We start from the raw sequence: 72,089 nt of genomic DNA on the forward strand, positions 1-72,089 counted from the left end.
TATGGCACGGCATCACTCTCCGTGCATTAACACTCACAATATGGCACGGCATCACCCTTCGTGCATTAACACTCTCCCTTACCATAATGCAATGCATAAATAACAACTGGGAGATAGAATAACAAGTACAAACCTTACTTCAACATTTGATTCCATAATATCAATCTCAAATTTGAAATAAAGACTCAATTATCACCAGAAAAATTCATAAATATAGTAAGAACGATAATTTGGACAACACTAGTATAACACGTAGCAATTTGGCATAAGAATGAGACAATATCAGCAAAATAGAGAAACATGGAAAAACAGGTAAATTGGCGGCGCATAGGTACTCGTCACCTCACATATATGTCGCTCACATGAATTTCACTTAGCAAATAATCTAAGGTTCCTAATTCCCTCAAGTCAGGGTTAGACACAACACTTACCTCGCTCCGAAGGCCACTTAATTCTCAATCACATCTTTTCCTTTGGAATTTACCTCCAAACAACTCGTATCTATTCAAAAATGACTCAATAATATCAAATATTGCTAAAGGAATCAATTATATTGCATAAATTAAATTTTTCCAATTTTTCCTTCAAAAAGTCGAAAAATCGACCCCGGGCCCGCTTGGTCAAAACCCGAGATTCGGACTAAAATCTTTTTACCCATTCACCCTCCGAGCCCGAATATGTAATTAGTTTTGGAATCCGATCTCAAATTGAGATATAGATCCCCAAATTTCCAAAATTTCTATTTTCTACCCTAACCCCTAATTCTACCATGAAAACTCTAGATTTTAGGTTGAAAATTCAAGAAATGTAATGGGTAATTGAAAGAAAATAGTTTAGAATCACTTACCAACAATTTGGAGAAGGAATGACTCTTGAAAATCGCCCCTCACCGTTTGGTTTTTGAGAAAAATGAATTTTTTTGCAAAAATCCCGTTTTGGATTCTGTTAAGTGCTGGGCGACAGTGTTCATCGCGTTCGCGAGAGCACTGTCGCGTTCGCGAAGTGTATGGGCTGACAAGCCTTCACGTTCGCGAGGCAGTGCTCGCATTCACGTAGGCTACCATTCCCTAGTCTTCGCGTTCGCGAGACATTGCTCGCGTTCGCGATGAAGAAAAGGCTAACTCCCCCTCCCCAGTGCCTAACGCTACGCGTTCGCGATGAGCATTGTCGCGTTCGCGAAGGGTAACGCCCCCATTGCTTCGCGTTCATGACCAAGCCTTCGCATTCGTGAAGAAGAAATCCTCAGCTGTCCAGTTTACTCTTTGCGTTCGCGAGAGTACCTTCGCGAACGCGAAGAAGGACATGCCAGAACATAGATTCTGCAGAAAAACCAGATTTTCAAAGTCCAAAACATCCTGTGGCCTATCCGAAACTCATCCGAGCCCTCGGGGCTCCAAACCAAACATGCACACAAGTCTAAAAATATCATACGAACTTGCTCGCACGATCAAATCGCCAAAATAAGACCTAGAACTCTAAATTTAGCACCAATTCAAATGAAATTCTCAAGAAACTTTAAAACTTCTAATTTCTCAACTGGACGTCCGAATCACGTCAATCAACTCTATTTCTCACCAAATTTCACAGACATGTCTTAAATATCATAATGAACCTGTACCAGGCTCCGGAACCAAAATATGGACCCGATACTAACAATGCCAAATATCAATTAATTCTTAAAAACAAATAATTTCCAAACTTTTAATTTTTATCAAAAATTCATAACTCAAGCTAGGGACCTCCAAATTCGATTTCGGGCATACGACCAGGTCCCATAATTCGATACGGACCTATCGGGATTGTGAAAGTACGGATCCGGGCCCGTTTACCAAAAATGTTAATCGAAGTCAACTAAAATTAACTTTTAAGGCAAAAATTCTTATTTTCATCAGTTTTCAACATAAAAGCTTTTCGGAAACCTGCCTGGGCTGCGCACGCAAATCGAGAAGGGCAAAAATAAAATATTTAAGGCTTAAGAGCGCAGATTCGAGTTCTAAAATATAAGATGACCTTTTGGGTCATCATAGTACCGATATAGCCTGTTATTCCGGTTCAGCCTGAGGTCATGCCAGGGGCATCAAAAGTAGAACAAAAGAGACTTGAGAGGTTTAAGAAGTATAATCCACCTACTTTCAGTGGCACAGCTTCAGAGGATGCGCAAGGATTTCTAGAAAAGTGTCATCGTATTCTCCGCACCATGGGTATTGTGGAAGTGAGCGGAGTTTCCTTTATTGTACTTTTAATTATTATTCAAATAATATTGAGTATTCGATCCTTGAGATCATTTCATGTATTCAGTTAGAGTTCGTGACTCAGTATTACCAGTCTTGGGTGATTGTTGTATTCATATTTATTTCCGCTGTTAGTTTTGATTACTTAAAAAATGGCTTGAAATGTAATTGAAATCGGCTTACCTAGTCTTAGAGACTAGGTGCCATCACGACGCCTGAGGTGGAATTTTGGGTCGTGACAGTCTCGGAATCGGGTAAAAGTCACAAAATATGAATACCCATTCACTCACGAGTTCACTCGTACCAAAATTATCCAAATTCGATATCCAAATCCGAATCGAAACTCGGAAATTTATTTGAAGAACTTATCCCATTTTTCTCAAATTCCTCAAACCAAATCCAAAATTAAAGGATAAAATTAATGATAGATTAGTGGGATATAACCAAAATAGAGTATAGAATCATTATCCAATCGATGTCTCTGAAAATCTCTCAAAATCTCGCCCAAATATGAGCTCTCAAACTCAAGTTTTAATAAAAATGGCCAAACCCTCGTTTTGAAATGATATAAGTCTACCCAGTGATTCCTTAATTGCGATCGCGGGAATAGCCTCGTGATCGCGAAGAACAACTTCGTTGTCCCAGGACTTAACCCTACACGAACGCATAAAACACCAAGCGAACGCGATGTACTAGCTCTCAGACTTACGCGATCGCCAACGTCCTCACGCGTTCGCGATGGGCAAAGCGCGTGGCACAGCTTTAGCCTCCTTAACTCTACGTGAACGCGACCTTGGCCACGCGTTCACGAAGTACCACTTCACATCACTACGCATTCGCATCCTTCTCCGCGAACGCGAAGAACAAAACTTCCTCTGTCCAGCTAAGCCTACGCGATCGCTACCCCTCTCTCGCGATCGCGTATAAGGAAACCAGATGCACCAGATCACAAAACTTCAGTCGTTTCTCTAAGTCCAAAACGCATCCGATAATGATCCGAAATATACCTGAGGCTCCCGGGACCTCAATCAAAGATACCAACAAATTCTAAAATACCATACGAACTTAGTCAAGCCCTTAAATCATATCAAACAACACTAAAAACACGAATCACCCTCCGATTCAAACTTAATGAACTTGAAACTTTCAATTTCTACAACCGATGCTGAAACCTATCAAACCACGTCTAATTGACCCCAAATTTTGTACACAAGTCAAATTCAACCCTACGGACCTACTCCAACTTTCAGAATCGGAATCTGACACTGATATCAAAAATTTCACTACCGGTCAAAATCTCCAAAAATTCGACTTTCGCCATTTCGAGCCTAAATGAGCTACAGACCTCCAAAACACAATTCGGACACACCCCTAAGTTCAAAATCACCCAACGGAACTAACGAAAATCTATTTCGGAGTCGTCTTCACACAGTTCCGACTACGATCAAAAATTCTAAGACTTAAACTTCTGTTTAGAGACTAAGTGACACAATTCACTCCGAAACCACAACAAAAACCTCCCGGCAAGTTACATAAGCAGAAAAAGATACGAAAAAAGCAGTAAACAGGGGATCGGGGCTATAACTCTCAAAACGACTGGCCGGATCGTTACATCCAAAAACTTGTTTTATTACCTCTTTTGATCGATTTTATTATAGATATTACATGATCTAAAAATTGTGTTACTTATAAAGAATAAATATTAACAAGTGACGTCCCAAAATTTTGACAATTTTATCAGTTCAATTAAACAATTCTCCTTATCTCATAAAATAGTCATTATAGAACACTATGGTACTGTTTTAGATTTTTCATCATAAAAGTTTAAGGAATATTAATTTTAAAGTGTGGTGTACAAATTTATTACTTTTTGAAAGTTATATGTCTTTGTTGAAGTTCAGCTACGAGTTTTTTTTCCAATCTTTGATCTTCAGAGATTGAAATTTTCTGAAATAGCAATTTACTTCAATTTACTTTAGGATAATTTAATTGTTTTACCTTTCTTTAATATTTATACTATTCGTGTATTGTTATTAATTGTTTGAAATTCCCATGATGAAGAGGTCATCAAGAATATAACGCCATAGTCGTCACTTTTGTTGTATAACCTAATAGGCATAAAACTTGTGGTTAATGAAAAAGTTGTCAAAGTTAAATCATTTGATAATAAACCTTTATTTTGTACTAATAAGAAAAGTTGAAAAGAAAATATATGGAGATAATGGACTGACTTGCGGTACGATATGGTGTTGTAACCCATGTAAACTATGTATTATATATTGTGGGTCCAATGCATTACGAGATAAATTTACCTACTCTGTTCAATTTTTATTACGCATCCAAGTATTTTTGTTGAATTTTCTTTTGAATAAAATTTTAAATATTTTGATCGACTTTTACTATCGTACTGCCGTGTTGGTACTAAAATACTTGTGTACAGTTGATTTCAGGTATACTCACAATAACAACTGAAATAGAATTGACAAACAAACGTGTGCCATGTAACGATTTAAGAAAATCTGATTTTCAAATAAGAGCCTTATTTAAAATAGATTAATCAAAGTAGTACATTGATAAATGTTCGAAAATCATGTTGTATCAATGTACTAATCGTATGAAAGCGCAAGATAAAAAAAAATGACACTAATTGTATCCAAGGTTCTTTTCGGATATTCTTTTAAATATTCAATAATTTTAGATTTTATTGCGCTAAAATATAATTAAACTTATTTTCATTTAAATACATATTGCATTTATTTGGACGTTTTTCTATTATACATAGTTTATAATTATTGTGTACAATTCTTTTATTAAAAGGCGCACATATCTTAAAATTAGTTATTATAAAAGCACGAATATTTTATATTAAATATTGAACGACTAAAATATCTCCAAAATATTGACCAACTTTTTTGCTCTTTCAAAGTTAACTAATTCATTCAAACAACTGACTTGATATTGTGTAAATTTGGTAATATTAGGACTTTTGATATCAGCTAAAATTTGATTTCTATGAATATTCTTCCATTTTTATAGGAATCTAAATTTGAAAAGGATCGGATCTTTGCAAAAAGAATTGCAGGTATGAATTTTAGCCAAGCAATGAATATTTAATGCATAAATTCTTCTAAATTTTCTTTTATTTTCCTTTAGAGTAACTTCTATAGAGATTTATTTAATACTTTGGTTGGCCAATTAATTAATTTCATCTGACAAAGTATTATTTGCTAATATATTTTGTATATATGCATATTTGATGCTATGTGTATATGGTGATAAAACTATGTCGTGCATTCCATAAACTTTTTCTTAAGTGCTCCTTCGCTATGTTGCATCCTCTCCAGATGAAACATGGAATCTTAAGATTTATTTTGACTGAGTTAAATTTTAGTGTCTCATAAATGTCATAAGTTTAGATAAGTTCTAAAAATTATGCCAATTATTCGCACTTTATACATTATTTGTCTGAGATAAAATAAATAGTCTTTTTAGGCTAATCATTCAAATATGATATATAATTGATTATTACGGAAGAGAATTGATTAAGGGAGGATGTGGAGAGAAGAATTTAGTGAGATTTTCATGAGGTATGGAATATTTTGATATTTTTTTGCATACGAAATGATAGATCATACTGTCTCGCTTGAGAACTTGACTTACATAATACAATCACCTCCCTTTTTTGTTGGATCTTAGATCTTGGATTGGCTAAAGGTTTGGAGACCGAGACACCACATGTAATCCTTTTCGCTGATTTTTAGTTTAATGACATTTTATGTACTATTTGTTGTCGTTTTTTAATTATCAAATTATTTTTAGGTGTTTTTATCAAACTTTTTTAGAATTTATAAATATTATTTCTGGTAATGTTATGGCTAGGTGATTCATCTAATTGAGAAGTTCATGGTCGAAGCGAGTGATGCGTAGGTTAAACTTGTCACAATTTAAACTATAGAGTATCATAATTGAATTTGATAACAAGCTACAAGGTAATGAGTTTTATTTGGACAAGATGACATGTTTGCATATAACCTTCTTCTACTTCTCTTCCTCCTTCTTACTCAATATTTTTTTGAATTTTGAAAGTCAACTTTTCAGATATAGGTATGTAGCTCCCATGGTGTGAGTTCCATAAAACTAAAACAAAGAATCATTCAAAATATGCCTTAGATATGCGATTATATTTTCCCACTTTTAATATAGGATCTTCCATATGCCTTCTTCTTTATTTTAGGTTGTGGCTATCTGAATTATTAAAAACTTTTGGATCTTTGGAAGCCAGCAATTCAAGACATAATTTTAATAAGTTTTTATTTTATGCTTTTGCAGCTATATACATTTTTTTTTATTTTGCAAAGTGAAGTTTATCTAAATTAGTCTATCTACTTGAAAATTATATAACGGAACGCCTTGTAGTTCATAAGTTATCGATTTTTATTAAATTTTATATTTTCTTTATAGTATCATCCTTCAAGTAGAATCGAGACTAATCTTAATCTCAACATTATTTCTACTTATATTTTTGAAATATTCATAAATTTAATAATGTTAAAATTTCATCTCATTTTGTAGTACTTATATATCCCTAATATAAACAACGTAACATACTTTATAATGTCTGTCTTCCTCAAGATGAAGAAAGTAAAAACTTTTTTAGAAAGGATTGTATAAAAAAAAGCAACAAAAAAAATATTTATTGGAAAACAATTACGTAGGATTTTATTTGCTAGAGGAATTATGTTTGAAAGACAACAAATTTTAATTATTTAGCATAAAAGAACCATAAACGGAAAACGCATTTAATAATATAAATTTTAGTTTGTCTTTTCTTAAATATTTGGAGAACATTTAGTTTCATTAAAAATTAATATATTATTTAAGATCAATCTGCTATGTTGTCGGTGACTAATTAATTAATAATTATATAATTAATATATTAATCAAGATCAATCTGCTATGATTGTCGGTGACTAATTAATTAATTATATGAGAGTCTAAATAGTAGTAAGATGTTTAGATAAATAGCAAGGGTAACATTGTTGACAAATTCAGCGACCAAAAGCTTCTTTTCCTTCATATGACAAAACGACACAACACGAAGCAAGTTTTAGGATATACTATTAGACATAATATTTTGTTTTATTCTTTATGCAATAATTATTTATTTAATTTATTCAATTCAATAAAGTACTATTTTAAATAGATCATTTGTTATATGTGTATCCTTTTAGTTATGTAGTAGACAATTTAGTGTATAGAGTCTTAACTCATGCACAGAAGATTAAATTGTCGGTTCACATAATTAATAAACTATGTTCACAATCAAAGATATTATTGGACAAAATATCTTGATGATTATTGCACAAGATTATGGTATAATTTATCTTGATTATGGGAGTGGTTTTACTCCGACTTCTTGTGCTAGTATACTTAGTGTATATTGAACGAACTAAATAGAGAAAAGATATTTTTGTACTGAATATATATAAAATATTTTCTCTAATTTATTAAATGAGCTTATACTCCTAATCTTGATATAATTATTATAATCAATATAATTTGTTTAGTGTTTTGATTTATCAAAAGGTACGACTCTATTCAGAGTTAGTGTATGCCTGATTGGACAATAACGAATAACATTTGTGACATAATAATTAGTTGATAGAATCCATGACTTGGTTTTGAGTTTGACGATACCCCTTTATGTGAGCTTATAAGTTTTCATGTGAAAGCCCGGCCGGTGGATTTTGTATCCATCACATGAAATGGTTTAAGCGAAATTATAAAGGATTTAATTGGTTGATTAAATTAAATTTTCAGTGATTTAATTTAATTAACTGGTATTTGAGATCTTAACACGGGGAGTTAAAATAAGTGTTACTGAATTTTTAAAATTCATATTGAGAAGTTCAATTACAGTTTTTTAGTAGAATAAATTGTAATTAATTATAGTAAGAATTAATTTATGCTAATTTCGAATTAATGCTATAATTAGTAGCATCTTATTATTTTTGTGGTCCCTGCTATACCTAATAAAAACCTGAATTTAGCTTGGGTAAAAAGTGACTTGGAAGAAAAGTCATCCGGTAGAGTTAGAGTAGGATTCTACTTGTGCAAGTAGAATCCTACACGTTTTTGGAGTAGATTTTCGGCCAAAAACTAGTCTACTTAAGGAAGACTAATTTCACCCAATAACTCACTTTTTAGAGTTGTATTGTTCTTGCTCACTCAAAGAAAAATCGTCCAAAGTTTTACTAGGCATATAGCAGAAGACTGCAGCCCTGGATTCTAGCTGTGTGGAGGATTTTTGCAACGATTTCAAGAGGTTAGTGCTTCTAATCTAGCAATCATAGCATTGTCTAGTTTACATGTATTTGATGCCTGGATTGTATGCTTGCCTCCGATGCGCATGTTCTAGCAACTGGTATCAGACGTCGTCTTACATCTAACTAGATAATATAATACAGTATGAATAGAGTAATATTAAAACGTGTTGTTTAATGATACATGTTTGGTATGATTATTCTATGTCAAAAATGTGATTGTATTTATTAGTATTTTAATTCTGAAATTATGAATTAATATACATATGCATAAACAGTGGTGTTATATTTAATGACAATCTGTTTAAATACGTTTTTTGATGAATAGCAGTGTTGGTTTTAATAAAAACGTGACTGTTTTTCAGAGTACTATTAAATCTGTAATTATGGATTAATACATATATGCATAAACAGTGGATTAATACTATTAATATGTTTTAGTTGTGTTTTTTGTCCATAATCACAGTGATATATTAATAAAAACGTGTCTGTTTTGAATGCTTTTAGTTCTGAAATTATGGATTAATATACGAATTATGAACAGTAGCGTTTGGAACGGTGAAAGGCATTTCATAATTCTGTTTGAACACGTTTTTATTAAATAATAATAAAAATATTATTTTGAGTTCTGAAATCATATTTTAATATACATCAGTATATTATATTATTTGAACCAGTCAAAATAATTAAAACCCTTAAAAACGCCAAAAACAGAATTCTACGAATAGGTCATGAATTTGGAATTCTGAAATTCTGTCGAACTCCGATTGACCTCAAATTTGGTAGGTTCATCGGAAACGGCCCAGTGAGCAATACACATCAGCTTTGCTCATGATGTACGTCGTTTTTTGGGCATTCAGGGTCGTTTAGATGGATTTTTGGCCATTTTTCTATTTTCTGGAAATTATTTTATAAAAGAATTTTTTTATAAAAGAATTTTTTTTAAAAGAAACAATGATGGTAGGGTTCAATTCTCATGGTTTTCAATCATGTTTTACAGTAATATAATGAATTTATATATTGACATAGGTCTTCTTCCACATCGGATAAGTTTATTATAAATGATTACTGTAGTTTTGCCTCTAGTTATTTGATTACTTGTATTAACTCTCCAACTGAGTTACATGTTGATTCAATAAAACTAGAGTTTATAAAAGTGATATTTACCTATCTTAAATTAACAGTTTACTCTCCATCTGAGTTGGTCCTGTTTTAATTTATGGGGTAAATATCTTACATAACTCATATATTTTGCATGAATAGTTAAGTTTCCCTAATGAATCTAACTATTCAATGAGCATGGTTATATGTGTAATGTGATGTTTTTGAATTGAATTATTCTAAATACATAACTAATGACCTATTTAATGTGAATATCTCTTAGATTAACCATGTCTTCATTCAACCCACTTACCTCAATTTTGAACCAAAATAAGTTAGAAGGACCGAATTATGTTGACTGGAAAAGAAACCTTGATATTGTCCTAACTGCTGAAGGTTACAAATTTGTAATCACTGATGAGTACCCAGAAAAACCTGAAAATGCTACTGATGATTAGGTTAAGGCCTATGACAAATGGGTCAAGACTGATGAGATGGCGTGATGTTACATTCTTGCCTCTATGGCGAATATTTTGCAACATCATCATCAGTCTATGAGGTCTACTTACGACATGCTCGAAAGTCTCAAAGAGATGTTCGGTGAGCAAAATCGTACGGCTAAGAAGACTGCCATGAAAGCCCCTTTGAACACCAAGATGGCTGAAGGATCATCGGTCAGGGACCATGTTCTGATGATGATGAGTCTACTGAATGAACTGGAGGTCCTTGGAGCTGTGATTGATAAGGAATCTCAAGTTGAGATGGTCTTACAGACTCTGCCTGACAGTTTTCAATAATTTTGCTTGAACTATAACATGAATAAAATGGATTTGTCACTGCGAAATTATTGAATGAGCTGCAAGCGGCAGAATCTATTATCAAACAGCAAGCTCCAGTTGTGGCACTCAATGTTGAGAAAGCTTCAGTTTCTAAGTCGAAAGGCCATAAGAAAAAAGAAGAAGACTCAAAAGGTCTTGGCACCTGGAGGTGCGTCTGGTGAGAAAAAAACCCAAAGGAAAGTGCTATCATTGCAAGCAACCTGGGCATCACAAAAAGCAATGCCCTGCCTATCTGGCAAAGTTGAATAAGCAAGGTAATTCAAATTTACATGTCTTTGAAACTTGTTTAGCGGCTGTCTCTACCATATTTTGGTGTGTAGATTCAGGAGCCACTAATCATATATGCATTACTTTGCAGGGGCTTCAGGAAACGCGACGGCTAAGTGAGAATGAAATTTGCGTTTTTCAAGCCAATGGCGAGCCAGCACCAGCTTTAGCATTAGGAGATATTAGAGTTTCGTTTAGTAGTGATAGAGTTTTAGTTTTGAAAGATGTTCTCTATGTACCTTCTATTAGAGAGAATTTGATTTCGGTCTCGAAAATAATGGATGTTGGTTATAATATTTATTTTGCTAATAACTCTGTTGTTATTAAGTTTTATAAACGTTTTATCTACACTGCTGCTAGAGTACATGACATTTTCATTCTTGATATATCTCCTCCTCATGTTCTACAACAACCAAAATAATTAAACAACATTAATCTGCCACATAAAAGAAAATGTATTTCTGAATTGAGCCAAACTTATTTATGGCACTTACGTCTAGGTCATATAAATCTAAATAGGATTTCGAGATTGGTCTCTGATGGACCTTTGAGTTCATTGAAAGTGGAGACACTGCCAACATGCGAATCTTGTTTAGAAGGTAAAATGACCAAGAGACATTTTCCCTCAAAAGGAAATAGAGCCAGCAATAAGTTAGAATTAATTCACTCTGATTTGTGTGGCCCTATAAATATACAAGCAAGAGGTGGTTTTGAGTATTTTGTGACTTTCACAGATGATTACTCAAAATATAAATACATTTATCTGTTGCGCTGTAAGTCTGAATGCTTTGAGAAATTCAAGGAATTTAAGACGGAAACGGGGAAACGACATGATAAATATATCAAAACATTGCGATCTGATCGTGGTGGTGAATACCTTTCTGCGGAATTCATTAAATACTTATCAGATTCTGGAATTACATCTCAATTATCTGCTCTAGGAACACCACAATAAAATGGTGTGGTAGAAAGAAGAAATAGGACCCTTATGGAGATGGTTAGATCAATGTTAAGTTATTTTGATTTGCCTTCTTCCTTTTGGGGATATGCTTTAGAAACAACAAATTACATTCTAAATTTGGTTCCTTCAAAGTCAGTACCTTCAACTCCAGTAGAATTGTGGACTGGGCGCAAGCCAAGTTTACGGCACATTTGGGTTTGGGGTTGTCCAGCACATGTGTTGAAAGGGAAAGCGGATAAATTGGAATCGAGGACAGAAGTATGCATTTTTATTGGATATCCAAAAGGAACTAAAGGCAGTTTATTTTATTGTCCCAAAGAAAAGAAAGTAATTGTTACGACAAATGCTAGATTTTTAGAAGAGGACTATTTAATGAACCATATTCCTAGAAGTAAACTAGTTTTACAAGAATTAAGTAATAGAGTAACTAATGACTCATCTATGGAACGTATCCCGGAAGCCAATATTGACATACCACTGCATTATCTGTAACGACCCGGTCAGTCGTTCCGAGAGTTATAGCCCTGTTTCCCCATTTCTGCTTCTTTATGTGTTGTTCAGTTGTGTTGAGTTGCATCGAGTTGGTAGGTTTGGGTCCGGAGTAGTTTTGGAGTGAAATGAGACACTTAGTCCCTTAGTTAGAAAGCTAAGTTAGAAAAGTCAACCGGAAGTTGACTTATGAATAAACGAACTCATTGGATAATTTTAGACTTATGAGTGCATCCGGAATGTGATTTAGTGGTCCGTGGTAGAATTAGGCTTGAATTGGCGAAAGTTGAAAGTTTAGAAGTTCTTAGGCTTGAATCTGAGGTTGATTTGGTGTTTTGGTGTTGTTTTGGGTGTTCCGAAGGTTCGACTAAGTTCGGGTAGTGATATATGACTTGTTGGAATTATTTGTTGAGGTTCCGAGGGACTCGAGTGAGTTTCGGATAAGTTTGGGTTGTATTGCGCTCGTTTTTCTTATGTTTCGACGTCGTTTCTTCCAGCATAAATGGTACCACATTAAGCAAATGAGCTATGATTTCTGTTTTGATAGAAGCATTAGATCCGTATCGTAATTATGGAGCCATAGCAAAAAGAATCGTCGAATTTGGACATCGTATGAGAAATTTATGGTCATTTTACTAAATATTGGGTTGCCAGATTTTTCAGATTAATTACGAAATTGCCACTGAGTTCGTATTTTAAAATCTGCACTATTTGCAAATATTAAAACCTACATATCTTCTTCATTATAAGGGCAAATTGAGTGATTCAAAAGCCTAACTTGACTATAATTTCACAAGGAATCTATTGGAGGCATAAAAATTAAGTTTCGGGATCATTTGCTATGAGAAACGAGGCAGAATAACTGGCAGACAAATATATAAAACGAGAGTTTGTTCATTCGGTCATATTTTGAGTTGGGGAGCTCAGATTTGGGCGATTTTGGGAGCGATTTTCACCATAAGGATTGGGTAAGTGTTCTCTACTCAGTTTTGGTTATATTTCATGAATCCATCTTCGTTTTTGGGATTTGATTGATGATTTCAAAGTGAAATTGAGGGAGTTAGGGTTTGAGTTTTGAAGAGTTTATGTGAGGATTTGAGGAACCAAACGGAGTTCGATTTTAATGAATTTTATATGGTTAGACTCGGGAGAGGACGAGATTTATTATTCTGCCATTTTTTTTTACTGGTTTCGAGATATGGGGCCGGGTTTTGGCCGATTTCGGATTTTTGGCCTATTTATGTAGTTTTTATTGTGGAATTCAATTCTTTAGCCTATGTTGATAGTAGTATTCTAATTTTTGGTTAGATTCGGAGCTTTTGGAGACTTAGTCCAGAGGCGAGGGTATCCCGGAGTAGGATTTTACGCTGTTAAGGTAAGTAACAGTTTTAACTCTCGCTTTGAGGGTATAAACCCGGAGAATTTGATATCGTGTGACTGTTTGGAGGTGATACCCATGCTAGGTGACGGGCGTGCGGGTGTATACCTCGAGGGATTGAGACTTGGTCCGTCCCGTGAGGCCTCATGGCCACCATCTGTGTTTACGTAGTTAGTTGTTATTGAACTTGTCTGCCTTCATGTTAGAGATCATGCTTAGGCTTTATTCATGCTCACATTATTTTTACTCAGTCATAGAAATTATTGTACATACTTACCTCAGTCTCTATTATTTCCTAATATGCTATGATACTTGATGTGGGATGTGTTCTCTTATTTGTTGATGATGGTGAGGCTAGTGAGGTACATGATTGAGTGAGGCCGAGGGCCTAGTTGTGAGGATATTAATACCATAGCGTGTGAGTTGTCCGCGTAGCACGTGATTTGACCGTGCCAGTCCAGGTATTGATACCATAGCGCGTGAGTTGCCCGCGTAGCACGTGAGTTGACCGTGCGGATCCAGGTATTGATATGATGGCACGTGAGTTGTCCGTTCTTAGCGCTTGGGCTTTGGGAGCCCCTCCGGAGTCTGTACACACCCCCAGTGAGCACAGAGTGTTGAGTGTTTTGAGTGTTAAGTACTGAGTGCGAGTGATGAGTGATGGAGTGACACTACTGTGAGGTTGTATTTATTTGTGTTGTTGCTGCATTTATCTGTTAAACTTCTTTGTGGCATTTACTGAGTTATGAAATTTACCTGTTTATTTCTGTTTATTTTTAAATTGTGAAAATAAATAATTGGACTGTTTTACTTAGCTCGTCACTACTGCTCAGTTCCTTAGTTATTTCTGTTACTACTGAGTCGATTGTAGTCATACTACACCCTGCACTTTATGTGCAGATCCAGGTGAGTTAGGGCGTCGATCGTTGAGTTCAGGTCGTCTATCTTTGGAGACTGCAAGGTAGTTGTTAGCGTCCGCAGGACCTTTTTACTCCTCTTGTCATTTCTTCTTTTGGACAGTTAGACAGCTTATATATCTTAGTTTATAGTTTTAGATGCTCATGACTTAGTGACACCCCGATGTTTAGGGCTTATTTTGTATTTTTCTATATTATATTTAGAGTTGATTTAGTTTATGAAAAATTTAAATATTGAAATGTTTTATTAAATTCTTATAATCAGTTTAGTAGTAATATTTTGGGAAGTAGGCTTGTCTTGTAACACGATAGGCGCCCTCACGACCATGGTTAGATTTTTGGTCGTGACATTATCATAGTGAGAGAAATGCCAATAGGCAGCAGAATGCACAAGAGCAATTGCCTGACATCTCACTACCCCAAAGTAGTGGAAGTAATGTTGAGCAACCTCAGATTGTTGAGCAACCTGAAATTGTTCTGCAGCCTGCACTCGAGGAAGAAGTTAATGATATCCCAACACCGCAAGGTATGGAGGATAACATTGACGCTTTAGTTCCGGAAAATGATGTTGTAATTCAACAACAAAATACTGCACCTGTAGTGACTAGTCATAGTGGGAGAATTATAAGAAAACCTCTCCGTTTTGCACTCTTGGGAGAATCTTATGATAGAATCCCTAAAGAGCCCAACACGAAACCTACTAATTACGACGAAGCACTACATGATACAGATGCTGATAAATGGGTTGCTGCTATGAAATCTGAAATGGAGTCCATGTACTCCAATCAAGTCTGGGATCTTGTAGAACCACCTACTGGAGTCAAACCCATTGATTGTAGATAGATCTATAAGAAAAAGAGATGAGTGGATGGAAAAGTGCAAACTTTTAAAGTTAGGCTTGTTGCAAAAGGGTTTATTCAAAAAGAAGGGATCGATTATGAGGAAACCTTTTCGCCAGTAGCCATGCTTAAATCCATTAGGATTCTCTTATCCATTGCTGCTCATTACGATTTTGAGATTTGGCAAATGTATGTCAAAACGGCTTTTCTAAATTGAAATCTTGATGAGTGCATCTATATGGCACAACCAGTTGGTTTCATAAAAAGTGGCAATGAGCACATGTTGTGTAAATTAAAGAAATCTATTTATGGATTGAAACAAGCTTCTAGAGCATGGAACACTTGTTTTGACGCATCGATTAAAACCTTCAGTTTTGATCAATGTGAAAATGAGTCTTGTGTCTATAAGAAGTGTGATGGATATAAAGTTACATTTTTGATTTTGTACGTAGATGATATTTTGCTCATAGGAAATAATGTGAACATGTTGAATTCAGTAAAAGAATGGTTGTCCTCACGTTTCGATATGAAAAACTTGGGGCAGGCGGCACATATACTTGGGATCAAGCTTATGCGAGATTGCAAGGGAAGGATATTAGGCTTATCCCAAACACTTTATATTGATACTATTCTCACCATGTTTAGCATGCAAGATTCCAAAAAAGGCTTTCTCCCTTTTAGACATGGAATCTCTCTGTCAAAAGATCAGTCCCCAAAAACGACTGATGAGATAGAAAATATGAAGGTGATCCATTATGCTTCTGCTGTAGGGAGTCTCATGTATGCTATGCTATGTACCAGACCTGATATCTGCTTTGTTGTTGACATGGTTAGTATATTTCAGTCTAACCGTGGACGAGAACACTAGACTATCGTTAAGCATATAATCAAGTACTTGAAAAGGAATAGGGATTATATGTTGGTGTATCACTCAGGTGATCTTGCACCCATTGACTATACTTATTCAGATTTCCAGTCAGATAAAGATTCTAGAAAATCTACCTCAGGATATATTTTTACCTTAGGAGGTGGAGCCATAAGTTGGAGGAGCATCAAGCAATCATGTGTTGCTGATTCCACCATGGAAGCTGAATATGTGGCTACATCTGAGGCAGCTAAAGAGGTTGTTTGGCTCATGAACTTTCTAAAAGAGCTTAATGTAGTTGCAAACTCGAAGGAACCAAGAAGTCATAAAAGGAGTAAGCATATTGAGCGTAAATATCACTTAATTCGGGACATAACTCAAATAGGTGATGCAAGAGTGTTGAAGATTGCGTCAGAGGATAATTTGGAAGACCCGTTTACAAAGAGCTTGACACAGAAGATTTTTGACAAGCATGTCGAAGGAATGGGTATTAGAGTAGTAGACGCATGGTTATGAGTCTAAATGGGAGATTGTTGGGATATACTATTAATCATGCGGTTTAGACATAGTATTTTGTTTTATTCTTTATGGAACAATTATTTATTTAATTTATTCAATTCAATAAAGTACTATTTTAAATAGATCATTTGTTACATGTGTGTCCTTTTAGTTATGTAGTAGACAATTTAGTGTATGGAGTCTTAACTCATGCACAGAAGATTAAATTGCTGGTTATCATAATTAATAAACTATGTTCACAATCAAAGATATTGTTGGACAAAATATCTTGATGATTGTTGCACAAGATTATGGTATAATTTATCTTGATTATGGGAGTGGTTTTACTCCGACTTCTTGTGCTAGTATACTTGGTGTATATTGAACGAACCAAATAGAGAAAAGATATTTTTGTACTGAATATATATATAAAATATTTTCTCTAATTCATTAAATGAGCTTATACTCCTAATCTTGATATAATTATTATGATCAATGTAATTTGTTTAGTGTTTTGATTTATCAAAAGGTACGACTCTATTCAGAGTTAGTGTATGCCTAATAGATTGGACAATAACGAATAATATTTGTGAAATAATAATTAGTTGATAGAATCCATGACTTGGTTTTGAGTTTGACGATACCCCTTTATGTGAGCTTATAAGTTTTCATGTGAAAGCCCGGCCGGTGGATTTTGTATCCGTCACATGAAATGGTTTAAGCGAAATTATAAAGGATTTAATTAGTTGATTAAATTAAATTTTCAGTGATTTAATTTAATTAACTGGTATTTGAGATCTTAATACGGGAAGTTAAAATAAGTGTTACTGGATTTTTGAAATTCATATTGAGGAGTTCAATTGCAGTTTTTTAGTAGAATAAACTGCAATTAATTATAGTAAGAATTAATTCATGCTAATTTTGAATTAATGCTATAATTAGTAGCCTCTTATTATTTCTGTGGTCCCTGCTATACCTAGTAAAAATCTGGACTTAACTTGAGTAAAAAGTGACTTGGAAGAAAAGTCATCCGGTAGAGTTAGAGTAGGATTCTACTTGTGCAAGTAAAATTCTATACGTTTTTGGAGTAGATTTTCGGCCAAAAACTAGTCTACTTAAGGAAGACTAATTTCACCCAATAACTCACTTTTTAGAGTTGTATTGTTCTTGCCCACTCAAAGCAAAATCGTCCAAGGTTTTACTAGGCATATAGCAGAAGACTGCAACCCTGGATTCTAGCTGTTGGAGGATTTGTGCAACGATTTCAAGAGGTTAGTGCTTCTAATCTAGCAATTATAGTATTGTCTAGTTTACATATATTTGATGCCTGGATTGTATCTTTGCTTTCGCTGTGCGTGTTCTAACACTTACAGCTCAATCTGTCAAGTCTCTTATATACGCACGGAAGTCTTCCTTATCTTTTTGTATAAGCAACTAAAAAAAGTAATTATGATAAAAAATGAATTAACTAACAAAAAATGGTATCTTTAATATCATAAGTTGGATGAAGTCAACGCTTTACTGTAACAAGTATATTCACATATCTCGCGTTGACTATTAGATATGTTATTGTTATACACTTTTTATATTTACTCTCTTGTGTAATTTTTTTGTTTTCATGTTTTTATATTCTTAGTGCTAGAAAATTACGTGCGAGAAGCACGAAGGTCATTAGCGAAATATCGTTCGTCTTTTTTATTCTTTAAAATGAGAGTTCATACTGAACAAAATTGTCATGTAGGTTGTTCCCCTTTGTATTTGGTCTCTCACCACTTCCAACTCATTCTTCAACGCCAAATTCCTCTCGTTGTTGTCCATTCTTGCTCTCTCTCTCTCTCTCTCTCTCTCTCTCTCTCTCTCTCTCTCTCTATATATATATATATATATATATATATATATATATATATATATATATATATATATATATATATACAAAGTTAAATAACATTAATGATAAATCAAACACTAGAAATGGAAAACAAGAGAATTTGTCGCATCTCAAATACGTTAACAATTTCTTTACTTTTCCTTTGTCAAAGCATGTTGATTTTGTGCATGAACTACTATGAAACTCTTTGTATAAACAAAAAATAAAGAACAAACTAGAGCAATACTAAAGTGAAAGGAAATTAACTTACATTATGTGAAAAGAGAGCACTTAATTCCTTGCATGCATATACTCTATTCTATTGTTTATATAGATGCCAGTGCTTCAATTCTTTCCTTCTTTTTTCTTTTCTGTTTTAATCGTACCAATTGAAAATATTACAAAAATTGAAAATTACCATATTTTAGACAAGGAAAATATATACGGATAAAAAAGCAGCAAGCTAGAAAGACACTTGGAAATATAATTTAGGAAAAGTTAAGTGTAAGGAATTAGAGCAAAAAAAAAAAAGGAAAGGTTGTCATGAGATAAGGAAATAATGATATATGATAAGAGAGGGAAATAAATTATCATATGACACTTATTTTTTCGTTTCTAGTAATTTTTTTGTAATGATCCGACAAGTTATTTTACTTTTTAGATCTTCGTTCCCCTATTTAAGAATCCATGTATGTGTTTTTACTATTTTATGACTTGCGGGGATTGTTGATTTGGTTTTGGAAGGGTTCGGGTTAAAACCGGAACACTTAGTTTCATAATAGTGGTCTAAGGTGGCCAAATTTGACTCGAGTCAACATTTTGAGTAAATGACCTCGGAACCGAGATTTGATGATTCCAATAATTTCGTATGATGATTTTAGACTTGGACGTGTATTCGGATCTAGTTTCAGGTGATCCGGAAGCGTTTTGACGCTTAATGTTGAAAGTTGGCGCCTTGAAGGTTTAGAGTTTCTTAGATTTGGGTTGAAATAGACTTTGGTAATATCGATATCCGTTTGAGATTCTGAACCTCGGAATAGATTCGTATGGTGATTTCTGACTACGTAAAATTTGATGTCATTCCGAGTTGTCTAAGTATGATCTGTCGCATTCGTCGCTAGTTAAATAAGTTTAAAGTTCATAAGTTGATTAATTGGGTTTTAGGATGCGATTCTTAGTTTCGATGTTGTTTTATGTGTTTCAAGGTTTTGAGCTGGTCCATATTATATTTATGAACTTATTAGTGCATATGGATGGGGTCCCGGGTGGCTCGGATGCATTTTGGACCACCTAGAGCTAAGTCCAAATTTTGCAGAAATTGTTGTTCTAGTTTCCTTTTTCGCGAACACGTTAGGCCCCCCTGGGCAATATTGCTCTTCGCTTTCGCAATGACCGTTCCGCGTTTGCAAATAAGGGACTGGGTCTGGGATCAGAAGGCCTTTGCCCTTCGTTTTCCTGAAGTGTCGATCGCGTTCCCATAATTATGGCTAGGCTAGCCTTAGCAATCACAAGGCTCTGATCGCGTTCGCAAAGAAGGCCTTTGGGGCGAGGAGCAGTTTTGACTTCGCAGTCGCAAAAAAGGATCCACTAGGCAGAAACTTTTAAAAATCAAGATTTAGCTTATTTCCTTCATTTCTCTCATATTCTTGGTTGATTCTAGAACTCCTTGGAAAGGAATTTTCACCTAGCAATTGAAGATAAGTAATTTCTACAAGAGTAAATTTCCACATAGAAATTGTGAAAATTATGGATTTTTAGTTGAAATACCTCAATTTTGATAAAAATGAGATTAGACCACGAAAATGATTATAGATTTGAGTAGAAATTATATAAGTGTTCGTAAGGTTATGAATAACATTTATCTACAAAAAATTTTGAGATCCGGGTAACTTTTAGGAATTTTCCAAATTTGATTAGATAATTACTCTAATAATTAAATTGTGAACTTTTGAGCGCACATTGATTAGTTCGTTCGACCTTTGACTAGTTTCGGATTGCTCAGCATCAATTTGAGGTTATCAGTGTGAAACGACAATGTCACCAAAGTGATAAGAGTCCGTACGTAGTTAAAAATAATTTTATGTCTGGGTAGACTCAGGAATTTATTATACAATACTTACAGTACTTGAACTCAACTTGTTAGTTTAATTGCTTGTATTAATAAGTAAAACTGGATAGAGATTATATTAGACCGAGCTTCGTTACTTAGAGATTTGGCAGAATGTTTAATTATTGATGGAAAATTTATGTTCCTTTATGGGCTTACCTTGGGGTTGTAAAAATGTATTTTGTAGTTCGAAAAGCTTTCCTATTCATGTGGATCGGACCGAACGCCTCGACAATATTTATATATAATGAGATGCATTCATGGATCGGGTCGTACATCCTCGGTAGTGTATGCACATGATTGTTATGGATTGGGCCGTACGACCTCAGCATAACTCGTGCGTATTGTCGCTAGGTGTTCGATTATACTCTATATACCCTTCATGACTTGAAAAATTATAATTACTTGTTGGTTGAAATTGGCATATAATATTTATGAGTTATAATTTATATTTTGTTAAGGAATAACCTTTTGTTAATGTATTGACGTTATAATTCTTATACATTATTCATTTACCTCTAGCACTATTGCAATTAGCAATATAAAGACTACGAAAATGATTATGGATTTTTATTTTTCAACTTAAATTAATGCTAGTATAATCTTAACACTAGTTTGTTTGATGTGAGTTCTCTCTTAATTTTGTTTCTAACAAAAGAAACTTTATTCTAGAATTTTCAAGATTAAATCATACACAATAATAAATTACCATACTGGACATAGTAATGTACTCTTATTCTAGAAACCCTAAATTCACCTCTTAAAAGGTATATGACAAAACAATTACTTTAGTCTATAAATTCAAAATCCAGATATCACAATGGATGATAACATATGCTACGCTAAGGCAAAAGCTTTCCAAGAAAAAAAAATCTAAAAGTGAAGTAATTGAACCTTCAAAACAGCATCATCAGAACAAAAATCAATTTCACCCACAACCATAATTGGTTGTGTCCAAAGGTGTCCTAAGATTGATCTGTGTCATCATTTGATTTTTGATGACTTTACACAATTTAAATCATCGCAAATATACATCTACTTATAAAACAGTTAAAATATGTGCCACATAAAATAAAAACAGTAAAACTACAATTAGTAAGCAGTATGTGATTCAGTTGCAATATGAGTATCATCACTTGAATAAACATCAGTCCAAGTGTTGGAATAAAAATTATTGCTTCATCACCATCATCAACAACAAAAAATAATTTAATAAAAATGTCCCCAAATTTCAAAAATTCAATTGAAAAATAAATTATTTGTAATAAAAAGGCTTGTCGAAAATAAAAATAAAAATAAAAAGATCACTCAGTTCAGCGGGGTATTCGACACGCAAGCTAACTCCAAAATAGAGAAAACCTGCAATCCGGTCTGTTGAGCTTGAATATTATGGAGTCGTCATCGTGACCTTTCTTTCAAACAAATTAGAGGTAAAAAGAGTAAATTTAGAAAAAACAAGGGTACAAATGGAAAAATAAAGAAATCTGAGGGAGAAATTGCTCAGTGGTGGCTAGTTTTTATTGGTTCGATTCTGCCTGCAATTTTCCTCAACTTTAATCAGAAGAGGGAGCTTGGAATCCTCATAGCAAATCTATCCTCCTCAAAAAAAAATATTTCTTTATAAAAGAAAATCCAATATAGATAATAAAAAAAAAGGATATGAAAATAAAATACTAAAAAATACAAAAGATATAAGAAGAGATCGCTCAGGGAAAAAGGAGATCGACATGCAAAGGCATAAGCCCCTGACAATCCGGTCTGTTGAGCTTGATCTTTTACTGAGTCCTCACTGCGACTATTCCTTCTACATCAAAGGGTAAAAAAACAATTAATGCATGAGAATGATAAACAGAAATTAATGGAAATTGCAGAGTTTTATTTCTGCGAGTATAAAGTGAGAGGAGAGGAGTTTGTTGCTGTGGTGTGGTAGGCGGTGAGTGTTAATTTATAGAGGTTCTGCTAGGGTTTTTTGGTTAAGATAGCTGAATCTCTGCGGCTACCCTGTAATGAAATGACAGATTCATCCCTGGGTAGTATTGAAATATTACGGAAAATTCACTAGAAAATCCTAGTATTATTATTTTTCTCTGGGCTGAACTTGTGAGTCCAATGACCTTTTATGAGCCATGAATTTGAACTCTTTCCTGGTGAGCCCGCGAGTTATGGGCTACAAATTTGAACTCCTTCCTATTCCACTAAAAGTTTTACGGGGCAAGGGCACATATAGCCATTTTCTGGGATGCTATTTAGAAATTAGTCAATATTTATTTTGTGCTGAAATTTTAAAATAAAAATCTTAACTTCAGGACAATTCATGATATTTTTGTCCAGAAATTCAGGACGCACTGACTAATTCCCAAATAGCAACCCTTTAGACTGGCTACATGGTGTCATTTCTACAAGTTTTACGGACCAATCATTTTTAGGGAATCTTACGGGATTGTATCAAAAAAAGTCATTAATTATCAACAACTAGTCATTTTAGTCATACTACCAAAAATAGCCCAAAAATTTACCAATAATATGCTACATTTTAACAAATATAGGCAAAAAAAAAATTCAATAGTATTATTGTGATTCGTTGAAAACACATAGATGAAACAATATGTAAAATTTGACAAAGTTTGAAGGTGCGTTCGGCCTCATCTGTTTGCACTTAATGGAGGTATAAATCTTAATCATTCATATCTCAGATATTAAGTGCGTTTGTTTTTTAAATCTGAATCTTAATTATTCAATTCTTAATCACTACGTGTGTTTGCTTTTTTAATTTTTCAGCCACTTAATGGGTCTGAATAAGTCTTATTGATTAAAATTTATAACAGATATTTAATTTTATTAAGATGTTATTATCCATATTCACTACTAATCGCCGACACCGCCCACCATTACCAACTACCACCATGCACTACACTCAACCATTATCATCAACTACCACCAAACTCAAACACCACCATCGATCACTGCCATAATCAACCATAACTGCCATTGCATTATCGACTACCATCAGCTCCAACCCCACCATTATGGACTACCACCACCCACCATCCTCCATCATTATCAACTAATGACACCACCGCCATACTCAATCACAACCAACCAACCAACCAAACACCTTGACTATCACCATCACCACCCCACCACTATCATCAACCATAATCGTTATTGTCCACCATTATAAATTACCACCACTACTTTCCTCAACCATAGCTACCACTACTAATCACGGCTAGCTACTACCTAGAACTGCCCCCATCAATCAAAACCGCCACCAACCACCACTTAGTCAGTATCCATAAGCGACATTATTAGCCATCACTACCACCAACTACCATAATTATTTATTTTAATATTCATAAAATATTAAATTAATTAGTATTTTATTTAAATTTTCTATTTATTAATTTTTAAATAGAAATAAATTATATACGTTCAGATGTTGAAAAATAAACAATCTTAATCATTTAGTATTTAGATATTAATACACATCTTAATATTTAAGATGTGTATTCAGATTCAGACGTTTTAATCTTAATACTCATCTTAATATCCAGATGTGCATTTAAGATTCAGATATTTTAATCTTTAAAAAACAAATGAGTCGTAGACTAGTTTGGAGTCAAAATTCATTGCCGGTGATAAACAATATTAATAATTATGCAAAAGGAATTTTTTTCAATAAATATTGTTGGAATTCGTTGAAAACTTATATACGAGGCAATATATAAAATTTGAGTAAGATTGGAGGTGATTTTGACTAGTTTGGTATCAAAATTCGTAGTTAAAATCGAGTTTAAAATATTTCCTGCTACACTTGTATCACACACGTATCTCACACATAAGAATACATGGATATATATGCGATACACATTTAATACACATATGATACATATGTGATACACAAATGATACATAGTGTGATACACATATGATCTTCTTGAATTTAGCTAAAATTTCAACTAAAACCACCTAAAATCTCCACCAAATCGTCCCAAAATTGAGATTCACACTCTTTGAGCTATACCTAATCTATTCCAACAACACTCCTCGAAACAAATTCTAATTTTGAAAATCTAAATTTTTGAATTCAAGCTTAAGCAAGCTTCAAAAGGTCGTGGGTTCGACTCCCACTGTGGTCGAATCATTAAGTTTTTCCAAACCATGGTGTGTGATAATGTTGGGTATGTTGTTGCTGTAAGCTTAAGCAAGCTTCAATAGTTGTCCATGGCATGTTCAGTTTAATCATTCGACCCAATCCAATAAATTAATATTTAATAGTAATTTTTAAATCGAGTTAAGATACTCGATTCTCTGAATTTCAACTTAAAGGAATTAGAATATTGCAATATTTACCGAAGTCTCAAAAAGTTTGAAATATCTTTGTGCTTAAGCAAAATAGACGTGTTACAAAATGACATTTGAGCTATTTGCGGTAGATATTTTATTTTGGGCTAGTTTTGGTTGAAATTGTTTATGGATTGACAGTTGGACACTATAATTTGACGAGCACAAAACCAATGTATAAAACTTAGGCTCGCTAGTCAAGAAAAGTATAGTAATTTAAGCGTCTCCACATGGATTGGTTTAAATAATATTCAAATAGATTTTTAGCTTAACACTATTCAGGAAAATAAACCTTTGATTTAGAATTATTAATGAACAAAGAGTAAAACTAAGATTACCAATTACGAATGATAATTGGAAATTAGGTAGCTAGGTAGCAACCATCGAATATCAATGAGAGAAATAAGGGCTCTGACAAGATATGTGCTAAACTATTATCCGGGGTATAACTCTGTTCTAAGTTCACTCTTAAGTTATTGATTCTTTAGATTTCAATAGATGATTAGATTATCTTTAGGATTCAGATTCTTCTTTCGAATGAATGAGAGTTCTGTTGAACAACCTAATGACAAGTGCTATGAACATATGCAAAAACACGTTGAATGATTGGTCTTATGAAGAACGTCTCTCGACTATTCCTCGATATTGGCTTAATTAATAACTCTATAAGCTCTTTCGATTACCTATGAGAGTCGTGAAATTTCTCCATACAAGATAACACAGTAAAATCACAACGCACTTCTCTTTCGATTAAAGTGAAATCACAAATAACTTTGTAATTCAATTCAAACTCTTTCAATGAATTCAAGCAACTAACAAAAATCAAACCCTCAAATAATAGTCAAGTCACAACATCCGTCAATAACCCTAAGAATGACTATTTCATAGTGGAAAAATTGTTCATCACAAGAGTATTAAGAGGACAAGAAAATATTACAACCCATAAATTCAAATAAACTTTTGTATTGAATGATTCAGATGAAGTATTCAAATTTTTTATTGTTTCCATGCCTTCTTCTCACTTTATATAGGTCAAGGGGAATGCCTAAAAATTATAAAAATAAGCCTAACTTGAGTTCTTTTGCAAACGGACGTGCGCTGCCACGCACCTGGAAACTCGGGGGTGCACCCGGACACGCATCTTTGGTATTGTCCAGTAAAAAGACCATAATTTTGCGTAGGAAAGTTGGAACGATGAGCCGTTTGAACTGCTGGAAATTAGACTTAATGCTCTATATTTCCCACACGAATAATGATAAAACTACTTATTGAGTGAGAGATATCATCTACTAAAATTGGACCCAATCTCTAAACACACTATTTGCTGTTTTAATATTCATTCCTTGTCACCATTTGACTTCTAAAACATCCTATTCAATCATAAAAAATGCTTCTTTGCTATCTTTTGTATATTTTTGGACCTTTTTATCTTTTTCTTCTAACATATATATATAGAAGTAGCATGCACATTAACAAAATACAAATATGTTTTCTAATAAAATTATCACCAAAATTACTCACTAAAAATCCAATAATCACCCGAAATATAACCAAATAAAACCCTTTATATGCACTCATCAGTAATTTTCCATAATTTCTACTCCTTCTGATGCCAATTTCAAAGTAATGGCTTGTTTGGCCAAGCTTTTTCAAAGCCAAGCATTCTTTTTTCAAAATTGAAGTGTTTGGCCAAACTTTTAAAAGAAAAAAATAGGTTTGAGTAGAAGCAAAAATATTTTTGGAGAAGTAGAAAAAAGTAGTTTCTCCTGAAAAATATTTTTTTGAAAAGCACTTTTGAGAAAAATACACTTAGAAATATTTTTTAAAAGCTTGACCAAACATTAATTGTTGGTTAGAAGTATTTTTCAAATTAATTAGTCAAGCACAATCGCTTCTCACCAAAAGCACTTTTGAGAAAAAAATACTTCTCAAAATAAACTGACTTTTGAAGCTTGGCCAAACAGGCTTTAAGTCTTGAGAAAGAGTAATGATGATGAGAGAGTAAAATCGCTTCTAAGAATAAAATAAATTGAAGTTGGTACGTGGGAAGGTAAAACTTGAATCATTTGACCAGATATATCCAATAGACGACATCTTAGAATAAGAAAGAAGGAAATGATTTAACATAACTCTTTACAATTTGAATAAAAAATAAACCTATAAAGAAGAAAAAAATTAAAACTACAAGGGTCAAGAAAGACAAACCAAATTTCTCTTTTATTTTAAAAAGGTGAATTGAAGGACAAAAGTAAAAAATAACAAACTATAATTGAATAAATGTATATAAAAGAAAATATAATATGCGGTATGAATGAAAATTGTTGGGTATGCGAACAAAGTCCTACATTGGTAGCTGAAAAGATTGGGAATTTACATATAAGGTGTAGGAATCTCTTAATGGTGTGGGGCCTTTTGGGAAAAACCGTGTGGGCTTGGCCCAAAACGGACAATATCACACTAAGTGTATCTTTGGGCCGTTTTAGCCCAATAATTGGTATCAAAACCAATGGTTTGGCGGGATTATGGAGATGTCGGAGTGTGGTGTGTGGCCCCGGCTTATTGCCTTTGCCTGTCTACGGGGTTTACAACATTTACTTTGAAGACGCATACACAGCTTTTGGGCTTCAGTGACCATAAATACTCAGATTATGTGAGTTGCACACAATTAATCTCCAAATTAGCCAATAAATGGCGATGAGTCATGTGAGACTTAGTTCAAGGGGATATTGTTGAGTGTGTGTGAACAAAGTCCACATGAAAAATAGAAAGAAAAAAGATTCTACTTATAAGGAGTTAGATACTCTTAATGGTGTGAGACTATTTGAAAAAAAAACCGTACGGGCTTGGCCCAAAGCGGACAATATCACACCATATTAAAAGTATATTTGGATCATTTTAGCCCAACAACTGGTATCAGAGCCCAGGTTCGGCGAGACGAGTGTGGAATGGCAAAGTGATGGTGCGGGGCGGTGCGCACACAAGAAGAAGTTAGTTGTGGGCTTCGGTTGCTATAATACTTAAATAATGTGGGTGACACACAATGGATCTCGAAAATTGACACGTGGATCGTGACAATAGGTCGCATGAAACTTAGTTCGAGGGGAAGACCCGTGAATCGTGGTAGTGAGCCACGTGGGACTTAGTTCGGGGAAGAGATTGTTGGGTGTACGAATAAAGCCCCACATGATAGCTGAAAAGATTGGGAGTCTACATATAAGGTGTAAGGATCTCTTAATGGTGTGAAACATTTTGGAAAAAAATTATATAGGTTTGACCCAAAACGAATAATATAACACCATGTTAAGAGTTCTTTTGAGCCGTTTTAGCCCAACAACAAATGGAACTAAAGAATATTTCTATATCAAATCACTTAAACTCTATCAAGGAGGGAACAAACGACAAAACAAAAAAACTACAAAAGTTATCCATTTACATGAAGCTACTAAAGAAACCGACACTCTCCCAAATGTTCCCACCATTGACATTTTTATTTTTGATTCTAAAACTCGCACCTCCACTCATATATCTCGTTTTCTATTTTTCGTTCTTCCTTTTTCCAACCAACTCTGACTTTAACGAAAACAAAATATTGCTAGCAATTTCTTACAAATTAATTAAGAGTAAAATATTCTAATTAATTGAGCAATAAAATTCATGAGATTATTGAATTAACATGTTTGTTCAAGTTTTATTTTTACAAAAAAGCTTTTGAAATTCTTTTTCAGAAAGCTTTATTTTCTGGAAATGGGATGATGAAATGTTTCTATTAAGAAAAGAAAAGTCCTTTTGCCGAGCATCTTATTAAGGAAAAAATTGTACTTCCTTCACTAACAAAACAGTCACAAAATTAAAAGAAAAAAGAATTACAACTAGCTATTTTTCGCCATAAATTATCCAAACAATAGAAATTTCCAGAAAAGAACAAAAACAAAAATTATCTAATCCATCCCATTAATAACGTGGGTCCAACATAACAAAAACAATAATGACCCAGTGACACGTATAAACCACCCAAATTTGTGTTATATAATTTCTTTTCCTTGTTTTTGCAATTTGGCACCAGATTTTTGGGTATAACGGAAAAAAAACACCTACCACTGGCCACCAGAACAGAGCATATACTCTCTTTTGTTTTCTTCAGCTTCTTCCTATGAGCTAGCCGGCCATTAGCTCCCTCTTCGCTAATCACAAAGAATTCATGATTTGATTTTTCTGAAGTCTCAAAAATGGTGTGTTCAGGTAGAATACTGTGTTTATCTTGCTCAACGACGCCGTTTTGTTCTTCTACTTCCAGATATCTCCATAGAAGGAACCTTAGAAATAATACTAATAATATTAAATGGCGATCTATGGCCTCCGATGCTGATGCCTCTGCATTTACTACTTCTTTTGATTCTGAATCCTCCGATAAAACTGCCCCCGGGTAATTCATCTTCTAATTTCAGGAATCAATTTATTGTTTGAATATTTTGATGTTTTGAAGGGACTTATGAGTAAGAGTAACTATTAGAAAGTTATAAAGGAAGACAATTGATCGTTTTGGAGGTTTTGGGATTTATTTTCACAGGTTTTGTATAATAGAAGGGCCAGAGACAGTAGAGGACTTTGCCAAAATGGAGTTGCAAGAAATTCGAGATAATATTAGAAGTCGGAGAAACAAGATATTTTTGCATATGGAGGAGGCCTGTTTTTCTCCCTATGTTATTTATTTATTCAATTTAATGTTTCAAATTATAGTTCTATATTAGAAACTATAGTCTATAGAACATAGCAAACATTTTCTGTGATAATTATTCTCTTTGGATGACGGTGGTGTTCAAAGTCAGCTTGCGCGCACCTTTTGTATCATAATTATTGATCGGACGTAATTCATATTATTGACTGGAGAAATATAAGGTCAATCATAATGTTTATAATTGACATAAAGGGCAGCCCAGAGCACTAAGCTCCCGCTATGAGCGGGGTCCGGAGAATGGTCCGACCACAAGAGTCTGTTGTAGCCTTACCATGTATTTCTGTATCTCTATTATAATTGACATAATAGAAAGAAAAAAAAAAAAACTTATAGACATCCGGTGTTTGCATTACCAGTATTTTTCTAATAAGAAATATGATGATGTGGGAGACATGTCAGTGCATGACAGTTATGACCTTGGGAAATTGACATGTATAGCAGATAGGCTGCTTTGTTGATTAACTCTCATTTTCACTTTTGCCTAAAATATTGGAGTATCTTCTTATTAACTTTTGCTGATATGAAACATAATATGCCTTTGAATGCCATCCTTATTATTTCTTGTTATAGTTGAGATACATTGGGGTTTGATTGCAATAGTTGCATAATTAGATGCTCATATTCTTCCAGTGTCAAAATTGTTATTCCTCGTATCTTCAAACTTGAGCAGGTACGGCGGCTAAGAATACAACAAAGGCTAAAAAGTGCTGAGCTTGGGATACTAACGGATGAGCAAGAAAATGAGCTTCCTAATTTCCCATCATTTATTCCCTTTTTGCCTCCACTTGTAAGTAGTCTTGGCTGTTGCGGAATGTTTATGTAGTGATTAGACTCTTATAATAACCTAAAGTTCCAGTTCTCATAAAGTAAGAGATCCTTTCTTTTTCTTTTGCATTGAAGGCTATGCAGTATTTTGAATGACATTTTTATGATTTTTTTTTGCAGACATCAGCAAATCTTAAGCAATATTATGCTACCTGTTTCTCACTCATTGCCGGAATTATGCTTTTTGGTGGACTTCTAGCGCCTACTGTAAGTTTTTCTTTTAATGTTGTTATTTTTCTTATTATTGTTATCATTTGGCCAATTGACTTTATGTAAAACTGTGATTAATCCTGAGAATTCCTCAGATGCTAACAATCAGTTCAAACTCCTATATATATGCCTTGTGAGGCCTACTATTCTTAACATCCAAAGCCTGCTCATTTATTGCTATAGTTGGAGCTGAAATTGGGATTAGGAGGCACATCATATGCCGATTTCATCCAAAGCATGCATCTACCAATGCAACTGAGGTACGTTCATGATATAGTAAATTTTTATTCTATAAGGTAAAGTACTTTATTGATGATTAGTACCAAGAAGGCACTTCAAAAGTACAAAGATAGCAACGAGTTCATTGCTATAGTTGCAGCATTTTAGACTCCAAAAACTCCAAGAGAAGAGTTCGATTTTCCAGTAGACTACACCTACATCATAAATATAGCATCTGTGAACTTCTATATTTTACAAAAGATAAATCTAATTTCTTTCCTTCAAAGAGTCTATTATTTCTATCCAACCATAGTGTCCAGATGATGCATATTGGGGCAGTCTTCCAAGTCCTTCTTCCTCTTTTCAATCCTGTCCATTTCAGTAAGATAATAGGCTTCATGTCCTGGGGCATCACCCAACTGACTCCAAAAATGCTAATCATACATGACTATATCGGCCAGGAGAATTTACAGTGAAGTAGAAGATGATTGTTTGTCTCCAATGAGGCTTCACATAAAAGCTTCTACTGCAGAGAAATAGGCCTTTTTTTTAAGAGCAGCTTGAGTTAGACAAGCCTCTTTTGCAGCTAATCCATCCAAAACAGGCTGCTTTAGGGGGTGCACTTGTTCTTCAAAGCGTTTTCCAAAGCCATTGAATTCCCAGTCCTCGCCTTGCTGCTGTAGAAGGGTGTAGTAGCTCTTTGTTACCATTCTCAGAAAAAAGGGGTGTAGTAACTCTTCCCTGCGAAGTATTCGTTCTTGTTAGCTAGCCAAACTTGTGAGTCCTTTCTGTTAACATCAAGGGAAATAGGTTGCAGAAAAAAAAAAGAGTAATTTCACCTAGCTCCCGGTCATTAGAAGAGAATATCTTCTGAATTGTATCAGCCATCATGTGTCTGTAAAGTAATCAGTCACCATGACTTCTTTGTTCAAGCACATATTCAATAAGGTGGGAAAGATATTCATCAGTCTTCCATTGTCATGCCATTTATCTGTCCAAAATGTAATGCTACTCCCATTTCCTAGCTTAAGTGTGGCATTCTTTTGAAAGTCCAACCATAGAGTCCACATGATGCATACTGAGGCAGTATTCCAAGTCTTCTTCTTCCTCTTTTCAATTCCCCGTCCTTTCCAGCAAGATCTCAAAAAGAAGTCAGAAGTTCTCTATGAACTCTTCTTCCATATAAGTCGCCTATGCAAAGAAACAAAAAAATTAAACAAAAAAAACATGAGTTGCATCCTTCAAAAATCATTCTCCAATACAGGAGACAAATAGGAAATGGATCAAGTAATTATGCAATATCTGCAGCTTCTTCTTCCTTCAATTTTGCTTCTACTGTTTGTTGAGGGAGGACATATGTAAGATATTAAGATCAGCAGTTCTGGGAGCAAAGCAAATGCTGGACTAAACTTCAGTGATCCATTATTAGTCATTGTTAGAGAAGAGTACTACTAAGAGAAACTACAATGAGAAACCTTGTACGAGTCATTGCTCACTAGCTTTTTAATTTATGTTGGATAGATGTGGAACGTGATGACACTTGCTAATCATTTTGAAACAGAAAGTGATATTAGTCAATGAACTCATCATTTTTGAGTACTACTATCAAAATTTCAGTTTATTGGGTTATATATCATATACTTGAAAGATCTAATTCTTTGATAGGGTAATGCTATGTGGGTCTATCTGTTTGCAACATCTTCATAGTTACTTTAATGTACTTTGCAGTCAGGTTGATCCAATTGTGGCATCATTCTCTGGGGGTGCGGTTGGGGTGATCTCTGCATTGATGGTTGTTGAAATCAATAATGTGAAACAGCAGGAGCATAAGAGATGCAAGTACTGTCTCGGAACTGGTATGTAATCGGTTAATTATTCGAAACTTAAAAGTTTATTTACTTTGGAAATTGGTTCAACCTATTAGAAGTAGTTCTACAACTTTTTGAGGAGATCACGATGTTGTCATACTCAAGTCCTATGCTCCTGGTGACTTATTTTTTTTCTTTTTAAATACTTCTTTTTCAAGTTATTTGTAATTGAATTCTTCAAACAGTTCAGCCATCACAGAAAGTGCTGCGACTTTCTTGCTACCATTAATCGCCACTAATTGGGAAAATGCAAAGTTAGGGTTTCTGGAAGTAACTTTGTTTTAACTCTTTGGATTCTGGAAGGAATTTCTTTTTTGCTTTTTGAAGGGAATAACACTAAATAGAAGTATAGTGCATTCAACTGGCAAGCAATTAGAATGCACAGGTGATTCTTATGATTATTGCTTCTACTGGAAAATGTATGTGCAGGATACCTTGCTTGCGCTCGATGTTCTAGCACTGGAGCTCTTGTTCTTATCGAGCCTGTTTCGACATTTAATGGAGCGGACAAACCTCTGTCACCACCTAATACAGAAAGGTGTCCCAACTGTTCAGGCGCAGGAAAGGTAAGTGTAACACAACATTTCGAATTTATTGGCTCCAAATTGTCCACTCTCTGCAGTAACAAAATCAATTAGACTGGGTAAACTGCACTTCTCTACTTTCCTGCCCAATTCTCAAGTGACTTGGTCCTCCAATTCAATATGATATGGATATCTTTGCAGAATGTCATAAAATTTTAAATATTGTGATCCAGGAGGGGAAGGGATAGGGGACAGTTCTAAACAATTGACATCACTGTCAGGTTAGATTATAAATTGACCTTGGTTAAGGTTTGGCTTCTTTTCCTCTTTCATCAGCGCTCAAGTTTTTATGCCTTGAAAATGGAAAGAAAACATCTACATTTGCCACTTAATACCAGAGCCACACTTGATTGGCCCTTCATGGACAATGGAAACATCACTTTTCGACTAACTAGCCAATGTTATCATGTAGATCTCCTATCAATATTTGCAACAGTTAGCAATTTCTTTTGTTTTGCTGGATGTATCATTCTTTAGATTTTCAGCTCTAGTTTATGAGTTACATGAAATTAAGATGAGCTTCTATTTTTGGCAGGTCATGTGCCCAACGTGTCTTTGTACTGGGATGGCTATGGCAAGTGAACATGATCCACGTATTGATCCCTTCGATTAAATAGCAGATAGATTTCCTTCCTGAGACTTTTAGCATTGAAGATGTAAAGTTCAGATGAAGCATCAACACCTATTTAAAAAGAGTGAGTTTAGAAAAAATCCTGGTTGATTTGCTGAAGCTCTAAATACATGATTTGCTCTAAATACACGAATAATGCTGAAGCTCTAAATACATGATTTGCTCTAAATTTATGTATACAAGTATCTTCCAGATCTTAAAAAGCAACCTGGAATAAATAGACTTCAAGATCACAGCACTATAATAATCCGTAGGCATGGAACCTCGATTCCCTAATAACCTGCTGATGAGACTGCTAACTGAGGATGCTGACACTGGCGTAGTCTCTTCTACAGCGATTTATATTCCTCAATCAGTCGGGACGCATGGAGACGGGATGTAGGAACCATAGTGCATCCTAGACTCTGAAGATATGCGATCTGCCACAAGGGAACAAAACAACTGAATGAGCTTACCCCGAGCTCCAAGAATAAGTCCTTAGTTACAGGCAGTATTACTGTGTACTCTCTATAGTTACAACTCGTGGCCGTTATAAAATCTGAAGCAGCACATTATTGCGTGATTATGATGTTTTACCAAGTATTTAAACCATAAGATCAAACTGAAACAAGTGAAATCCAGCCCTCAAGTCCAAAGGGATGGTTCGTATGACTTAAGATATAAGATGGTTATATAGAACTAGCAATAATATGTGGCGAATAAGTACTTTCAACAGTACGTAGCAAAGATACTTAAACTGTATCACATTATTTGATACACACTTACGGCTGTCCTGCAAAGTCCACATTCGCCCACTAGGTGTGAAGAGAACATACAGCACTGCTTACAGATCTTCAGATTAAGTTCATCTATTTATCTCTTTGAGAATGTGGTTAAAGTTTGTTAAACTTGCAACTCCTTTATTTTTCCAGTAAATGCAAAGAGTAGAACACAGAACAAGAAGGGAACAACAAATTATGCGTACCTGTTTGGGAGTTGGTTCTGATGAACCCATTGCACTTTCAATCCGTAGTTTCTGAAAGTACTCCTACAACAGAAAAGGTCCAATTAACAAGTAAAGAAGAATAATAATCTTCGGGAAACAGGACGAATTCCATGCTAAACTTTCTTCTTTTTTCACTGCTGAGCTTTCTTAAATGCTATCTCAGTCTCCTACAAATAACTTCATATGTGAAAGTGTACAAAGAATAGGGAAAGGCTCATAAACAGGAAAAAAAGGAAAGGGATGAATTGTCGATTGCGACATCCATCCGCATTGTGCTTATGAAATCAGAACAACTCTCGAACTTAACTACTATTTCATATGCCTGAAGCACTATAATAGCAGAATGACCATAATCTAAGAGGTAATGTGCAAATATGTCCGCCACAAATTTCCAGCTCCCCAGCATGGCCTTTCACTTGTTCATGTATTTGATACTTGTATGAGAACTAAAAGGATATTGGGTTTAGGATGATACCTGCTTCTCTCTCATCAAGTAAGCACGCTTCTCAGCAGGAATTTTCTCCCAGTTCAACACCTAACCGAACAAGAAATATTTGATCATTATGACTAGAATGAATAGTAATTGTTGTGGTTCTTTAGAATAAATTTATGGTTGAAGTACTTAAAAACTACAGATAGAGATGCTAACTTACAGATTCAGCATAATGTAGAGCTTCCTCACAAGTTAATGAGGACTTTAAGGCACGTAAAACATCCTGGAAAATCCTCAAAAGACATGTCAGGACATTCAACACGTTGAAATAAATTTCAAAATATTAGAGGTATGACTTAATTATAAATATTTTTTAACTAGTAATGGCCTACTTCACTTCCTGAAGTTCTATCCTTACTAAACCATGCCTAGCCTAACTAACAAGTCAGTTTTAACTTCTTCCTTTTCTGCACCAATAGTACTTGATCGAAGAACAAGCATGTATGAGTAATGGGGCTAGTGCAGCTGTGCTTTCGTCTAGGATGGTCGTTTTAGGCGTGGAATGTGATGATAGAACCCTTAAGGTGGCAGATACTTAAGTTTCACTGACGAAGCTGTTTTGTTTTAAGGTGGCAGATACTTAAGTTTCACTGACGAAGCTGTTTTGTTTTAAGGTGGCAGATATTCTTTTTCATAAGTTTATTGATTTTTCTGAAGATAGAGATTCGATAAGAGGAGAAATGGAGAGTTTGGTACCAAAAGAAACAGAAAGCATCATGCTTCTAGGGACTGGAGGTACCAGTTTTTCTTCATCCTTCCAATAGCCCACCCCCAGCCCCAGCGACAAGAGACTAGTAGATGGCAAAGGATGGAGGAAGGAAGGAGGCACAAGGTGGCTACTGATGTCGAAGACGGGAAGAATTTGGTGGACAAGAGGTGCAACTGGTGGTGGGATTCCTAAAACGAGAAATAGACCATGGCTTTGGTTAGCTAGTTTTATTTTGGCATTTAGGTCACTTTGGTGTTGGCACCAAATATAAACTTTGGGCAAGGGCATGTGCTGCCCAAAAACAAAAATAAAAAAATATTAGGGAATGAATTACCATAATGTTTAGAGTCATGTAATTAATTTATCAGAACTAATGCATTCAAATTGAGATGAAGAAATGGGAGAAAACCAGGGCCAAGACCTTGTGAGTGCTCTTCTCGACTCTAAGGCGCTCATCAATGACAAAACCTACCTGAAGATACCAAAAAACAGCTACGTTAAGATCCAACCTTTTGTTACAGAACAAACTGTTTTTAAAACTTCAATCTGGCATGATTCTCGCCAATTGCCAATATCCAGAAGCAGGTTTTTGCCTGTTTTGACTAAAGGATACATTGGATACATGAAGTTAAACGTTAATTGCTTCGCTTTACTAAGAAATATAACCCAATCGTAAAGAAAATGAAACAGATGAACAAACTTTTACCTTCTTAAGCAACCTCTGTGGTTCCTGAAATGCAGGCTTTTTGGCCCATTGATGGAACAAATGAGATACAACTGCTCGGTCTTCCGCATTAAATCTGGGTAGATCAGTTCAGAAAGTTAATCAAAGTTACGCTCGAAGGATGGAACAGGAGTATCTTATATCTCTTTGTCCAATCATAAGTGTCCTAATTTACCCGGTATTAAGACAAAATAATTCCATGTTATATTTCTCTTTTTTGATGACGATCCGGGCCAGCTTGTGCCCAGCTCGATATTCCATCGAGTACCTGCTACCTCCCATCAACACATGTAGAGTGTACCAAGTACGAGTAGCTTTGTCCACCAAGGTTTAGGTAGATGGGAAGAAATTACCTAGTATTTTTTGCTTCTACCGAGATTTGTAATTCCATGTTATCAAACAAACTCATGTCACCTTTTACATAATAAGCTATTGAAAATATTGCAGGCTCTATTTGTTATAAATAAAACATATTGTAGGCTCTATTTTACTAACCAAGAAGTACGACCAAAGTTATAATGAGCTGATATGTAACCTCGAACACTCGTTTATTTAAATAAAAAACAGAGATTGAGCCCACTGTCAAACTGATTTATTACATGAGTCAAGCTTGTGAAAGATTGACTTCACTTGTTAACTGTTCACAAAAGCTCAGGTAACTGGGATTTTTTATATATTTTTTTTTATAAGAAATTCCCATTTGCCATGTATTTAGCATGTAATGCTAGTCTTGCTTCCATTCAAAATTTTCCTTATTGGCTCATTAACTTAGAGAATAAGAAAACTCTACATCAACCAACTACACAAACGGGCCTGAGTTCGAGCTAGTAGAAACTTGCCTGAGCGAAGTCGCCTCGTTAAAGCTCAGTCCAATTCAGCTCGTTTACAGCTCTAAGTATGATAATCAATTCGGGAAATGGGAACTAAACTAATATTTATTCTACCCAGCAAAGTAATTAAATGACGAAAACCTTTTCAGGAAGCTTTTGGAATTGTACAGCTCCATAGTGTCAATTGACTCTTTGGACATTCCGTCAACCGGATCAATGAGAGGATCATCTAGCGTTATTTTATGATCAATGAATTCCACCTTTTCAGCTGAACCACTCTGAGGAGTTTCCTCCTGGAGCTTTAGGTGATTGTTCAGCTCTTCCTATTAGAAAAGACTGTTAGCAAGAAGGTATTTGTTTGACCAGAAAAAAACATGAAATGCTATACAATGACAGGTGACCTACTATACTCATAAGAAAATTGGCAAAAGTAAGGTAGTGATTGAAAAAACATTCCCTCCAGATGTCTTTATTTACTGTGTTTAGATACCAAATAGTAAACAAATGAAACAAACAATATCATCTCTAAATAGGTGACAGAAATGGTAAGTTGCAATCTCTGCAGAAAGTCAAGGGTCATCTTGCCCACCAAAATAATATAGCGGATTGGATAAGTCACCATAGACTAGGTGGCGTTTGTTTTGAAGTTTCAAAAAATGAGTCTCCAAACTCATTTTTTAGTTTTTGGAGAAAATGTTTGTTGAGTTGTGTTTGCCAAAAAAAGTTCCGACATTTTTTGAAGATCTCCAAACTCAGCTTTTCAACGCTTGTAAGAACTCAAAAGTTCTAAAAACTAGTTTTTGAGGTTTAAAGATTTTAAAAAACTGAGTTTGACAATCTTCAAAAATACTTTAATTATTTCAGAAAAACAACTCCAACAACCAATTTTTGGAAAAACTCAAGCAAACTCAGATTTTGAAAACCTCAAACAAACGCCCGCATAAAAGGTTTCATGAGCATTGAGGCAATTTATTTTAGTCAATAATAATCTTATGTGGATGCTTATTTATCAATAAAGAACTTAATCAGACTACAAAATGTTGTCGAAAAGAACAATTTAAGAAGTGTTTTACTTCAATCTTTTGGGATAACAGCCAAAAAATGAGTCTATTAACTTGCAACTTAGAAGCTTATGCGGATTAATTAAGAGTTGATTCATTAATCTCACTTCCTCGGATGCTTCATAGGCACATAGAAAATAATTGAGCTGGAGTGTGAAAAAATAGTATTTGAAGTTGAAGTTGAATTTGAAAAAGAGTTTGTGGTTTCATTTGTGTTTAGACATGAACTTCACTTGGAAAATTGAAGAGTGAAAACCAGTATTTCACTTTAAATACACCTTGAAAGTTGAAACTAGTTTCAGTATCAAAAACTGAAGTTCAGTATTTTCAAATACTCAGGGCCAAACTGATATGCAAATATTAAAGCAAGCCCCCTAACCATTCTGCTATTCCTGCCTTAAAGCAAGGGAATCTGCTCTGACCCACCACCCTGGTAGGAATTGCCAGATTTGGAGTTACTGAATCCTTGTAATACAAGTTCTTCCCTCGAATGTTGGCTACGAAATACGCGAACTGAACTGTCAAGGCTTTCAAACCAACACTGAGAAAGCTCAATCAATAAAGAGCGGTATTTCAAAATACTGAAATAGTATTTATGCCCAAACAGGCGTTTTTCAAAAATCTACTTCAAAATTCTTTCATGATCCACAACTTGCAATGCTATCGATGTATTTTGCTACCAAGTTATGTCTCATATTTACAGAGAGTAACAGTAAGATGACGTGCAATCGTGCTCTATAACAAAACTCTCATATTTTCTGTGTAAAATCATTGGCTAAAAAAATTCATTGAATGAGTTAGAACTAGTGTTTTAAAAGGCACGGGCGCGAGGCGTTTTACCTGCCTAGCCCCGAGGCGCCGGGCGTAAGCCCCCTGGATCTTTAATTTTTAATATTTTATAAAATAAGATAATAAACTAAATATTAAAAGAAGGTAAAATTACATAATTTCAAGAAAATATAAAGTAAGTGGAAATGTATATAGAACTGCTTCATCTTAAAATGCTAATCAGAAGCTGCAGCTGACTAAAAATCTAATAAGAATTGCTTCATCTAAAAAACTAATCATACTTTGAAAAAATTGAGTAGAAATTTATAAACTAACTTGAAAGAGCAAAAGAACTTGAAAAGAAAGAAAAGCGAAGAAGGAAACTACAATCAAAATTGTCAAACAAGAGGAAGTGATGAAGGATGATGTTTTTTTGCTTTGTAGTTTGCAAATTGATAATTTTTTCCCTTATCCATAATAACATATAGGGCTAAGAATAAAAAATCTTTTGATTTTTAAATCTTTTAATTTTTTAGAATTTAATAACAAGCTGACTTTTGTGTTTTCCGCTCTGATGCGTTTAAACTACGCCCCGCCTCGGGCCACACTCCAGAAACGCCTTTTAAAACACTTGTTAGACCAATATAGGATGGAGACCTTCAAATCATTTCCTAGATTTGGAGGAATTACATTTTGAAGAGTCATGTAAACTGTAGAAATATGCTCCTGAAGGTAGAGACTCACAGGTCATAAGAAACGGTTAGTGGAGGAAATTTGTCTGACCTATTCAACTAACTAATTTACCAAAAAGCTTGTTTCTTCAACCTTCAGTTATCCTTTTCGTTCACAGATACCAAGAATTCTTAAGGCTTGTAGGCAGTGAAATAGCAGGGCAAGAATTGAATACATCTGCTTGTTTTGACTGTTTCAGTACAAAGAAATCTCATCCTCAACCTAACAATATTAGGCAACTTAACCAAACAGCTTTACATAACGATTCCTCACCCTGGGTACCATGGCTATTTTCTCATTAACAAAAGATACAGGTCATAAGAAACGGTTAGTGGAGGAAATTTGTCTGACCTATTCAACTAACTAATTTACCAAAAAGCTTGTTTCTTCAACCTTCAGTTATCCTTTTCGTTCACAGATACCAAGAATTCTTAAGGCTTGTAGGCAGTGAAATAGCAGGGCAAGAATTGAATACATCTGCTTGTTTTGACTGTTTCAGTACAAAGAAATCTCATCCTCAACCTAACAATATTAGGCAACTTAACCAAACAGCTTTACATAACGATTCCTCACCCTGGGTACCATGGCTATTTTCTCATTAACAAAATCTTTACTAACTTACAAGAAATGGAACAAACAACTAGCATTAGAGCACCAAGCAAGTCAGAGAGCCCGATGGATTGAGAAAAGTTGCAGAGTGTTCGGCCACAAACAACATTTATAACAGAGATATTTTAACTGAGACACATCTTACCTGTATCTCTTGAAGATCACGAGGAATTTCTCTCAGAAAACGTGAAGGTTGAAGAACCTGAAAGCAAGTGTGTCTAGACTTGAGAAAGAAACAATAAAGACATGTATCAACCAGAGCAAGCTGTTCATCACACCTGCCAATTTGAATCCATAATTACATACAAAATGAAAAGCTTTTTCCGTGCACGAGTCATTGCCACATATAGTAAGCGTCTCTCCTCCTAAAGTTGCAGAGCAAAAAAAATTCTATTAGAAGTGGATAAAAAGATATCTTTATTATAGAAGGGGCAAATTAATCTAATGGTTCAAATTTCAAAAACATAAATACCTCAATTGAGTTACTTCTTTCATTTGTGATGCCATTAAATTCGTGTAACAAGGGAATCTCTGATTCATTTGCCTGACCAATCAATGCAACCATTAGCTCCAGATTATACCGTTCCAGATAATAATGGTGTTATAGAGAATAAAAGATCTCCTATGAATAAAAGGATGGGAAGGGGGGAGGGGGGGTCCACTATCCCTCTCCTTGCTCGTCCAATTAATGCAATGTAACATTTGATATATGTGGAATATTAAAAAAAAACTGAAAGCATGGTTCTCATATCATACCTTCACTATGAAAACTGTATCCCACTCTAAGCCTTTTGACTACAAAATCAAACGGAAGAAATGAAAAAGGAAATCAAATTAATTCAAAATATGGAAATTGTAAAGAAGTACCAGGAAGCAAAGTGAAAGAACACATTGCTAGAGGATTCGGAAACCTGATGAATTGTCGTGAGTGTAACAGAGTCTTTGTTATCATGTCTCCTTGTACGAAAATTTTCATTCTCCCGTTCAGATATATGATCGATAAAAGCTTTTAGTATGTTGGCGCAACCTTGTCCTTCTGTTTTGCACCCACTTTCTCCTTTTATGGGGTTGTTATGAGTTTTTAGAAAATCAGACACATCATCCAATAGATATTGAAGAACCTGCAGCATTAAACAAACAGCTTCAAATGTATATGCTTATTTCACTTGCTGCAACATTTTTTATACAGAGGGGAAAATTAATGAAAAAGAATCAAACAGAAAAGAAGAGAAGAATCTGTTCATCCAGTATAAGTCATGCATTAGCAATGAAGGGACTAAAAAGAACAAGACCACAAAGGAACATATTACACTTACAGATCTAACATCGTGATCTTCATTAAGCAACTTCCCTCCATCATTATCATGAACTGCCCGTTGTTCAAGAAGGTACTTCTACAGAATAGAAGTCACATGTGAAGAGATTAAGGTGCTTATAGTATAAAAGCTGTAATCTGAAAAGAAACTTTCATTAGCTTGAAAGAAATAAAATGGACAAAAGCTGCAGGTACCGGTATGATGTGAGATTCTCATAGAGCTTTTAAACTCCTAATCATATACACCGTCCTTTTCTATTTATGTGGCATAGTTTGAGTGGACACGGAGTTTAAGAAAGAAAGGAAGACTTTTGAGACTTGTGGTCTTAAACATGCCATAACATTTGTGTGGTTATAAAAGCTTGTCATTAAGAGTAAAATGAGAAGTTTAAGATAAATTATTTGCAAATTTAGAAAGTTGTATTCTTTTTGGAACGGACTAAAAAGGAAATGTTGCCACATAAAAGGAACGGAGGGAGTATATCTTTCTTTTTCTCCATACAAATATAACAGTTTAGAGTTTGTGCTTTTATAATACAAGGACCAACCTGGGGTATCATGTTAGCCACTGAAGTAATGACAGCTGAAATTGACTCTTCCTGCAAGTATAACAAGTAATATTACCCAAAAATTAGGTCTGGCCAAACCGCATATGACCATTAAAGTATGAGATATTTCGCTACACGCACAGATAAATTATCATTTACATCCAATACTTTGTCCAAGAAAGTTTATCTCTAGTAATGAGCAAAAGCTGAGCACCAAATTGCACAAATGAAACCCTATATCATGTAAACTCACATCAGCTCCATCATTAAATAATAAATCAATGTCCTTGAAAATGCCTTTTCAGTTGTCCAGACGGATAATCAATTTTGGCAATCCAGCACACATGATAATTCAGACAGAATTACGTAAAGCTTCACATGATTTACGCCTACATAGAACAGAATTATCCATAAGATGCAAAGATTTACCCTGATGACGAGTTTTGAGATCATGTCTATCATGAGCAACACCTTCCGTCCTTGGGTGAGTTGACTCCTGCAAATCAATAGACACAAATTAAGAATCTCATTTGAGACTAAATACAGTCAGAGACAAACTCACAGTGTAAAGATATGGCACTTGGGCCTAACTCAACCCCAAAAGCTAGCTCATGAGGAGAGGATTGCCCAAGTTTATATAAGGAGAGCACCAGTCCATTCCCCAACCAATGTGGGACTCTAACCCACTCTAACACCTCCTCGTACACCCAGACTACCAACTGGAGTATGGACAATATATCATAGGGGCCCAAAAGGGAATGGACCTGGCTCTGATACCATGTAAAGCTATGGCACTTGGGCCTAACTCAACCCCAAAAGCTAGCTCATGAGGGGAGGATTGCCCAAGTCCATATAAGGAGAGCACCAGTCCATTCCTCAACCAATGTGGGACTCTAACCCACTCTAACACATAGTAAATACAAATGAAATGAGCAACTAGGTATTTCAGGGCTAGTTGCTTGTGCTGAATTCAATATCAGGGCATATCAGAGGACCCAAAGCTTTTTCTTTGTTTCCAGAAGACAAAAAAAAAGAAACAGAATAAGTGTAGGGATGTGAAGCAGAATACGAAAGTTCAGATAGGATTTGAAACCACATAGATAGATACATAATATTGTCCGATGAAGTAGACGAAAAAATGTACTGCCTAGGTCATAACTATTACAGCTAATAAGATCATAAATTTATCATCGCCGCTTTACAGTTTACAGCAAGGAGTTTAGAACAAACCTCTTGAATGTCCCAGATACTTTAGCACTAAATATGTCTCGTGCTGCTGAAATGAAACTACTTTTCCTTACGGTAGAAACTTTATCAATGTGTTCAATTACCTAGGAGAGAAAATGTCAAAAGAAGCTTTAATAAATAGACATTGAACAGCCATAGTGCCCTACAAGTGAAGCAAAATAGATAGGATGGACAACCTTCTTTTTTTCCTCTTTTTCTGAAGGCAGTAGGGCCTTGAATACTCTTCGAAATGAACCATCATCAGAACCAGGCAAAGTTGTTCTAAGCATAGAAATGATGGCCCTGACCACCTATGCATGAAAATACGGGGTGAATGACTATTTAAAATTAAAAGCATATGCATCTATCCAGCAGTGATGGGAGGTGAGAGATACCTTTTTCCTATAGAAGGCCACACCATGAACATTGAATTGGATTTTTCTATTACGAAATGCCGCCTGAAAGATTTTTCCTGACACCTGTTGTACAACTTGAAGCCACAGAGGCAGAAATTATTCAGCCAAAAACCCGCAAAAAACTTTTAAACAAGTTTTACTTTAACGAAAGGCCAAGCTTGACCTGCCTCCGGAATAGAACTGCTATGTCGCCGAAAGAGGACTTGTCAGTTGTGCTATTAGAAGTAATTTCTAATATTTTATCAACAATAAACGAACATTGTGCATCCTCATTGCAGCATTCTTTGATAGTTATCTGCGACGTATCATGTAAAAAAGATACTCCAATAGAAGATGTTTTATCTTTTTAAACATGCTAAAATGATTTACCTTAGACCCAACAGGATTATCGGTAAGAACACGCTTTGATTGGCACCTTTTCGAATTATTTTGTATGAGACATGATGCAGCTTCAACAATGCAACGTGTGGACCGGTAATTTTTACTTAGTCTGACCTGAATAGAGATTGATATACATAACAAGGAGACTATCAGAACCGTGTTTGAAGTTTTATATAGACAAAAGGCCTAAAAAGACAAACTGTAAAGAGTTTGCCAAACCTCTTTGTGCAAAGGAAAATCTTTCCGAAATGAATCAAATCCAGAGGCATCAGCACCACTAAAACCAAAAATGGACTGCAAAATGATACTGAAAACTCTGAGCAGCGAGGTACTTGAAAGGGAAAAGAAGTGAAGAACTTGTCACAGCAAGCTGATAAGAAAGTGCTTAACTGGGTAAAGTAAGAAAAGACTAGCTTCACCTGATCTTCGTCACCGACAATAGTTATGCGTTTATGCGATGCAAGGGTACGCAAAAGTCCATATTGCATGGCGCTTGTGTCTTGAAACTCATCAATCACTATTGCTTTCCATAATTCCTGGCACTCTTCAAAAACTTCATTTGAACAAAACCAAAATCAAACAGATTCAGACAACTGGGATATCACAATGCACTAGGTTTCAGTCTATTATGAAACGCTTATGTCAACCTTCTGGAAAATCAGTCAAGAGCTTGACAGAACAACTGATCAAGTCATGGTAATCCAAAGCATTGCATGATTTTAATATATCGTTGTAGTTTTGAAGAACTGCAGCCTGATTAATATTCCAAGATCAGAATAAGGAAACATGAATGATAAAATACCAAAAAGCCCTGATTATCGGCTTACTCCAGTTTCACTGCCAATTTTGTAGTAGTCTTCAGTCGTCCGTCCTGCAGCCTTAGCCTGTATTTCAGTGAAAGTGATGTAAGTGCAAGTATAATAACCATTAAGTATGCGACAACACTGTCCTAATTGAATATGAACGGAAAAGCAATATAGAGGAGAGAGTTTCAGTTTTGACACATAACAGTTATTTATTAATATGCCAAGACGAAGAAGATAAAATATATGGTGTTAATATGGTTTACACATATTCAGATAGTCCACTTATATGTTATAGACAGAAACTTGATCTTTTCCAATTTAGCATATCCAAATGTTGTCACTCTTACACAGAAGAGCCAGCAGACACTGCATTCTCTAATGGAAAGAATGGCTACTCTTCACGTACTCGGCATAAGTGTGAAACATTAAAGGATTGTTCAATTGACACTTCAGATAAAACTAGTCAAAGTTGTGTTATATGAAGTTGACTAATGTAAACTTTAAAAAAGCAAGATTTGATGCTCAAACATAATTGGAACACTATCTTTAATCCAGAAACTACTTACTTGAGTTACAAATTTTAACCATTTCTTTGATTTCTCCTTAAAATGCTGAGGAGAATTCATGTCATTAAGCTGGTGAAGCTCGTCACGAGGTTCCTTTTTCTTATCATCCAGTAAGCGAACTGCTTCAATGACAGCTCTTCTCTGCTGCCCATGTCCATATATGAGAAACTCAGGTGTTCGGCCTAACCTATTAATAAATTAACGTGTCTATTTAGACAATTTATCACCGTAAGAAACTGATACATTCCAATGAACTACCTTCTACGTTACAGATACAGTTAGGTATGAAGGTGAAGGAGAAGTTGGATAAAGTGTATGAGTTGTGGAGGGGGAGGGAGAGAGAGAGAGAGAGAGAGAGCTTCCAACCAATACTTTAAAAGGCTAAGATGAAGGCCCTCGTATGCCTTGAGCAAAAAGTTTAAGCTTTTTGAACTTTCATCTTTTTAACTTCTAAATAATACATTATTATACCTATTAAGAGAGAGAGAGAGAGAGCTTCCAACCAATACTTTAAAAGGCTAAGATGAAGGCCCTCGTATGCCTTGAGCAAAAAGTTTAAGCTTTTTGAACTTTCATCTTTTTAACTTCTAAATAATACATTATTATACCTATTAAGGGGGAGAGAAAGAGAGAGAGCTAACATTGAGGTGATATTGAAATTAATTGAGACTTAAAAAGTTCATGTTGTTGATAATTAATTTAAATCCTAATCTTCCAATCCAATTAGCAGGAACACAGTCTGATTTAAGTATATAGCGCTATTTGGCCATTTAAATCAGTGAGCCTATTAACATCTGAAACAATACAAGAAATCCTGAACCTAAGATCTTTTCACATGCTCTCCCTTTCTCTCTAGTCTCCCCTTTCAACCACCATATGGGGCTTCTGTTCGTTATTGCTATTGCTACTAATCTTTCCAACCATTGTTTTTCCATCACAAGGAAGAGGGATAACACTAGACATCAATGTTTTTGTCATGAAATATTAAAAACAAGTAAAAATTTAACTCAAATTCTTCTCCTTCTCTCCTAAGAGAAACCTCAAGGAAAGCAGACTTCCAATAAAGCACACGCCTTAGACACAAAATGAGATGAACGCGTGCCACAAACCTAAGGTGGACCCCTCATCCACAAAGGCACACACATTTTTGACTAAAGCCTTTCCCTGGACGCATCAGGGAAATTTCTCTTTGCCTTGCTCGCGCACCTTGAAACACCTTTAAGAACATTCTTTTAACAGCAAAGACAAATGCTAATTTCATGAAAAAACTGCACAAAGTGGCCATCAATCCCAACATAAACCTTTCTACCATAATAGCATTGCACTGTTAGCAGTAATTAGCAACATAAGCATGATATTAGGCAAACCAACATTTTGCTTCAGCAAATATCATGATTAGGATCGTGTGAAAATTGTGGGTAATACACATAACTATGGAAAACTAGATTCTTACGCCAACTGGAACAACTTGAAAATCTAATCAATTGTTCAAAATGAAGCAGGGCTAAAATGATTTGACCCACTGATATTAACATACTAGTCCGTTGAGTGGCAACTATAGTATACCAGCTAAAAATTGCTATTACTAAATAACAAGGCACAGCTTACAGCAGGATAACCACTCCCGAACCATGCAAAAGAAAAAAGCCATAGATCATTCTGCACTAGTATATAATATCAATAAAGAAACATGGATTATGGAATTCGCTAGCAATAACTTGATTTTAGCATATGATAAACTAACTCGACAATGGTCATAGCCCACATTACCCTGTACTTTCCTGTTTATTAGGATATTACTCAATCAATTAACCATAAAAAGTCTAAAACAGTGGCAGTAATTGTGTTTCAGAAATTTCAAGTATGGAACTCTCCAGTTAGATTTTCTATTCTGCCATATTTTCAAAAATGTTAAGCAAGAGATTACTTCTTTCATTGTTCAACTGCTTAAATATTTAGGAACCAAATCAAGATATCCATACTTCTCAGCATGTGTGCGGCAGAGCTGCAAAGAAAACGAGTGAAACGTGCTGATTGTGAGCTCTTTTGCTGCTGTCTTCCCTGCAACTCTTCCAATTCTCTCCCTCATTTCAGAAGCTGCCGCTGTTGTAAAAGTCATAGCAAGAATGTTTGACGGACCAATACCCTATAACAAAAAGCAAAGGAAAGGGAGGAAGAAAAGTCAGTCAGTAAATACTTGACCAGATCCCTCACTTGCCAGACATGGAATTGACAAAAGTATGACAATATAATATCACTTATAGTCATCGCTCTACCTTGTGCAGTAGCATCAGGACTCGCCCAACCATCGTAGATGTCTGACATCCAAATAGAAGAGATCAAATAACTATTGACGAAGACATACAAATTTCATTTTTAAACAGTGAGGAAGTACAGACCTTGCCACTTCCTGGTCCAGCGACAATGATTAGAGGAATTGAAATGTCGCTACAAGCTGCTTCCTGCTGTCTGTCATTTAGGGACTCTACATACTTTATATAATCCTCAGGCATGTTCCTGATATCTGTTGCCTCTAGCTTGCTCTCAGTATCTGCAGCCTTGGAACTTTTTGGCTCCTCTATTTCACATTCTTGATTACCAGTTGAATTCAGAGCGCACTCAAGTTTAAGTATTTCATCTGCGCTGACGAGATTTAAATTATCAGGTTCGCTGCTCTTTGGTATCTCTGCTTCACATTCTGGATGGCATTCATGACCTGAACTGTCACTAGAAACATTGAAGTTATCCTCCTCATCCAAGTTGTTTATGTGTTGGTTTTCAATTGGCTCATTGTTAAACCTCTTCATTTCAGGCTTTCCTTTTGACTTTTGCTCACATAAAGCATCTATTTCGTCCAAAATGTGTTCATCAAAATCATCATCTAGAACGGTAGATGACAAAGATGATTCACTCAACCCACAATATCCAGGTTGCCTCACTGGAGTTTTATACATATCTAACCCAACCATGGTCTCCACTTGAACACTATCTACATTTTCACTTAGTCTAGCTTTGACTGATCCACTTCTGTCACTAGAAAACGTGAAAGTTTCAATTGACTGAAATGGTGTCCCACCCTTGGTTCTTCCATTGACGTTTTTATCAAGTTCACTGACTAGTGAGCCCTTTACACTGGTACAACCACTAAGCTTTTTGTTAGAATCCATCTCGGGGATGGGTGATGGAGTGGTCATCCGAATCTCAGTAAGAGGAAACCTTTCATCACCATCAATCCGATGCAAGGATTCAGTTCTCTGAGACTTCCCAACTCTAGGACAACAATAAACACCATGATTATCAGATACATCAAAACACTAAAATAAATAAGAAAGATTATGAAAAACATCGTAAGTGCTCTTGAAGCCTGTAATGAATAATAAATAAACATACAAGAAAAAGAACACAATTTCCTTGTTGGTACCTTTATTTTCCAAGGATAAATGATTTACCACAAATTTCAAAATTAGAAGAAATCAATGCATGGGAATTGAGTGAGTAATCAAGGAGCTATTAAACAATATCATAACTAAGGAGAAGTATTTGTAACATGGCCAAATTTTCATGATATTTGCCATGACATAATATCAATTATAACAAATTTGTGGTTCATGACATTTGCCATGACATAATATCCATTATAACAAATTTGTGGATCATGACATTTGCCATGATATAATATCCATTATTAGGCTAAGGATTTCTTGCTATAAATAGAGGAGTTTCTCCTCATTTGTAAACACACAAATTCAAAAGTTTTTCACTCTTGTCTTTCTTTCTCATCCTTTATTTCATTATAGAGTATTTTGTAAGAGAGTAAGTGTTGGGAAACACTTGTGTGAACCCTTTCTTTGGAGTGATCTTGTGAGGTTATTCTCTTGGGGTATTTGGGATTAATTAGAGTATTTACTCTAATTTTGTACTCTCTTTTGTACTCTTGTTGGTATAGTGAAATTGCTCCTCTCCGCTTGTGGACGTATGTCACCTTGACCGAACCACGTTAAATTTGTGTCTTTTTTATATTCTTTAATTGCCGTTATTATCAACTTCCATTGTCTTTGTTATTGTCATTATACCGTTGTTTGGCTAAATTCCGCACTACCTGAGTTTCCGATCCTAACAAATTGGTATCAGAGCCAGATCTAACCGGGTTAGTTTAAATAGCCAAAATGACTCTAACAAAGTCTTATGTTGAGAAATTTGACCGAAGTGCAAACTTCGGAATGTGGCAATTAAAGATGGAAGCTATCCTAATTCAGGATGGCTTAGATTTGGCACTGCAAGGAAAGGAGAAGATGCCGAATAAAATGACGGACGAGGAGTTTGTCGTCATATATAGACAAAAGGCAAAAGCAGGTATTATTTTAAATCTTTCAAATGAGGTTTTGCGTGAAGTTGCAGCAGAAAGCTCAGCCAAAGGCATATGGGAAAAGCTTAAAGCCCTATATATGAAAAGAACAGTAGAAAACAGACTTTACCTAAAACAAAAACTCTACACTTTTCGTATGGCTGAAGGTACCTCTATACTTACTCATCTTGATACTTTTGATTCTCTTCTTATGGATTTAAGTAACATAGATGCTGAAATCAAAGATGAGGATCAAGCTGTGTTATTGCTTGTTTCCTTACCCCAGTCATTTAAACATATAAGAGATACTATGCTTTATGGAAAGGATAATATCTCTTATAAAGATATCAAATCTATTTTGAAATCAAAAGAACAAATAGATAGAGATATTACTGGGGAAACTAGTGGGAACCAAGGGGAAGGCTTATTCATAAGAGGTAGATCCAATAAGAAAGATTCAAGTAGTGAGAAACCTAAATCAAGGTCAAAATCCAGATACAGAAATGTCATGTGCAAATATTGTCATAAGAAAGGTCACATTATTTCTGAATGCTTTAAATTGAAAAACAAAGAAAAGCATAAAGAAAGAAAAAATGAGCACAAAAATACTGACACCGCCGAAGCTAGAGTAGCAACGGATGAGATTGAGGGAACTATATTTTTAGCAACTGAAACTAGTTTCAGATTAGACAATGAGTGGATTTTAGATTCCGGTTGTTCATATCATATGTGTCCTAGCAGGGACTTGTTTTCTACATATGATTCAGTTGCAGGTGGAGTTGTCCAACTAGGTAACAATGTTACTTGTAACGTTATAGGCAAAGGTACAATTCGGGTCAAAATGCACGATGATGTGGTGAGAACTCTCACCGATGTTAGATATGTTCCTGAGTTGAAGAAAAATCTCATATCTTTGGGCACTTTAGAATCCCTTGGGTGCAAATTCACTAGAGAAGGTGGAGTTTTAAAAAAATTTCAAGATGCTCTTATGATCATGAAAGCACACAAATCTGGTTCGTTGTATACTTTATTGGGCTCCACTGTTATAGGCCCTACTACAGCTTCGGTATCAGACAACTTGTCTGATTTTGATGGCATTAAATTTTGACATATGCCCATTGGGGCTTTTGCGGAGAAGGTGGAGCAAATTTACTATATCAGCCAAAATTAGGCTAAGGTGGAGATTTGTAATATGGCCAAATTTTCATGACATTTGCCATGACATAATATCAATTATAACAAATTTGTGGTTCATGACATTTGCCATGACATAATATCCATTATAACAAATTTGTGGATCATGACATTTGCCATGACATAATATTCATTATTAGGCTAAGGATTTCTTGCTATAAATAGAGGAGTTTCTCCTCATTTGTAAACACACCAATTCAAAAGCTTTTCACTCTTGTCTTTCTTTCTCCTCCTTTATTTCATTATAGAGTATTTTGTAAGAGAGTGAGTGTTGGGAAACACTTGTGTGAACCCTTTCTTTGGAGTGATCTTGTGAGGTTATTCTCTTGGGGTATTTGGGATTAATTAGAGTATTTACTCTAATTTTGTACTCTTGTTGGTATAGTGAAATTGCTCCTCTCCGCTTGTGGACGTAGGTCACCTTGACCGAACCACGTTAAATTTGTGTCTTCTTTATATTCTTTAATTGTCGTTATTATCAACTTCCATTGTCTTTGTTATTGTCATTATACCGTTGTTTGGCTAAATTCCGCACTACCCGGGTTCCCGATCCTAACAAGATGAATAGGACTCTTTATCAATATCATAACACCTCGATTGGAAATGGAACTTAGATCACAACCTGAACATACTTATGAGGTGGAATTTTGTCGGTTAGCAAAATACTAGGGGGAAACTAACTTTTTTTCCAATTGAGATGTTGTGGATTCCAATGCACACTAAATTGTGATCCTAGCTTAAAAAGAAGAGCTACATTGATAGAACATAGAATTGGATATAGGTAATAATGTGCTCCGAAGTTTTCAACCCCAACTATCAATATGCAAAAAGCTAACTACGGGCTTTAGCTTACGAGAAGATAACCTACACAAAAGAGAAAAACTTGCCTTTTTTCTTGGTTCCCCTTTCTGATTGGAACCCTAACAAGATAGCTAATGTGTCTATTTATACAGGTGGAGAAATTATCAAGAATAACCAAAACACAATCAGTTTGAAATTAAAGAGAGAAAAGCGTACTTATTGAGGGGTTGAAGGGAAGTGGTGGAGGAATCATTTAGTGGCCTTTTGCGAGCAAGAAGTGCCTTAGCAGCTCTGAACTTTGAAGAAATTCGAGCTTTCTGTTCAGCCGTTAATTCGCCTCCACTAGTCACCACGTTCTCCTTGTTGTTTACTTCTTCCCTCATTTTTCTACCTCTGGGTGTGTTTGTCTCTCTCGCATGGAAGGAGCAAGAGGAATTTTGAACGTTTTTCTTGACTGTTGCGCTGTTATTTTCCCTCCGATAATCAGAATGGATGATTTTTCAAATTATGGGCTGATGGCCGAGCCTTTAGTGCCCGATTCTTTTGCATATCAGTGGGTTTTCGTTTGGGCCTCTCATTCTTTGGGTTGTAATTGAGGGAGAAGTGCACAGTTAGTCACTAATGTTTTTACTTGTTAGTCACTATTTAAAATATATTTATTCTTTAGCTAGTATTTAATAAATTTTTACCTGTCCGGACGAAAATACTCATGTGCTAGACATGGGTGTTGTGTAAATATTAAGGACACGGTGTTCTTAACTTCATAAATGTTGTGTAAATATTAAGGACACAGTGTCATGTATTTGCACCTTCCGTTGTTAAAGTTTAGTACATCATGTCCTTAACTTCATATGTGCAGTGTAAATGTTAAGGACATGGCGTCCTTAACTTCATGTGTGCAGTGTAAATATTAAGGACATAATGCCCTTAACTTGTATTTGCACCTTCTGTTGTTAAACTTTAGGACATCATGTCCTTAACTTCATATGTGCAGTGTAATGTTAAGGACATGGTGTCCTTAACTTCATGTGTGCAGTGTAAATGTTAAGGACATAGTGTCCTTAAATTTATGAGTGTTGTGTAAATATTAAGGACATGATGTCCTTAACTTCATGAATGTTGTGTAAATATTAAGGACAAAGTGTCATGTATTTGCACCTTCCCCTGTTAAACTTTAGGACATGATGTCCTTAACTTCATATGTGCAGTGTAAATGTTAAGGATATGGCGTCCTTAACTTCATGTGTGCAATGTAAATGTTAAGGACACCGTGTTCTTAATATTTACACAGCACTCATGAAGAAAGGGTAAAAATATCTTTTCATATTAATTTTAATAGAGTAGTGGCTATTTTTGCGCAGCATTAAAATTATTGGATAAAAACTAAATACCATGTTAAAAAGTGGCTATCCCACGCTATTTTTACTATTTGGGTGGGGGGGGAAGGAGGGGGGAGTGTAGACGTACCCTATATTTGTGCCACCTTTTAACTTGTACCCTATTTTTAAAAATTATTGATTTGGTAGCCAACTGACAAAAAATCTGTAATAATATGACAATTATACTCGTGACAAAATATATAAAACCTGCATCACGCATTAATTGCGTGATCTGCAACCTCATTCGTGAAAAATTTCAAATTGAAGCTAAAACTTCATGCTAATGCATGTTAAAGTTATTTATCCTGCAGTCTACATGTTTGTCATGAGTTTTATCCAAAACTTCAAATAAGCTGGAGTTTTTTTAGTTTATTTGCTAAAACTTCAGACTAAACATGGTTAACTTTTTGTCTTGCAATATGTAATTTTCTAATGAGTTTTTGCTAATGCATGCTGAAGTTATTTAGTTCATTTGCTAAAATTTCATATCAAAACATGGTGAAATATTGTCCTGCAGTCTACAGTTTTGTCATGAGTTTTATCCGAAACTTCAATCTAAACAAGCTGAAGTTATTTAGTTCATTTGCTAAAATTTCACACTAAACATGCTTAAGTTTTTATCTTGCAGTATGTAATTTTTTAATGAGTTTTTGCTAATGCATGCTGAAATTATTTAGTTCATTTGCTAAAACTCCATACCAAAACATACTAAAATTTTGTCCTGCAGTATACAGTTTTGTCATGAGTTTTATCCGAAATTTCAATCTAAACAAGCTGAAGTTTTTTAGTTCATTTGCTAAAACTTCAGACTAAGCATGCTTAAGTTTTTGTCTTGCAATATGTAATTTTCTAATGAGTTTTTGCTAATGCATGCTGAAGTTATTTAGTTCATTTACTAAAATTTCATACCAAAACATGTTGAAGTTTTGTTCTGTAGTCTACAGTTTTGTCAATAATATTTTATTAAAGAATGGCAAAATTATCTTTTTAAAATGCTTTTAACAAAAAAATGTGTAATGACCCAATCAGTTGTTTTGACTGTTACAACCTCGTTCCCCTAAATAAGACTTCTCGTATGTGCTTTTACTAATTTATGACTTGCGGGGATGGTTGGTTCGGGATTTGAAAGTGTTCGGATTAAAATCGGAGCACTTGGTTCCTTAGTTGGCTTTCAAAAGGGTGAGTTTGACTTTGTTCAACATTTTTAAAAAACGACCCCAGAATCGAGATTTGATGGTTTCAATAGGTTCATATGATGATTTTGGACTTGGGCGTAGGTTCGGATCGGTTTTTGGATGACCCGGGAACGTTTCAGTGCCTATTGTAGAAGTTGGCATTTTCATATTTTCACGGCACTTCGTGCCTATAATTAAATCATCATATTTCCCTAGCACCTCGTGCCCTTATTTCATATCAAAAATGCACGGACAATTCACGTGCCAAATATCATTATCAATGCATATAAGATCCACACGATCAATTTATTTTCGATAAAGTAAGTTTAAAATTTTTAAATCAAGTAAGAAAATTAACAAAGAAATGAATTTATTTTAGAAATCATTTGGGTGAAGAAAATAACATTTCAATTAAAATGAAGCACCTGATGGTTGCTGATTTGGATGTAAAACTTATAAGAACTAAAGCACACATCAATTTCTTTTATTCAGAACAACTTAACCTTGAAAACTAATAAAGACTAAAACCACAAATCCTCAGAGTTTCGTACAAGAGCCAAATCCAATACATTACAACAAGGGATACAAATACATAATAGAATCAAATATTACATCACAGAAGAACACAATAATTTACCTATCACGGAAATACAAAAATAACTGAAGACAGGTGCAACCACAGAGAATGTCAACAAAGGCACTCCCGAGATACCGTCTCGTAGTCCCAAAAGTAAATATGCAACAACAACAATACCCTCAGGCCATCACAAGTCATCATAATTCAATCCCCGACATAGCCCACCTTGTCTCGCCACATGTGCAATAGTAAAGTGAATGCCCCGCCTTGTCTCGCCACACACACACAATAATGTTCACACCTTGTCTCGCCACATGTGTAAACCCACATATAAATATATAGCCTGCCTTGTCACGCCGCATGTGCATAAATCAATAATAATAATAGCACGCCAGAAACCTCGTGCAAACGCCCGAACATAACTCCCACAATATAACGTGCCAAAATCACATATTGCACATCAAGTGCTCAAATATTACAACTTTCACAAATTGCACATCAAGTGTTCAAATATCACAACTTGCCACAAAAATCAACAATACCTTATTTTTCACAATAAGGAGCACATGGCTCGACCATAATGTGCACAAAATTTTAACAAAATATTCGGAAGTGAACAACTCAATAAAATAATATTTCACATAAAAATCAAGGTAGCAATCACACCAAATCATCATGTAAAAATAATTTCAACAAATAAGGATCTAGGCATGACAAATAGAGGATTTAATAAGTGTCAATAATTTTTAATTTAATACATAAGGGCGTCTACGAATTTTTAATCAATGAAATTTGCACATATAAACTAAGTACGTACTCGTCACCTCGCGTACATGGTTTTCAATTACACAACTTGCACATAAGACTCAATGCCTAAGGAAAAATTCCCCCACTCAAGGTTAAGCAAGACACTTACCTTTTTGAAGTTATGTCGATATTCCAAAATCACCTTTTTGCTTGAATTGACCTCCGGATAGCTCAAATCTATCCAAATTAATTGCATAACTTCATTAAAATTCATCGAAAATAATTCCGGATAATAATACGTCGACTTAAAATTTTATTTCAAAAAATCAATAAAAGTCAACGCGGGGCCCGCCCTCGGAACCTGACATAACTTTCATGAAATCCAAACACCCATTCCGATACGAGTTCAATCATACCAATTTTATCGAATTCCAATAACAACTAGACCTCTAAATCTTAAATTTTCATTTTTGGAAGATTTTACAAAAATCTTTATTTCTTCCATTTAAATCCGAATTAAATGATGAATATAATCATGGATTCATGAAATATAAACACTTTAGGATATAGAACACTTACACCAACCAAGCTTGTAAAAAATCCCTCCAGAATCGCCCAAATCCGAGCTCTAAAAATTCAAAACGAAAATGGCAAAATGACTAATTTTTGGTCCTTAACATTCTGCCCAAATTCTCACCTGCTGCGGGTACTGTTCACGCACCTGCAGGTACTATTCACGCACATGCGAAAAAAATAGCAAGTTGCCTAGAAATTCCAATAGTTTTTCTTCAAGTCCGAATTGACTTGTTAACCTTCCGAAATTCACCCGAGGCCCTCGGAACCTCAACCAAATATACCAACACGTCCCAAAATACAATACGAACTTAGTCGAGGCTTTAAACCATGTCAAACAATGCCGAAATTACGAATCGCGCATCGAATCGAATTATAAGTTTTTCAAATCTTTCAACTTCTATATTTTGTGCCGAAACGTATCAAATCAATCCGGAATGACTTCAAATTTTTCACACAAGTCATAATTTACCTAATCCACCTATTCCCATTTACGGAATCGAAATCGACATCGTTATCAAAAATTCATCCTTCGGTAGGATTTTCCAAAATCTTCTATTTTTTCAACTTTCGCCAAAATGCGTCAAATTGTCCTATGGACTTCCAAATCCGAATTCGGACATACGTGAAAGTCCCAAATTACCATACGAAGCTTTGACATCATCAAAATTTTATTCTGAGGTCGTTTGCTCAAAAGTCAACTCTCCGGTCAACTCTTTCCATTTTAAGCTTCTAAATAAGAATTGTTCTTTTAATTAAATTCTGAATCTTCCGAAAATCAAACTCGACCATACCCGCGAGTCATAATACATATTGCGAAGCTGCTCGAGACCTTAAGTCACTGATCGGACGTAAATTCTTAAAACGATAAGTCGGGTCGTTACATTCTCCACCTCTTAAACAAACGTCCGTCCTCGAACATGCTAAGAATTGTTCTGATGTTACCAAATTGATGATTTTATTTTGCTACATATACTCACGGTTGATCCCACGTTACTGCATTTGAGATAATCCTGACAACACCATCTCATTTGAGATTATTTCTTTTATCCATATTTGTAAACTTTAAGACCAATTTCTTACACTCCAAATATTTTCAAAAGGCCTGATTCTCACAACAACGCACGGTCTTAGTCTCAACTGGCTATAGCAACTCGTGCCTACGCACACATCAACTTTCTAGATAGTGTTGAAGTACTTTAAAATTTTTTTAGGATGTTACATTCTTCCCCACTTAGGATCATTCGCCTTCAAACACATAACATAATTTATCTCTTCTTTTGCACGTCTCAATCCCCCAAATTTTTACTAACTCCCAAATTTTTCAGAATTTTCGGCAGAGTCTCCCCTGTAATTGAGTCTATCCACATGCTAGAGTAACACCAAAATAACTCCTAACAACACATCTACAAACCAACAAAATACCACAAGGTATATATCAATAATACCAATCTCAACATTACAAGCACTACATTATCATAATGATATCATGACATGAAGCACATCATATGTATGCTCATCAACACATCTCTGGTCTTAAAAGTGTTTATAATTAATTCCAGCATCATCAATTAATCTCATATTAACTACCACCTTATTTCGAATTTTCACAACATTGACAACAGAATGTGAGGCATAAATACCTCATAATTATTTACTCGTATTAACGAGTCACATTTAACGCCACCTAGGCACTCACCTCGTAGGCTAAAGCTCAATAATTACAGCACAATTATGGCACAAAAACATATAAAAGAATTATCACATAAGCCTATCAGGCATGACTCCTTATTAATATTATTGTACAAATTAAATTTCAAAAATGGAGAATTTTAAACTCATAAATATTTCACCACAAGGACCTCGTCCTTATATAACTTTCACCGCAGCTTGTAGCCCGGTTTAAATATTTTATATCATATATAAAATGCGAGGATCTCCTACTCAACTCTGAATCACAAGTATTTTGCACATTGTGCCAACTGAAATTTCAATTTCCTTTCTCTTTTTTTTTTCCAATAAATTTCGTAAACATTTTTCATAACACTTAATTAACCCTCATACCGGTAGGGCAGATAATTCATATAATTGGAATCAATTATTTCGAAATACATCAAACCCACTGTAATGAATAATAAAAGTTACTTTTGGACTTATAGTCCTCAATGGTTCCTAAAAATAAAAATGATAGACGCATGCTCACATCTTCAAATCTCCCAATATGGATAAACATATTATCTCCAAAGGCAAGAAACGATCCCACTGACCTCCAAAGTCAATCACACATGCCCTGAGCATATCCTCCAAAATCTGAATTATCCGCTCTGACTGCCCGTCGATCTGGAGATGAAAGGATGTGCTAAGCTCTACCCGGGTCCCCAATTCACTCTGTACTGCTCTCCAGAAATGTGAAGTAAACTGAGGGCCTCTATCTGATATGATAGAAATTGGCACACCGTGCAACCGAACTATCTCGTGAATATATATCTGGGCCAACCTCTCTGAAGTATACGTAGTCACAACAGGAATAAAGTGTGCCGACTTGGTCAACCTGTCGACAATGACCCAAACTGTATCAAACTTCTGCAAGGTCCGCAGCAACCCAACTACAAAGTCCATAGTGATGCGTTCCCATTTTCACTATGGTATAGTGATCTGCTGAAGTAGGCCACCTAGCCTTTAGTGTTCGTATTTAACTTGCTGGCAATTCAGACACCTAGCTACATACTCAACTATGTTCTTTTTCATTCGTCGCCACCAATAATGCTGCCTCAGGTCACGATACATCTTCGTAGCACCTGGATGAATAGAATACCGAGAATTGTGTGCTTCCTCTAGTATCTTTTTCCTTAGTCCATCCATATTAGGAACACATAGACGATCCTGGAGTCGCAGAATACCATCCGCTCCAATAGTAACTTCCTTGGCACCACCCCATAGTACCGTTTCTCGAAGAATCATTAAGTGTGGATCATCATACTGGCAAGCCTTGATATGCTCAAATAGTGAAAAATGAGCTACAACACATGCAAGAACTCGGTTGGGCTCTGAAATATGCAGCCGCACAAGTCTGTTGGCCAAGGACTAAATATCTAAAGCTAATGGCCTCTCCTCTTCTGAAATGAAAGCCAAACTACCCATACTCTCTGCCTTTCTACTCAAGGCGTCTGCAACCACATTTGCTTTGCCCGAATGATACAGGATAGTAATATCATAATCTTTTAGTAACTCAAGCTATCTGCGTTGTCTCAGATTTAGGTCCATCTGCTTGAACAATTGCTGCAAACTGCGATGATCAGTGTAAACTTCACAAGACACCCCATAATGATAATGCCTCCAAATCTTTAGAGCGTGAACAATCGCAGCTAACTCCAAATCATGTACCGGAAAATTCTTCTCGTGGGGCTTCAGCTAGCGTAAAGCATATGCAATAACTCACCCTTCCTACATCAGTACACAACCTAAGCCAACGCGTGAAGCATCACAATACACTGTATATATCCCCGAACCGGAAGGCAACACTAACACTGGTGCTGTAGTCAATGCTATCTTGAGCTTCTGAAAGCTCACCTCACAATCATCGGACCATCGGAACGGAGCACCCTTCTGGGTTAATTTGGTCAAAGGTGCTGCAATAGACGAAAAACCTTCCACGAATCGATGATAATAACCTGCTAAACCCAGAAAACTCATGATCTCAGTCGCCGAAGTGGGACGATGCCAATTCTGAACTGCCTTAATCTTTTTGGGATCAACCTTAATATCTTCGCCCGATACAATATGCCCCTAAAATGCTACAGACTCTAGCCAGAACTCATATTTGGAGAACTTAGCATATAGCTTTTGTTCCCGCAACGTCTAGAATACTACTCTCATATGTTGCTCGTGTTCCTCCTTACTGCGCGAGTAGATTAAGATGTCATCAATGAAGACAATGACAAACAAATCAATATATGGCCTGAATACCCTGTTCATCAAATCCATAAACGCTGTAGGGGCGTTAGTTAAACCGAAGGACATCACCAGAAACTCATAATGACCATATCTAGTCCGAAAAGCAGTCTTCGGAACATACGAATCCCGAATCTTCAACTGATGATACCCCGACCTCAATTCGATCTTAGAAAACACCCTAGCACCCTGTAACTGGTCAAATAGATCATCAATACGCAAAGGGTACTTGTTCTTAATAGTGACTTTGTTCAGTTGACGATAATCAATACACATCCGCATTGTTCCATCCTTCTTCTTCACAAATAATACCGGTACACCCCAAGGCGATACACTCGGTCTGACGAACCCTTTGGCTAGTAACTCCTTAAGCTGTTCTTTCAATTCTTTCAATTCTTTTGGAGCCATGCGATACGGTAGGATAGATATAGGCTGGGTATCTGGAGCCAAGTCAATACAGAAATCAATATCACGATCAGGTGGCATACCTGGAAGATCTGAAGGAAATACATCGGAGAACTCCCGAACTACAGGCACTGAATCAATAGCCGGAGTCTCTGCAGTAGTATCCCGAACATAGGCTAGATAAGCCAAACAACCTTTCTCAACCATGTGTTGAGCCTTTATAAAAGAAATAACTCGATTAAATGAACTAACAGACGAGCCCTTCCACTCCAGCTTAGGCAATGCTGGAATAGCCAAGGTAACAGTCTTGGCATGACAATCTAGAATAGCATGATATGGAGATAACCGGTCCATGCCCAGAATAATTTCAAAATCGGTCATCTCAAGCAATATGAGACCTGCTATAGTTTCATAACCACAGAATGTAATAATACAGGACCGATAGATATGGTTCATAATAATAGAATCGCCCACAGGAGTGGACACATAAACATGAGTACTCAAGGACTCACGAGAAATACCCAGGAATGGAGCAAATAGAGATGATACATATGAATACGTAGATCCTGGATCAAATAATACTGAGACATCTTTGCCGCAAACAGAAATAATACCTGTAATGGCATCTGAGGCCTCTGCATCTGGTCTGGCCGGAAAAGCATAAAATCGAGTTGGAGCGCCAACTGGCTGGCCTCCGCCTGGCTGACCTCCACCTCTAGGACGGCCCCTACCCACATATCCTCCACGTCTTGGTGGTCGGACTAGTGGTGGAGCAACTGGTGCGGTAATCATAGCCTGCTGACCCTGCTGCACTAGTCTACCCCACAGTCTGGGGCAGAATCTCCGTATGTGACTGGGATCCCTGCACTCGTTATAACCTTTTGGTGCGATAAGCTGCTGACTAGAAGTCTGGCCTTGGTGACCTGAATACCAACTAGAAGAATCCTGAATAACTGGTGGGCGATAAGAACTCTCTGGTATAGCACTGAGATATGGTCGCACTGGAGCACCTCGAGGAGGCGGTGGTGCTGGATATGGGGGCCTGCTGGACTGCCCTCTCACGAACTGACCTCTGCCCCCAGACGGAGCACCTCTGAACTCTCCATAATACCTAAATTGCTTATCTCTAGTAACATGTTCTCGGCTACGCTGACATACACCCTCAATCCTCTGGGCTATCTCCACGACTAGCTCATAAGAAGTACCCATCTCAACCTCTCGAGCCATAGTGGCCTAAATGCCAGTATGTAAACTAGCTACAAACCTCCGTACTCTCTCTGCCTCAGTAGGGAGTATCATAAGTGCATGGCGAGATAACTCAGAGAACATCGCCTCATAATCGGTCACTGACATCTGACCCTGCTGGAGCTGCTCAAATTGAAACTGCAACTATTCCCTCTAAGAGGTGGAATATACATGTCCAAGAAGATACTGGTGAACCAGTCCCAAGTCATGGGAGGAGAATCTGCTGGTCTGCCAAGAACATAAGACTGCCACCATCTACGGGCTCTTCTCTCTAGCTGGATATGGGGGCCTGTTGGACTACCCTCTCACGAACTGACCTCTGCCCCCAGACGGAGCACCTCTGAACTCTCCAGAATACCTAAATTGCTTAGTTAGGTAACATGCTCTCGGCTACACTGACATACACCCTCAATCCTCTGGGCTATCTCCATGACTAGCTCATAAGAAGTACCCATCTCAACCTCTCGAGCCATAGTGGCCTAAATGCCAGTATGTAAACTAGCTACAAACCTCCGTACTCTCTCCGCCTCGGTAGGGAGTATCATAAGTGCATGGCGAGATAACTCAGAGAACCTCGCCTCATAATCGGTCACTGACATCTGACCCTGCTGGAGCTGCTCAAACTGAAACCGCAACTCTTTTCTCTGAGAGGGTGGAATATACATATCTAGGAAGATACTGGTGAACCAGTCCCAAGTCATGGGAGGAGAATCTGCTGGGCTACCAAGAACATAAGACTGCCACCATCTACGGGCTCTTCTCTGTAGCTGAAAAGTAGCAAAGTCTACCCCATGAGACTCCAATATCATCATGTTGTACAGTGTCGCGTCCAAACACACTCACGCAAGTATACGTGGTCGTCAAGTAATAAAGTAGTGAATAAAGTATCGTTCCCACGAAGACTTATGATTAACTTTTGACTAATTCAAACTCGAATAGCTTATTGATTCAAGATGTTTCTAACAAAATATATAATTTTCTAAATTACTACCTAAAGACTATCAAATAATGAATTGCTAAGAATTAAACACAACACTTAAATAGTTTTGAATAACAATCAATAGGATATAATATTCCAGGGTCATGGGTCATCTAACATTCATGTTGCATTCTTAGTTTAAAATAACTAAATGATTTATCTGAATTGTTGATTCACAGGGTTAATTTCACTCGTAAGAATCTGTCGAGTCCTTACTCGCCTATTCAATTTAACTTAATACCTATATATCTATGGAATTAAGTTTAACAAGAACGCATTTACAATTCCTGTATTGCAACCGAGTAAGGCAATTAGGTATATGTCTATCCTAATTGCGAATCCGTTCCCCGATGCCCGGGTTTGAGAACTTACTCTATTTACTTCTATATGCAATCTAGGGTTCTCACTTTCGAGTTCAACTCTAGATTCGTAGATAGTATTTCACTGTTAGCTACTCAGCAAAATAATTAAAAACAGAATTAAATAAACAACCCAATATGATAAACTCAACGTCGTCAAATTAAACTTCAAACATCAACATTCATGTATACCCATGACCCTAGAACAATAGGGTTCTTAGCCACTCATATTCAGGCAATCATCCAAAATTTCAAAAGAGTGCATAAGAATCAAAAACTTAAGAGAGAATAAGAACTCAAGACGAATTCCGTGGTTTTAGAACTTGGTTGTAGCTTCCTTTCCTTCTCCAATATCTCCCTAACTAAAAAAAGCGTTTTTAAGCTTATATATTGCGTCCAAAATTCGTGGGCTAGAGTTCTCCTAACCCTAGTCCAAATCGGCTTCAGGGGTTGATGCTAAGGTGGATGCGACGCATCCACCTCGTCCTCCATTTCTTAACTTTGCATGTGAGGGTGGACGCGACACATCCACCCTTCTCTTCTACTTCCCAGTTTCGGATGCTATGACGGACGCTATGGGCCGACTTCACTGCTAAGGGTGCACAAAAGATGATATTTTTTTCTAGGTTGGATGCGACACATCCAACCCTTCTTCCTCTGGCTAGACCACCTTTTCTTCATATTTTGCACTCCAAACACCTTAAATCGTCACACATAACTTAATTAGTCATAAAACCAATAATTAAACCATGTTGGGCATTTTAAAGATCAAATAACATCAAGAAGTGGTTAAAACATGGGTAAAGTAACATCAACACATATCGAAATATGCCAAACATCATACAGTCTATCCTTGCACCGATCAATGAAATCCTGGGGATCCTCGTGTCGCTCACCCCCAAAGACAGGAGGATGTAGTCTAGTCCATCTATCCAGTAGTTTCTGCGGATCAGCGGCTGCAGCTGGCCTGGGCTCAGGTGTAGCTGTTGCCACTGGCTGGGCTCTACCCACGGGTAGTGCACCCTGGGTCTGATATACAACAACTACCTGTCCCTGAGCCTGCGCGGTAGGGGTATGTGCTCCCCCGCCCGCCTGGGATGTGGCTGGGTCTGCCAGAAATAAACCGGCATGAGTCATATTGTCCATGAACCGCAGCATACGACCCATGACATCTTGAAATCCCGGTGCAGATGTGAAATCCACCGGAGCTGGCTCTGCCACAGGCACCTCACCCTGCTCCTTAATAATGGGATTCTTTGCTGGACCCATTGGCGGCATAACTGGAACAGTTCTGGGATGTCCTCGCCCTCTACCATGGGCTGGAGCCCTCCCTCGGCCTCTAGCGCCTGGGAGAGTAGCTCTTCCCTGGTCTAGAACCTCATTAGAGCGTGTTCTTACCATCTGAGAGAGAATAAGAGAAGGATATTTAGAATTACATCAATTGCACTATGGAATATGAAGAAAGATAATTTCCTAACACCCTATAGCCTCTCGAAGATAAGTACAGACGTCTCTGTACCGATCCACAAGATTCTATTAGGTTTGCTCATAACTTGTGAGACCTACGTGAACCTAGTGCTCTGATACCATGTTGTAACGACCCAATTTCACCTATAGGTCGTGATGGCGCCTAACACTACAACTAGGCAAGCCAACTAATAAATTAAACATATATCGATAAAATTTAAATCTAAGAAAAATAATAAGACACCAAATTCTACCAATGTGTGTGCCAAGACCTGGTGTCACAAGTGTATGAGCATCTAGTAGATTATACAAAACTCCAAATACTGTCTGAAATGAAAATAGACAGAATTAAAAATAATAGAAGAGGCACTGGTAGCTGCAGGACGGCTCAAAAAGGCAACTCACCACTACGCCCCTGGATAACGAGGACGTGCGATGATAGGTCCTCCACTAGTATCTCTCTCAAATCCTGCACAAAAAGTGCAGCAAGTGTAGCATGAGTACGTAAACAACGTGTACCCAGTAAATATCAAGCCTAATCTCGAAGTGGTAGAGATGAGATGGCCGACTTTGACACTCACTATGAGTCAATAATAATAATTGAAATAAAACTAGAATATCTAAATCAGCATGATTCACAGAATATAACAATAATTTATTTAACCAGCAGAAATAATTAAATTTTCTTCAAATGCAACAATTCTCAATATATTAATTAAATTCCTTTAATTTCAATAAATTTCCAAATTTATCAATTAGTCTCATTTACAGGAATAACAATAATTCCTTAACAAGTAGGAATAATAATTTTTTAAATTCCAAAGATTTTCAATTTATCAATTAGCTTCACAAGCTACAATAAACTATCAAAGTATCGTGTAATTATTATTATTAAGCACGATTTCTGCTGAGGTCGTACGGCCCGATCCATAGTGTCGTGTACACTGCCGAGGAACGTGCGACACGATCCATAGATGCATCTATCCTGCCGAGGCGTTCGGCCCGCTCCACAAGAAAAGAGGACATTTTCTTATGTATCCCCGGAAAGAGAGTATATTAATTATAATATAAATTCGGGAGGATGAACAAATTCTTTTTTAATAATTAATTAATTTACACAGAAAATTAAGCATATGAGATTTCCATCCTTTAATATTTTTATCTAACAATATATATATATATATATATATATATATATATATATATATATATATATATATATATATATATATATATATATATATATATATATATATATATAATATTAATTAAACAAAGAATACAATTTACACAAGTAATTCATGCTTTGAGTCCTAAACTACCCAGACTTTAGCATTTATAGTAGCTACGTACGGACTCTCGTCACATCGTGCGTACGTAACCCCCACAATTAGCAATAATTATTGCTTTAATTACCTATGGGGTAATTTCTCCCTCACAAGATTAGACAAGAGACTTACCTCGTCTTGCTCTAATTTAATCCACTAGTAGGCCTTTTCCTCGATTATCCAACTTCGATTGGCTCGAATCTAACCAAAAATAATTCGATACAATTACTAAAAATTATAGGAATCAATTCTATAAGAAAATACTACATTTTCAATAAAATCCCGAAATTAATTAAATATTTGTCCGTGGGGCTCACGTCTCGAAATCCGGTGAAAGTTACGAAATCCGATAAATCATTCAATTACGATTCCAACCATACCAGTTTCACTCAAATCCGACTCCGAATCGATACCGAAATCTCAAAAATTCGTTTCTATACGATTTCTAAAAAAATTTCAAATTTAAATCTCAAAACACTAATTAAATTGTGAAAACAATGATATATTCGTATATATTGACCAAATCCGAGTTAGAATCACTTACCCCAATGTCTTTTCCTTAAAAATCTATCAAAAATCGCCTCTGCTCAAGCTCCAATTTGTTAAAAATAGCGAATGAGATGAATGCCCTCTTTTATAATTCTGCCCAGGCAGCCCTCGATCATGACCTCGATCTCGGCCTCGATCGTGGTTTGATCATGGCCTCGATCCTCGGCCTCGATCGTGGTTCGATCATGAACTCAATCATGGCCTCGATCCTCGGCCTCGATCATGGCCTCGATCTTGGGCCTCGATCTTGGGCCACAATATCCAGTAGAAAGGAAAAATTACAGCAGCTATTTTAAGTCCAACTTTTGATCCGTTAACCATCCGAAACTCACCCGAGGCCCTCGGGACCTCAATCAAATATACCAACAAGTCATAAAACATCATACGAACTTATTTGAAACCTCAAATCACATAAAACGACGCTAAAATCTCGAATTATGCTCCAATTCAAGCTTAATGAAACTTAAAATTTTCAACTTCCACTTTCGATGTCGAAACATATCAAATCAAGTCTGATTGACCTCAAATTTTGCACACAATTCTTATTTTAGCCATTTCAAGCCTAATTTAACTACATACTTTCAAATAAAATTCCGAACACGCTCCTAAGTCCAAAATCACCATACAGAGCTGTTGGAATCGTCAAAATTCTATTCCGGGGTCGTTTTCTCAAAATGTTGACTGAAGTCAAACTTGGCATTTTAAAGCCAACTTAAAGAACCAAGTGTTCCGATTTCAACCCAAACACTTCCAAATCCCAAACCAACTATCCCCGCAAATCATAAATCATTAAAAGCACATGCAGGAAGTTTTATTTTAGGGAACAGAGTTCTAAAGGTCAAAATGACTGGTTGGGTCATTACACGAGGTTAAGCAAGACACTTACCTTTTTGAAGTTATGACGATATTCCAAAATCACTTTTTTGCTTGAATTGACCTCCGGATAGCTCAAATCTATCCAAATTAATTGCATAACTTCATTAAAATTCATCAAAAATAATTCCGGATAATAATACGTCGACTTAAAATTTTATTCCAAAAAGTCAACAAAAGTCAACGCGCGGCCCTCCCATCGGAACCCGACATAATTTTCATGAAATCTGAACATCCATTTCGATATGAGTTCAACCATACCAATTTTATCGAATTCCAATAACAACTCGACCTCCAAATCTTAAATTTTTATTTTTGGAAGATTTTACAAAAATCTTAATTTCTTCCATTTAAATCAGAATTAAATGATGAATATAATCATGGATTCATGAAATATAAACACTTTAGGATATATAACACTTACCCCAACCAAGCTTGTGAAAATTCCCTTCAGAATCGCCCAAATCCGAGCTCCAAAAATCCAAAACGAAAATGACAAAATGACCAATTTTTGGTCCTTAACATTCTGCCTAGATTCGCACATGCGGGTACTGTTCATGCACCTGCGGGTACTGTTCACGCACATGCGGGTACTGTTCACGCACCTGCGGGTACTGTTCACGCACATGCGGGTACTGTTCACGCACCTGGAAAAAAACAGCAAGCTGCCTAGAAATTCCAGCAGTTTTTCTTCAAGTCCGAATTGATCCGTTAACTTTTCGAAATCCACCCGAGGCCCTCGGAACCTCAACCAAATATACCAACACGTCCCAAAATACAATACGAACTTAGTCGAGGCTTTAAACTATGTCAAATAATGCCGAAATTACGAATCACGCATCGAATCGAATTATAAGTTTTTCAAATCTTCCAACTTCTATATTTTGTGCTGAAACGTATCAAATCAATCCGGAATGACTTCAAATTTTGCACACAAGTCATAATTGACGTAATGGAGCTATTCCCATTTTCGGAATCGAAATCTGACTTCGTTATCAAAAATTCATTCTTCGGTAGGATTTTTCAAAATCTTCTATTTTTTTTTAACTTTCGCCAAAATGTGTCGAATTGTTCTACGGACTTTCAAATTCGAATTCGGACATACGTGAAAATCCAAAATCACCATACGAAACTATTGACATCATCAAAATTCTATTCCGAGGTCGTTTGCTCAAAAGTCAACTCTCCGGTCAACTCTTTCCATTTTAAGCTTCTAAATAAGAATTGTTCTTTTAATTAAATTCTGGATCTTCCGAAAATCAAACTCGATCACACCCGTGGGTCATAATGCATATTGCGAAACTGCTCGAGACCATAAGTCACTGATCGGGCGTAAATTCTTAAAACGATAAGTCGGATTGTTATACTATTCTACCACGGTGAATGACAAAAATAAAGCCTAAGTTACATATTCACATAAAGAAAAATGTGTTTTTGGTGGTTTTGGGGTTAAAATGCTGAAAACTCTCGAGACCCTGTCCTTTATGCCATTAAAATCATCTCAAAATTATTATTTTTTTGCTACAATGATGAATTCTTTTTCAAGCATCACTTGTATTTTTTTGCTGCCGAATTTGGAGATTGACACTAAGATTCTTATTGAATTCTTAGTTAGCACTTAGTGACAGGGAGGACAAGCTACAAGTTTGTATGGAAAAATGTCCGACTTGAATTTTTTTATAGAGATAAGCAAAAAGATTCTTGTTCTTTAAGCCATTCAAATTTCATCATCAATTTCAATATATTTGGTTGGGCGCAACCAATCTTTGAGGTTCTTCTTTATAGATGCTAATCTTAAAAGCTAGTTATATTTAAGTATTGGGGTAATAAAAAGAAGAAAAATCGAAGAAAAGAAAAGTTAAAGGAAAATGATTAAAAACTAATTGATTTATGATGTGATGTTGACCTGGCGCTGATGTGCCACGCGCGCGTAAAGCACATCTCACCAGGAAAATGGTACTATATGTCTGAGGGTGGTACTCATATCACTTTTTACAATGATAGGGGGTAAAAATTCACCCGTAAAGTATAAGTGTGTAACCTAATTTTCTGGACAAGTTTAGGTATGAACTTATGTATTTTTCCAAGAAAAATAAAAAAAAATCAGTTTTTAAGTGGGGTATTTTTCAAATATTAATTGCCACACAGTCAAATATAACGATTTATTTGTTTCAATTATATTTTTTGTTGTCTCTTCTCAATATACATTGCATATTTTATCCCAATTATATTTTTTTAGATACAATGAATATATGTTTCAATTATTTTATTTCTAATCTTCTTTTTTTCCGGTTCAAATCTACAAAAGTTAGTTAAAACTCCATTTATTTTAGTCAAATAAAAAGAAGATTTATCCAAAGTAATGAAGTTCAAATGGTGTATTTTCTACAAAAAGAAAAAATACTATGTATTGTTATTTTTATTTTCATGCAATGACTATTTATTTAAACTATGCATTTTTCTTTTTCTAGTCAAATTCACAAATATTTGATCGAAATTTTACTATTTTTAACTAAAATATTTATTTAGCCAATATATGGAGTTCCAACAACGTATTTTTTATTTTTTAGATGCAATAATAATATATTCCTACTGTGTTTTTTTTCCCCCGACCAAACATGAATAGTAACTTGATTAAAATATTATTATCTTTAGCCAAATAAAAAATTATAGTGAAAATAATGTTTATTTATTTTTTTTTAATGATTTTGGCACGGAAAAATAATTTAAATAGTTGGTGGATGTAAGAGGATAAAAATATATATTTTTTATAAAAACATCCATGTGGCAACACGTGTGTTACACTCCCATGGATTGTGAGCGTCCATGGGGGAGGAGGCTATGAAATTGCCAAGTTCATATGGGGAAGGTATTAAAGACCACGTGAAGTTTCAGGGGGACTAAATAAAAGTTATCAAGTTCAGGAGGGTCCCAAACTATTTTGCCTATTTTTTTGAAGTTGTACTACGATTAAATTTCATAAATGGTCACTAAATTATTTTTTTGTCTATCAAGTATTAAAGTCATATAACTTTATTTTGTAAATTTTTTTTACAGTATTATCACTAGTCTAACAGAAAAGTCACATTGGTAATTGGTTGAAAAATATAACCTATGCACTGATAAACTCTTTTTCTAATTTAAATTACCACATCAATATATTTTAATTTACTTTTTTTTTCATATGAAGACCCGGGGCACTTGAAAAAAGACATGATTCTACAAACCTAGAACCCATCAAGTAATATAATTATTTTTAGGAAAAAGAACCCGAGCGAGCAAAATATGTGTGGATTTTATCAATAAAGTCCATTCCAAAAAGTAAAGTTATGATAGTTTTGAATTTAAACATCATATCTTTCCATTGAAATATTAATATTGTAAGAGTAGGTCTTATTTTTATATCGTATGTTAAAGTTAATATATTACACGCGTAATCTAAATAATAAGACAACACATCGATATTTAATAATTAGAAAAACATATCTGCACCCAAGTACCTAAATGAGAGATCATTTTACGAAGAAAAAAGAACAAATACAACCCAGATAAATTAGTTGTGTGGACTTTATTGTTAAAACCCACGTAGAATTGTTGGGTCATTTTTTTTTTGAAAATAATTTTTATATTACGCGATGGTTCTCGATTTTGTAGGGTCAGGTAATTTTTTCATGTAGGGCCGATTCTTCATTAGATTAAAAAATAAGTTAAGATATGAAATGTGTTGATCGAATGATTTATAGCAAATACAGAAATATTATTTTTAGTCGTTCCAAAAAATAATAACTAATAAAATGTATATTTTTTTGTATATATACATATTATATATTTTTTGGCTAGCGACATAATTTAATTTTGACTGATCGAAGTTTTTT

At 35.5% G+C, this 72,089-nt stretch overlaps 2 protein-coding genes and 3 non-coding genes across 10 annotated transcripts; 1 reads left to right on the forward strand and 4 right to left on the reverse strand.

The window, feature by feature from the left end:
* Positions 1–21,787: 21,787 nt before the first annotated feature.
* Positions 21,788–21,874, reverse strand: LOC142180511 (small nucleolar RNA snoR31). The gene has a single exon (XR_012709132.1). It is a non-coding gene; the product is annotated as a small nucleolar RNA snoR31 (small nucleolar RNA).
* Positions 21,875–21,984: 110 nt separating this feature from the next.
* On the reverse strand, positions 21,985–22,091 carry LOC142180502 (small nucleolar RNA Z107/R87). Its single transcript, XR_012709125.1, has one exon. It is a non-coding gene; the product is annotated as a small nucleolar RNA Z107/R87 (small nucleolar RNA).
* An 87-nt stretch (positions 22,092–22,178) lies between these two features.
* Positions 22,179–22,276, reverse strand: LOC142180533 (small nucleolar RNA R30/Z108). Its single transcript, XR_012709151.1, has one exon. It is a non-coding gene; the product is annotated as a small nucleolar RNA R30/Z108 (small nucleolar RNA).
* Positions 22,277–29,077: 6,801 nt separating this feature from the next.
* Positions 29,078–34,659, forward strand: LOC107776698 (uncharacterized). Of its 5 annotated transcripts, none has more exons than XR_012708295.1 (9): positions 29,079–29,448; positions 29,593–29,707; positions 30,431–30,547; positions 30,706–30,792; positions 30,979–31,055; positions 32,743–32,870; positions 33,312–33,448; positions 34,002–34,161; positions 34,291–34,659. XR_012708295.1 is itself a non-coding variant. In XM_016596609.2 (8 exons), the coding sequence occupies exons 1-8, from the start codon at positions 29,252–29,254 to the stop codon at positions 34,077–34,079; spliced, it is 936 nt and encodes a 311-aa protein (XP_016452095.1). In that variant the 5' UTR covers positions 29,078–29,251; the 3' UTR covers positions 34,080–34,659.
* On the reverse strand, positions 34,167–53,128 carry LOC107776697 (ATP-dependent DNA helicase SRS2-like protein At4g25120). 2 transcript variants are annotated; one of them, XM_016596608.2, is made up of 29 exons: positions 52,824–53,128; positions 48,667–49,537; positions 48,544–48,585; positions 48,250–48,413; positions 46,268–46,454; positions 45,723–45,779; positions 45,543–45,648; positions 45,315–45,448; positions 45,115–45,189; positions 44,884–45,009; positions 44,678–44,809; positions 44,494–44,577; positions 44,296–44,409; positions 44,102–44,202; positions 43,301–43,367; positions 42,872–42,922; positions 42,325–42,402; positions 41,920–42,129; positions 41,765–41,803; positions 41,481–41,552; positions 41,287–41,373; positions 41,154–41,210; positions 37,980–38,161; positions 36,991–37,084; positions 36,706–36,756; positions 35,736–35,798; positions 35,558–35,617; positions 35,062–35,124; positions 34,167–34,516 (listed from the first exon to the last, which is right to left on the reverse strand). In XM_016596608.2, exons 1-29 carry the CDS (start codon positions 52,988–52,990, stop codon positions 34,427–34,429), a joined length of 3,624 nt encoding a protein of 1,207 aa, XP_016452094.2. In that variant the 5' UTR covers positions 52,991–53,128; the 3' UTR covers positions 34,167–34,426. The 2 variants fall into 2 exon arrangements, with proteins under 2 accessions (XP_016452094.2, XP_075108172.1); XM_075252071.1 differs by lacking the exons at positions 34,167–34,516; positions 35,062–35,124; positions 35,558–35,617; ... (1 more) ...; positions 36,706–36,756; positions 36,991–37,084 and having other exon boundaries at positions 38,028–38,157.
* Positions 53,129–72,089: the final 18,961 nt, after the last annotated feature.

This window comes from Nicotiana tabacum, chromosome 4 (genome assembly GCF_000715075.1).
Source record: "Nicotiana tabacum cultivar K326 chromosome 4, ASM71507v2, whole genome shotgun sequence".
NCBI lineage: Eukaryota > Viridiplantae > Streptophyta > Magnoliopsida > Solanales > Solanaceae > Nicotiana > Nicotiana tabacum.

Excerpts from the sequence above, each read along its gene's own strand:
- LOC107776698 (XM_016596609.2), top strand. The coding sequence starts at position 29,252 with ATGGTGTGTTCAGGTAGAATACTGTGTTTATCTTGCTCAACGACGCCG. Across the intron at positions 29,708-30,430 it reads TATTTTTGCATATGGAGGAG|GTACGGCGGCTAAGAATACA; the intron begins GCCTGTTTTTCT and ends AAACTTGAGCAG. Across the intron at positions 30,793-30,978 it reads GTGGACTTCTAGCGCCTACT|TTGGAGCTGAAATTGGGATT; the intron begins GTAAGTTTTTCT and ends TTATTGCTATAG.
- LOC107776697 (XM_016596608.2), bottom strand. The coding sequence starts at position 52,990 with ATGAGGGAAGAAGTAAACAACAAGGAGAACGTGGTGACTAGTGGAGGC. Across the intron at positions 44,810-44,883 it reads ATAATCCTGTTGGGTCTAAG|ATAACTATCAAAGAATGCTG; the intron begins GTAAATCATTTT and ends GATACGTCGCAG. Across the intron at positions 38,162-41,153 it reads GTGATCTTCAAGAGATACAG|GAAGAGCTGAACAATCACCT; the intron begins GTAAGATGTGTC and ends CTTTTCTAATAG.